We start from the raw sequence: 66,245 nt of genomic DNA on the forward strand, positions 1-66,245 counted from the left end.
CTGGAACCCGCATACACAGCTGGTAGGAATGTAAAATAGTATAACCTCTCTGGAAAAGCTTGGTAGTTTCTTAAATAAATAAACTAACTTATTATCATATGATCCAGCAATTCCACTTCTAAGAATCTACCCAAGAAAAATGAAAATGCATGTTTTCACGGAAGGACTTGAACAATGAATATTCATAGCAGCCTCATGGGTCACAGCAGCCAAAAAGCAGCAGCACTCTGAACATCCAGTAGATGAATGGATACACTAAATGGGTATATCCATACGACAGGTCATTGTTTGCCGATAAAAAGGGCTGAAACGCTGATACATGCCACCACATGGGTGAACCTCAAAAGCACCAGGTGAAGTAAAAGAACTCGGATGCAAGGGGCTGGATACAGATGTTCCTCCACTTATGATGGGAATCCGCACAAATCCATGGGGAACTGAAAATATTGCAAATTGAAAATGCTTTCAAGACACCTGACCCGGGCCTCATAGCTTAGCCTAGCCTACCCTACACATGCTCAGAACACTCACTGAGCACAGTCACCTAACACAGAACCTATTTACCACAGTGTTGAATTTCTCACGTCATTTACTGAATACTGTACTGAACGTGAACACAGCATGGTGGTGTCTACTGAACGCATATAAGCCTTTGCACCATTGTAAAGTCAAAAAATCATTACGTCAAAACCACTGGGAGTTGGGGACAGTCTATATTTATATGAAGTTTCCAGAAAAGGCGAATTTATAGGGACAGAAAGCTGATTGGTGACTGCCTGGGCCTGAGGGCAGGAGCAGAGATTAACTGCAGACCAGCACCCAGCAGTAGGGACGGGTGGGGTTGGGTGGCCCAGCCCCACGTTTACTAACATCATCGAATCGGAATAGTACACTTACAACGAGTGCATTCTGTGGCATGACAATTACACCTCGGTAAAGCTGCACAACAAAATAGCTCATTGGCAGCCGAGGGCCGGGGAGATCGTGAGCTGTGGCTTCAGTGGAGAAGGCCAGAAGTGAGGAAGCAAAGTAATTCATATCCCGGGGTAACAAAGAACTGGCCCCAGTCTGCCCACCCACACGAGAGGCTGCTTCCCCATTCTGCTCTTCCTGCAAGCAAAGAAGTTTCCAGACCAAATAAGGCTGCAGCTTTTGCTATGCTCCCAGCAGTGACCGCAATTCCTTTTAAGTGCCAGGGTTATAACGTGGGCCTAAAACCTCCCAAAGCAGTGCGGTGCCCATCAGCCCACTCCGGGATCCCTCTGGGCAGCTCCAAAGAAACCAAGGTCAACAGAGTAGGCCTGCCTGAGGCCCGCCCTTGGCCCGCTCGGCACAGGGTGGGGGCGAGCTGTGTTGGGTGCAAGGAAGCCAGGCAGACCTGCACCGGGGGACCCACGACCTCCACCAGCAGCCAACCGGCGGGCTCGCGGGCCTGGGCGCTCTTGCCTGTCTCTGGTAGGAAAGGCCATTTGCTGAACCCTTCTATGGGCAGCACGTGCCGTCTCGTTCCTCTCCACTGCTGCTTTGCCAGATGACGAGGATGGCAGCACATTTATTAGGCGCCAGGCACCGTGCCCAAGGCCTTGTGTGTTTGATCGTTTCATCTTCACAGCTACCCTGAGACAGGTCGTTACTTCCCCATTTTACAGAAGAGGAAACCGAGGCCCCAAGGCATGCAGCACATCCCAAGTAAACTCAGGAGCAAAGCCCAAGGCGGGCAGGGGCTCCCGCCTGTGCCCACTGCCCTGCCTGGCACCCCCAGAAAGGAGCACATGGCAGGGCTGCCTCAGGGGAGCTGCACAGGTAGAGGTGGGCAGTTCCCCTTGGAAGGGAGTCCTCTACTCTGGGCGGTTCCGGCCCGGCTGGGCTACAGCCTGCAGCTACTGTCAGCAAGACCGTATTCCGCTGGCCAGGGAGACGTTTGGCTTGGGATATTTTTTTCTTTTTTTGGGTTACCCTGTCCAGGCCAAACTGTAGGGTACTTTTCAAACAACCAGCTACAAATATTTTCCTAACAAGGTCTCTCTGGGATGAGAAATGGAAACTTTTTGTTTTGCAACCTTGGGTTCTGGCATTTAAACAATGCATCACCAAGGGCTGTGGTGGTCAACAGTGGAGGGGAGAAGGCTCCATGTGGGGGGCTGGGGGGGCACAGCCAGGGAGACCACGAACCCGGACCCAGGCCCTGCAAAGGTGTGATGCTGCACACCTCATTTCTTCCACTTCTCAGCACAGCTGGCACGGCAGCAACTGTTCCCGTCCCACTTCACAGACGACAAACAGGCTCAGTGAGGGGAGGCGACTTGCTGAGGCCACACCTCAGGGGATGGTGGTGCTGGCGGGCATTCAGACTCAGGTCCCTCCGATTCCAGAGGCTTCCACCCCGCACCCACTCCACCCACCGCTGGCGCTGGCTGCCTTCCTCTACTTCAAGCTCCTCCTGGTGGGACGGTCCACAGAACACCTGGATAAAGGTACAGGCCTTCTCTAACGAGTGGAGCAACACTGATTCCACACTGCCTCCATGCTGGGAGGGGTATACCCGATAAGATATACAGATGTGGGCATGACTGGGTCAGCAAAGATTCTTTAGCAGCAAGTGACAAAAACCCAAGGCAGATTTCTTCAGCTAAAAAAGGGGATTTACTAGTTCAGGACATCAGGAAGAATGGGGTGGAGGTCAGGCATGGCTACATCCAGGTGATCTAACACTGTCATCAGGTCACTCTTCCACCCCCATTTTTGGGTCTGTTTCTCTTTGGCCTCCTTCTTACCTGCAGACAGGCAACCTAGGAGGCAGGGAATGCGGCTGTCGCCTGTCTCCCACAGAAGAGCCAACATCTTTCGGCTTCCGTGTCAACCCCGGGGCAGGAGTCTGATCAGCTGTTTGGATTCTGGGAAGTCAGGGAGCTTAAGCAGGCACCTCCACCCCCGCCCCCGCCCCCACAGGAAGAACACCTGTCCCCGTGTGCTGTGTCAACCGAGATGCTTCCAATGATGCCCTCATCCCCCATAAGCATCATTACACGCACGCCTCCCGCAGCCACGGGTCCTCCAGGAGCATGAGAACGGCAGCCTCCTGTGCGCGGTGCTCAGCCTGCCTGCGGGAGCGGCACTCTACGCTTACGGAAGCAACCGGATGAACTCTACCGCACTTGATACGAAATGCAGTAGAGTCCTGGTCCCCTTCCCAAACAATCCAGTCCAAAAGCCACTTGACAGGAGCAGGCAAGGCAGGCGTCCAGGACAGGGGGGAGGAGGAGGGGCCCTAGTGGCCCAGGGTGGGGCGTCAGCCTGGGTAGGAGGGGAGAGTGGCCCAGGACCAGCAAGAACAGGGCAGTCGAAGCATGCAGGCCTGGCTTGAGGACACACTAGCCGAATGCACTGCATAGGTGGCCTCTGGGGGACAGTCACCCTAGGTGCAGGTCGGGGAAGCTCAACCTCACTCAGAACCGTTGGGGACATAAAAGGACATGAATGGGATTTACAGAGAGAGGAGCCTGGACTGGGAGAGTCTGCCGCAGGGAGGTCAGACGGAGACGGGGCTTGAGAGACGCGGCAGGGAGGGCACAGCAGCTGAGCAAAACAGGCAAAGGGTGCGCCCCTTAGACCCACAGCAGACACACTGGGACAATGCGCAACATTTTCATTTAATGTTTAAATAATTTATATCCCTCTGAAACAAAACCCTGAGGCTAAGGTACATCGTCTCAGGTTCTCTTAAATTGAAGAGTTGCTCCAGGGCACCGGGGAGGGCCGGGAGGCTCTGGATCCGTAAGTGCTGATGGTGCTGAGGCTGTGGGACAGCCGGCTCACCTGGTCCCCATGGCGAGGCGCAGCAAGGAGGGGCTGGCACAGGCCAGGCGCCCTTATAAGCCAGAGAGGTGCACAGGCCAGAAAGAGGTGCCCCCCAGACTCACAGGAGCCCTGTGGTGAGGGGCGGGGGAACGCTGCAATCACCAGCGAACAGCGGACAGAAGGAAAGTGGCCCCAGCCTCTGGCTGCACAGGGACGTGGGGACGTGGGGACGTGCAAGCCAAACACTGTTCCCTGCTCCCTGCCTGAGCGCCATTCGCAGAGTCTTACTTCCTGTTTCCTCTCAGCACCCTCATCCTAATGGGCTGAGCTGGCAAGTCCCAGACATTGGAGGAGTGACTTCAATAGTTTGACGCCCTGGATATTCTCCAAGGGACTGGAACCTTCCCCAGGATCCAGATGCTGGGATGTGGGTTCTGACGGGGAGTGAGGGGAAGGGATGGGGAGTGAGGGGAAGGGATGGGGAGTGAGAGGTAAGGGATGGAGAGTGAGGGGAAGGGATGGGGAGTGAGGGGAAGGGATGGGGAGTGAGGGGAAGGGATGGGGAGTGAGGGGAAGGGATGGGGAGTGAGGGGAAGGGATGGGGAGTGAGGGGAAGGGATGGGGAGTGAGGGGAAGGGATGGGGAGTGAGGGGAAGGGATGGGGAGTGAGAGGTAAGGGATGGGGAGTGAGGGGAAGGGATGGGGAGTGAGGGGAAGGGATGTGCATTTCCCGAGCCCCACCTGCACGAGCACTGTTGTCCCCCAGGTGCTTTTCTCCACATTTTGACATTGGAAAAGTTCATCCCAGGGTCCAAAAACCCAAGCTTCCCGACAGGCCCCTCCGCTCCTCCTCCCTGGTGTAGGCAGAGCGTGGTCTGGTGGCGCCCTGGTCTGGCATGGAGAGAGCTCCGCGGCGCCTTCGAGGATGTGGCCGGTCACGTCCCCCTCTCCTTCCTCCGGCTGGTCCTCTGGTTGCTAAGCTCGCTCAGCTTCTTATCCAGCCTCCTCTGCAGCTGGGCCCTCTTGGCTGGGTCCAGGGATCTGTCCTTGGTCCCGCTGCCAGCATAGAGGATCCCTTCCCGGCTGATTCTCTGCCGGGCATGGGCGCGAGCCCTCTCACCGCAGCCATGGATCTGGGGAGGACCCAAGAATCAGCGCTGAGCTCACCGGGACAAGGAGACAGACCCTGCAGCTCTGCCCATCAAAGAGGTGGGGGGCCACAGGTGCCCCAACAGAGAAGACCACTCCTCCTGCCATGTCAATCCTTCACTCTGCAGGCTGCTTGGTGGGAGGGCAGCAGGGTGGTCTGTACCCTGGTGTGGCGGGAGCTCCCGAGTGTGCACACAGGAAATGGCACCACCCTGACTGACCACACAGTCCCTGCAGCCACTTCCCGCTGCCTCCCAGCCTCCGCCTACCTAATCCACACTGCAGCCAAGACCAGTGACATCACAGCCCTGCTGACACCCTCCAGGGTACCCCACTGCCTTCAGATCAGGCCTGACGCCTCCAGGCAGCTTGCCGGGCCTTGCCCAGCCGCGACTCCAGCCATCCTGCCTTACACGCTACTCCCAACTCCCTGACTGTGCCTGAGGCCTTATGCATATTCTAAGGGTGGATAGCCTGCCTGCCTACCGGCCATTGGCCCTGTTCTCCCCAGCCCAGATCCCACCTTCTGGACCACAGGTCTCAGCCCCAGTGTCACTTCCTCCAGGAAGCCCATCCTGACTGCTGCATCTGGGTGGGTGTCCCTGCTGCCATCTTGGCCCTGGGTTTCCTTCTTTGGAGCACTCAATACCTGGTACTGTATACTGGTCACTTACTGAGATCCCCCACCAGGCCCAGCATCCTCCAGGGTAGAGACAAGGCTGGTTCAGACCTCAGCTTCCCACAGGAGCCCACACCTGGTCCCAGGGGTTCTCATCGACCCAAGCTCAGAATGAACAACACAGCAGCCAGGCCATGGCCAGCTCAGACCACGGGCTGCAGGCTCTGCCTCCCACCTCCCCTATGCCAAACAGACCAGATTAGGCCACTGACAGAACCCAGGGACACTGGGACAAAATTCCCTCTGCCCAGAATTCCCACTAATGTGGCTGCAGCTCAGCAAATAAGGCATTTTGTTTGTTTATGCCCTGATGTGCTCAAAACAGACCATGAGTCAGTGTCTGATTTCTGTTTCCGAAGGTATCTGGAGCTCGTTAATGAGCTAATTGTTCCAACTGGAACAATTCTGCCCAGGGTCTGCTTCCTGGGGACGCACCCACCACCCCTCCCCACTGTCTGATCCCAGGAGCGGAGGCCGACATACCTCGGGCAGGTGGTGGCTGAGGCAGTAGCGGCGGCTGCAGAGCTGGCAGAACTGGCCCAGGGCTGTGACGCTGGCTGTGCACTTGGCAAAGCCACAGGTGTTATCAGCCTTAATGGCAGCAGAAACCAGGGCCTCAAAGTCCTCCTCCGTGGGCAGATCTATGGCCGGATGTCCTGAAGAAGACCCATGTCACTCAGGCAAACGGAAAGACAACAACACCACACTGGCCCCTCGCTTAAGGCTTCAAAAGCACTTCACGGCTGCGCACAGTGGCCCACACCTGTCACCCCAGCACTCTGGGAGGCCGAGGCAGGAGGACTGCTTGAGTTCAAAACCAGCCTGGGCAACACAGTGACATAGTGAGACCCCGTCTCTATTAATCTCAAAAAAAATTAAAAAGCAGCTCACGTGTCTTCCCTCTGCCACCCTGTGGGTGCCTGGGGGCAAGGGTGGCACCAGTCCTGTCCTCCAGCACAAAGCGCGGTATACAGTAGCTGCTCAGGAAGGGTTTGGGGTGAATTCCTCTGGAGCCCCAGGCTCTGGGAGGCCGCTTTCAAAGCCATGCATGTGCTGGTGGAGCTTCGCTTCAGGAATTCAATGAATCAATGCGAGCTGGAACTCCTGCATGGTCATGCTGAGGAAAATGGCGGCAGCAGGAGTTCCCCAAGACCGACCAGGTCTACAAGCTCTGCCAGCGTATGTCTGGCCAACTCCCAGTGCATGCCTGGCCAGCTCCTGTGTGGTGGGCACAATGCAGGATGCGGCAAACGGAGCAGAGCCCACCCAGGGACTCCTCCGCACGGCCAGTGGGCAAGAATGGTTTTGCGCTCAGCCAGCTCCTGTGGTTCTGAGCATTTTGCCCAGGACGAGTTCCAGGCAAAGTGCACCCCGTTGCTGTGCAAGACCCCCACCCTCCAGGACCACCCGTGGCATGGAAGCCCGTGACTGCTCCGTTCCCAAGGGGCTCCAGGGAGCCGTCCACGTCTGCTCTTCCAGGCCCCGCCCGCTGCCGTGAACATGCTCTGAGCGCTGCCTACTTGCCGAGTCCCACACAGGCTCCGGGACAAGAAGGTGCCTGTGACCTGATCGCCGACCTAGGGGAGCCCAGGCGGAGCTGGGAGTGGCATGACTGAAAATAAAGCTAAAATGACACAGGCATGGTGCCACCCGGAGGAAGCCCTTCCTTCTGCTGATGGTGGCAGGCGGGTTCCAAGTGGGGCCAGCACCCCAGTGAGGGGACACTGTCCCATGTTCTTGTTAGTTGACTTACCTTTGGTTTCTTTTTTCTTTTTCTTTTCTGGAAGTTTCTGCTGCCCTGAGGCCTGCTGCTCCTTGCTGGTGGGCTGCCCCTGCACACTCCTGACCCTCTGCAGTCTCAGATCAGGCTGGTCTGGGCCACGCTGTTCTCTGGGAGGCTGCTCCGTCTGCGCAGGGCTGGGGGGCACTGGCTGGAGAGGGGCTGGGCCACCAGTCCCTGCTGGGGGTCCCGGGGCTGCTGGGGGTCCTGGGGCTGCTGGGGGTCGCGGGGCCGGCGGGGCCCTCTTGCTCACGGTGATGAACCTCCTCTTCCCTTCCCCGGAACTGTCGTGCCTCAGCCCGTGCTCCTCGGCTATTTGGTGGACCCGCAGCCTGTCGTGGGAATTGAGGGAAGGTGGAAACTCCAACTGCGTCTTATCACTGGCCATGAACTCCGCGATCATGGCCCGGAAGTGGTCTACGCCATCTTGGCTCTCCACTCCCTCCAGGTTGCCTCCGTTGAGGCTGGGCTGAGATGGGGCTTCAGCGGCCAGAGACTTTCTGGCCGGCTTCTTCCGGCCCTGTCTGGCAGCTGCTGCAGACTCCCGGCCTCCCTCCTGCTGCTGGCTTCCAGTCCTGGTGGACGTAGCAGGGCCCTGGGGCTTTGTGGCAGCATGGCTGGGACCCTGGGAGCTCTCATGGGAATAGTTTTCTGGGACAATATCATCAAGATACTCAAAGGCTGTGCGTACTTCCCCATGCTGTGTGAAATACTCCACCAGGGTCTTCAAAAATGCATGGTTGTTGACAGTACGGGAGTCACAGATGACCGCCACATGGCGCCGGGCGCGGGTGACAGCCACGTTGATCCTCCGGTCCTCAGCAAGAAAACCAACTTCACCTACAAAAGGCCAGAGGGGAGTGAAAAGCAGGTTTCAGACTAAGAAACAGAGTCAGGCTCCTATGCCCTTATCAGTAACCACCACCAAAAGCGTGGTCCCCTGCACGTGGCCCACCATCCACACAGCTGCCTGCCACGAGTGGCGCCGTGATACCACACCTCCCCTGGCATCTGGCTACTACAGCTGACTGAGTGGGGCTCTGGGGAACCCGACTGGGTTCTGTCGCTCCTTTCCTTCCGTCTAAGCCCAGCCTCAGGGACTGTCTGGGATGTGGCTGCAGGTGGCACCCGGGAGAAAGCACAAGAAACCTTCCAGCACCTTCCCTGCTTTCCCCCATAGCTTCTAGGCAGGCCTCACCTGCTTTCTGCCTTCTGAGAATGTCTCACAAAGCCCATTCACTAAACCTGCTTCTGGGAACAACTCTCGTCCCGAACGGAAAGCCCACAAACCACAGCAGCACAGAACCCACAGCCACGACCACTACGCCCCGCGGTGCTGTGCACAGAGGCTAAAGGCCAGCTCTGGGCTGCAGGGGCTCCACCTCCTCAGGAGGATGAACCGGTCATTCCCAGTCCACCCTGCGCCCCCAGCTGCCACCCCAGCCACCTGCTCCCTGACAGCACACTCACGCCTCTGAGCCTCCGCAGACTCTCTTGCCTATGCTTTGCCTGATGTGAGCTTACCGAGGACAGAAGCTGCACCATGAGTACACTGCCAGAAACCGGTGTGGCACCCAGCAGACACCTACTATGCCCCTGAATTAATAAATTCACTTCTGTGCTGTCCCCAAAGGACTCTGGCGCGGGCTTCGTACCTTTCCTGTTGGACCTGACGAAGGACAGTATCACGGCCTCCTTCTCTCGGCCTTGGAAGCCATCAACGGACTTGATTTCAAGCTCGGGGTGCCTGTGCGCGAGGCTCTGTCTGAGCAGGTCCACCTGAAACAGCAGCCAGGCTGTGGCTTCCTCACCCCCATGCCAGCTCCGCAAGACCCTGCCCTTCAGCTCAGCATAGGACTCGTGCGGCCAGCCAGGGCCTGGGAAGGGGAGCCTGCAGGAGCCCCATGGGGAAAAGCTGCCCGTCCGCCCTCCTCACGGGCACGCATGATGCCAACACGACACCCTGTCCCTGGCGTTTTATCATTTCTTTCGGCTCATGACAGCTGCCAGCCTCAGACAGCGCTGTGTGTGATGCCCGCACACCAGGAAGGGGTGATGGCCACTTCCACAGACCCTCCCCACACTCCCGCCGGTACGTTTTTCCTGCCAGATGAGACACGCATGGGAACACGACCTGAGCCAGACCAACAAGGTTCGAGGCTGAGGCCCCTGAGGGAAATGCCAGAAAAGGACAGGCTGTTCTGCAGGGCTGCCTATGGAAGGGCTGTGTCAGCCTGAGGCTGCTGGGGTCACCCGGGAAATCTGGCCAGAACACAAGCCAGTGCAGAAGCCTGGGGCACTGGGCAGGGCAGGGCAGCTGGGGCAGCGTGGGGCGGGGCGGGCAGATGAACACGCAGAACGGCCCCTGACGACATCATGTGGGTCCTGGATCCAGTCACAATAAGGTCAGCCCTACCCCTGAACCTTTCAGTCACCACAGCCAACAAATCACCCTTTTCCTTTCAGCCTCTAGGTTGTGTGAGCCCCAGCTGCTCTACAGAGGGACAAAAGGAGCCCCTCGCACCTGGAGGTTGTATGGCGAGACCACGGCAATGTCACGGGCTGGAACACCAGCGTCCACGAGAGCCTGGATGTGCAAACTGACGAGACGGACTTCGCCTGGAGGGAAAGAAAAAACGGTCGAGGCAGCACAGGGTCGCCCCGAGCGGGCATCCATCACCAACACATGTTTCGGGCACGTTTCTGTCTATCACGGCCAGCTGATCCTCCACTGTGTCTCAGGTGGCTTCCTGGGAGCTAACCATCTGTGTCCCAGGGCCCCAGGACCAGCCATGCCCAGCTAACTTGAATTTCACATCAGCAATGAAGGCCTTCTGACTCCTATGGCCGTGCATCCTGTTCAACGTGGAACTGGGGAGATGGTGGTGTCAGCTGAGCAATGCCAGTTCCCACGGCCAGACCAGCCAGGCAGAGCCGGGCCACCATTCAGGAGAAGGCCATGAAATGCTGCCAGGCCCATCTCACCCAGTAGCGGACGCTCACCCTGGAGAACACAAAGCTGCTCAGCCTCTTGGAGTGTGGGGCTCTAAACCTTCCACCGCCATCAACAACTGCTCTCAGCTCCTCCCGGAATTAGGCAATTAAAATGCCTTTAATTTTTTTTTTTTTTTTTTGAGATGGAGTCTCGCTCTGTCGCCCAGGCTGGAGTGCAGTGGCCGGATCTCAGCTCACTGCAAGCTCCACCTCCCGGGTTTATGCCATTCTCCTGCCTCAGCCTCCCGAGTAGCTGGGACTACGGGCGCCCGCCACCTAAAAATAAAACTAAATAAAAAAATAGTTTTTTTGTATTTTTTAGTGGAGACGGGGTTTCACCATTTAGCCCATTTTGGGATGGTCTCGATCTCCTGACCTCGTGATCCGCCCGTCTCGGCCTCCCAAAGTGCTGGGATTACAGGCTTGAGCCACCGCGCCCGGCCATGCCTTTAATTTTTAAAGAGCTCGAGGAATGTTTAAACAAAAAAGCTGGCCATCTGCAAGCAAGCTCACCAGGGTTCCCTTTTGACTGTTCGTCCTCTTCCTCCAGCTCAAACAGCCCGCAGCTGGCGGTGTCCACCAGGAGCAGGGGCACACCCGTCTCTTCAGTGGCAGCCACGCCTGGGAGGTCCCTGGCACACAGGTAGAGAGGGAGCACATCAGGGGGGCCACAGCGCAGCACTGAGGCCCCACCCAACAGAACCGACCCCTCCCACGAGGACAAGGCTTAGGCGGGGGAGGACAATGAGCACATCAGGACATCAGATGGGAGCCAGCGGGCCTGACCCAGCTCTCCAGGGCAAGGCCACCTTCTCTTCCAAAAAGCTAGCCTCAGAGTTGACTTTCACACAGAAAGCTTCACTTTAGCTTGCTGTGTAGAAACAGGTGACGCAGAGGATTAGCCAGGGCAAAAGGATGGGGCGGGGGGTGGGGCCGAGCTACTCACCTCAGCAGGTGCCCCGCCACAGAAGGGTGGGCCGTGAGCTGCCCGTGGTACATGGTGTCAGAGGCCCAGCACATGATGGCCTGGTGCATGCGGTACTGCACCGTCAGCGTCCGCACCGCCCTCGCGCCATACTCCTCGGCCAGGCGCTCCATCAGGCTAAGAGACAGTCCAGCCAGCGCAGCCCTGCGCCCAGGAGGGAGAAACAGGGAAGGCAGGCCTGAGCCCCAGAGTCCAGGTGTGAACCACGGCAAGTGAGCAGGACAGGCCCCAAACCTCAGGACCCAACTCTCCCCTGGGTTCCAACCCAGAAGTCACCAAGGAGCGGGGTTGGCTGAATCACGGCCCCAAAGGCACCTACATCCAATCGCCAAGGCCTGGGAATGTTCCCTTATAGGACAACAGGGACGCTGCAGCTGAGCTGAAGTTAAGGGATAGGGAGGCAACCCTGGATGACCCGGGTGATAACCCAAGGGTCTTAGAAGAGGGGCATAGGAGAGTCAGAGTCAGAGAAGGCCACTGAGGGGAGAGATTTGAGGACGCAACACTGCTGGCTTCATAGAGGAAAGGGCGACAAGTCAAGCAGTGGCCTCTAGGAGCTGGAAAAGACCAGGAGATGGGTTTTCCACTGGACCCTCCAGAAGAAGCAACCCCACCCACACCTCGATTTATTTTTTGAGACGGAGTTTCCCTCTGTCGCCCAGGCTGGAGTGCAGTGGCCGGATCTCAGCTCACTGCAAGCTCCGCCTCCCATGTTTACGCCATTCTCCTGCCTCAGCCTCCCGAGTAGCTGGGACTACAGGCGCCCGCCACCTCGCCCGGCTAGTTTTTTGTACTTTTTTTAGTAGAGACGGGGTTTAGCCAGGATGGTCTCGATCTCCTGACCTCCTGATCCGCCTGTCTCGGCCTCCCAAAGTGCTGGGATTACAGGCTTGAGCCACCGCGCCTGACCCGCACTTCGATTTTAACCCGGGGAGACTGATTGTGGACATCTGACCCCCAAATTGACGTTTCTGGAGGTCAGAAAATCTGTTGTCAGCCACTAAGCTTGTGGTCATTTGTCACAGCCACAGTAGGGAACGAACACACTCCAGCATGCTCCCGCTGTCAGCAGTCCACTCCCAGCAGGGACGGCTGCAGCGGCTGAGCACTGCCCAGCGCCAGGCACTGCTGGGTGCGCCAGATGGGGATTCACTCCCTTCCTCCTTGTAACAACCTCATGAGGTGGCTGCTGTTATGACTCCCATGTTACACGTAAGAAGGGTGAGACAGAGAGGGAGGCTGCCAGCCCACAGCTGCCCCACTAGTGAGCTGCAGAGCCAGGACCTGCCTGGGCTGCCTGGTGCCAGAGCCCACCCTCTGCACCACTACAGCTCACCAACCCCACCAAAACCCTGGGGCAGTGCCACCCCCACTTCAGAGACCTTCCCGCTGGAAACTTACAAGACCTCTGTGATTAACCTATTTTTAATTCCAACAAAATGAGAACAGCACGCGATCATCAGTACCGACCGCAAACCCAAAACCCCCAGCACAACGCCACCCAATGTGTTCCCCAAAACCATCCTACTCTCTCCAGGGAACGCCACCCAACGTCTCCCCCAAAACCATCTTACTCTCTCCAGGGAACGCCACCCAACGTGTTCCCCAAAACCATCTTACTCTCTCCAGGGAACGCCACCCAACGTCTCCCCCAAAACCATCTTACTCTCTCCAGGGAACGCCACCCAACGTGTTCCCCAAAACCATCCTACTCTCTCCAGGGAACGCCACCCAACGTCTCCCCCAAAACCATCCCACTCTCTCCAGGGAACGCCACCCAACGTGTTCCCCAAAACCATCCTACTCTCTCCAGGGAACGCCACCCAACGTCTCCCCCAAAACCATCCCACTCTCTCCAGGGAACGCCACCCAACGTGTTCCCCAAAACCATCCTACTCTCTCCAGGGAACGCCACCCAATGTCTCCCCCAAAACCATCCCACTCTCTCCAGGGAACGCCACCCAACGTGTTCCCCAAAACCATCCTACTCTCTCCAGGGAACGCCACCCAATGTCTCCCCCAAAACCATCCCACTCTCTCCAGGGAACGCCACCCAACGTCTCCCCCAAAACCATCTTACTCTCTCCAGGGAACGCCACCCAACGTGTTCCCCAAAACCATCCTACTCTCTCCAGGGAACGCCACCCAACGTCTCCCCCAAAACCATCCCACTCTCTCCAGGGAACGCCACCCAACGTGTTCCCCAAAACCATCCCACTCTCTCCAGGGAACGCCACCCAACGTCTCCCCCAAAACCATCTTACTCTCTCCAGGGAACGTCACCCAACGTGTTCCCCAAAACCATCCTACTCTCTCCAGGGAACGCCACCCAACGTGTTCCCCAAAACCATCCTACTCTCTCCAGGGAACGCCACCCAACGTCTCCCCCAAAACCATCCCACTCTCTCCAGGGAACGCCACCCAACATGTTCCCCAAAACCATCCCACTCTCTCCAGGGAACGCCACCCAATGTCTCCCCCAAAACCATCCCACTCTCTCCAGGGAACGCCACCCAACGTGTTCCCCAAAACCATCCTACTCTCTCCAGGGAACGCCACCCAACGTGTTCCCCAAAACCATCCTACTCTCTCCAGGGAATGCCACCCAACGTGTTCCCCAAAACCATCCTACTCTCTCCAGGGAACGCCACCCAACGTCTCCCCCAAAACCATCCCACTCTCTCCAGGGAACGCCACCCAACGTGTTCCCCAAAACCATCCTACTCTCTCCAGGGAACGCCACCCAACGTGTTCCCCAAAACCATCCTACTCTCTCCAGGGAACGCCACCCAACGTGTTCCCCAAAACCATCCTACTCTCTCCAGGGAACGCCACCCAACGTCTCCCCCAAAACCATCCCACTCTCTCCAGGGAACGCCACCCAACGTCTCCCCCAAAACCATCCCACTCTCTCCAGGGAACGCCACCCAACGTCTCCCCCAAAACCATCCCACTCTCTCCAGGGAACGCCACCCAACGTCTCCCCCAAAACCATCCCACTCTCTCCAGGGAACGCCACCCAACGTCTCCCCCAAAACCATCCCACTCTCTCCAGGGAACACCACCTAACGTGTTCCCCAAAACCATCCCACTCTCTCTAGGGAACGCCACCCAACGTCTCCCCCAAAACCATCTTACTCTCACCAGGTACACAACGGGGTCCCTGCCCAAGGGCACAGTTCCAAACTTTCTCCACCCAAAGGCTTTCCCCAGGACGAAGACCTCCTTTAAGGACATCTTGAGAACCTCTCCTTGGAAGAAGCCACTGAAAAAGCGTCCGCCCACGCCTGTCCTCCCTGCTCCTAGGGAGGTTCTGATGGCAGTGGCTGTTGCCATCATGCCGGCGCAGCAGGGAACCCTGGCTGTGGCTGCACACTCCATGGAGCCAGTGGGAGCCCCGCCCCTTCTGAGTTGGAGAGGTCACTGCAGCCCAGACAGCCCAGACCCAGGCCTCCTGCTCCAGGAGGGCGGGGCTACAGCCGCCCAAACTGCAGCTGTGGATCTGAGCCTTCCCATGCTCTTAGGGGAGCCGGGAATAGGCAGGATCTGCCCTCCCGGGTGCAGCTGCAGCTGCCAGACCTGTGGCTGCAGACCTGGGCTTCCTGCTCCACGAAGCAGGCAGGAGCCGGGAACAAGCGGGAGCCCGGCCTCTTCTGAGGTGGTGGGCGGGAGCTCCTGGGTGCAGCTGTAGCTGCCCTCCCACTCTGCAGCCCGTACTCTCAGGTGCCCCAGGAAGGACAACCCCCCACCATCCTCGAAGGCTCACGGGTGTCTGCTTCCACTGCCTGGACTCTCTCGGCTCCTAGCACCCACTCCAATCTCAGAGTGGGACTGTGGCCAAGCCCCGGGGCCATGAATGGAAGCAGGAGGCAGACAAGAGTTCTGGGTGGAAGAGGACGGTGGAAGGCCAGGGAGGGCCTGGGGGCTGAGCTGCCAGACCTGTGGACCAGAGTGAGAACTCATGGTGCCTCTTCCAGGCCCGCCCATGGCCACCCGAGGACCAATTGCCATGTACTTCCTTCCCTCTGAGGTCCATAAAAGCCCTGGGCTCAGTCAGAGAAGGCGAGAGGACGGCCAGAGGACAGAGAGGGCAGAGAGACAACAACAGGGCACAGAGGAGCAGAGACCTGCAGAGATATCTGAATGACGTGCCTGCAGACAAGAGCCGCCCTCTCCAGGGCTTCCTCTCTGCTGACAGCTGAACACTGGACAGGATGACCTGCCTACAGAGAGGAGTGGGCAGCTCTGAGCTGTTCTAACACTAAATAAAACTCTTCTTCACCCTTCCCTTATCTGCATACCTCATTGTTCCTGGATGCCTGCAGGACAATAACTACGGCAAAGGTGCTTCGGCCACAGAGGTTTCCAGCCAGAAAAATCGACACCCGGAGATCCTGTAACATTTCCACTCTAGATCCCCACGGTCTCCCGCCAGGACAATCTTTCAGAGCACCTTTCCCCAGCACTCCCCTTTCTTCCACCGTCTTTATTTCCAACATCTTCCTCCCAAAGCTCACTCTCAAGCAGTATTTTTGACACCTCTCTCTACATATCCACCAACTCCTGGGCCGCCCACTCCCCTTTGATGAGATTCTACTCGACAGGCTTTCTTGCACATCTTTTCCTGGTCCTCAGAAAATAGTGAAAGTTCTGAGTTCATAGCTTCTACACACCCACAGTGAAATAGAGAAGTGCTTCAAAAGGCAACAGAAATCAGAAGAAACCAATCTTCCCCCAGTGGAAATAAGGGCCAGGATGCAGGAGTCTTGAAGCGTTTCATTCCTCAGGGACAACTTTCTGAACAGGGACTTGTCCAAAGACAGCCCATGTGCCAGGGCCTGTTCACAGGCCTCGTGTAAGGACAGTCAAAGGATACCATGCAGAGGGTTCATCTGGAGGGCGGGCACGCCCACCACACCCAGGTGGGAGTGGCCCAGGCAGAGGGGCCAGCGAGGCCTGTGTGGCTGGAGCAGTGAGCGCAGGGTAGTACGGGGAGGGGTGAGAGGGGGCCAGGGGTGGGCAGCACTTTCTCCACCAGGACAGCCTGGGCCAGGCCACTGCATCAGGGCTCAGGTGTCTCCGCAGGGCAGAATCGTGGTTTGCTGCGTCTCTGCCCTGGATGCCCTCCATCCAGGGATGTGTCTACAGATTGAAGACTAAAGAACCTAACATCCATCCAGGGGCCAGTTAGCCCAGCCCACGGCTCTCACGGCACTCTACCATCAAACTTGCTTGGTTCGTGAGGGGCTATTCAACTCAACAAGCAGGGATGGAGCACCAGAAATGTGCCAGGCCCTGTGTCCAGTTCTGAGGCTACAAAGATGAAGGTGATGCGACCCCACCCTCAGGGAGCACATGACCTCACAGATCTGACGTCCAGATGAATGAATGCTGTAAGACGGGGTAGGAGCGGTGCCGAGAAACACGCCGAGGAGGCACCGCAGGGGCTCCTGGTGAGCCTGAGGCTTCTGGCTGAGCCTGGAAGGACTGCATCAAGGGGTGGCGAGCAGGGGCAGAGAAAGGCGTGTGCGGCAAAGGGGTCTTACTTGTGAGAGACTACGGTGGGGGGCAGTTGCTTGTGATCGCCTGCCAGGATGCACTTTCTGGCCTTCAGCAGGGGGATCCAGCAGCTCGCCTCAAGGGCCTGGGCACACTCGTCAATGACCACCACGTCGAAGTGGCTCTCGGGCAGCAACTTCAGGGGGCCGTCGGCAGACGCACCTGGTGGAAACAGGGAGCCGGGAGTCTCCTGGGGCACGGCTGCTTCCCAGCAGCTGTAGCCACACCAGAGGAGACACCACCAAGCCGGGGTTTCATCGAGGCTTGTATTACAACTGTGTGGGATACATTTGTATCTTGTAATAAAAACTTGGCCAAGACATTTTAGAACTCATGGTTCCAGCTCACCTGTGTTTTAAGCAGTGGGTCCTCTGGCCACAGGCCCTTCTGACCTTCAATCGGCAAAATTAATCACCCCTTTGGGGCTGCGACCCCGAGCCCAAGGGACGCTGTCTGAGTTCTAAATACTGTAACTCAATGATTTTCTAAATGTAGAACCTCATTCTCCTCTAAGGTGACTTTCCTGGACATACAGAACAATCAACTGCTGGCCGCTCACCCAGAGAAAAGCCTCCATGCACTTGGCAACACAAATCCATGGTGGCAGCTTTTCCTTCCTGGGACGTGGAGCAGCAGAGTGCAGAGTTCAGCCAGTGAGCAGGACTCGGGCCCACGCCATCTCCAGCAAACAGCGTGGGGCCCTAGGCGAGCCTCCCACCCCCAAGCCTGTTTCCTCATCCACAAACACGGACAACGGCTGCATGTCATGCGACTGCACCACAAAGGATAACATATATAAAGTGCCCGGCACGAGAAGGCAGGTTTCCATAAACGTGATCGATGTTAGTTCCCACCCTTTCTGTCTTCCATCTGAGTGAATTATGCTAATGATATGTACATAATGCCATGATGAAGACAGACACTGAGAAATTTCTCAAGATTGACTCTCCAGAGATGGCTAGAAAAAAGACCCACAGAGGAGACAGAACTTGACCGGGCTTTGGATAATTAAGAGACATGTTTAGGTCACAGACATGACTTCACAGTCCAGAGAGAAACCAGACTTCGTGACGGAGAAGCACTTCCAGAAATTCACTCTAGCTCCCCAACAACCAGGAGGGAACAGAAAGGCCACACTGGCCACAAGCTGACCTTGTGGGGCTCTGGGGGTGCCTCCTGATTTCCAGCAAGTGCTGTCCTTGAAGCCAGAGAAGGATGTCAGCAAAGAGATTCTCACAAGCTCTGAGAATTCTCTCCTCCACGAAAGCAACACGACATCGGCAAATGGTCAGAATCAACTTTCTCAGAACTCTGGAAACTCGCCAAAGGCTTGCAGCAATCAGGGAAATGTTCATTCCAGAAAAGCATTTGAATCCCCGTCAGCACGGGAGCTCCGTGACACTGAAACCTGCCCTATTCCCAGCCATCCCTCCCCATCCTATGGCAGCCTTGAAACCCTCAGCCTGAAGTCAGGGTGAAAATCAGCACCCGGCAGCCCCGGGGGTGCAGAACAGGGTTGGCATTCTTGCAAATCCCCACTCCTGAAACTGTGCTTATCTTATCTGTCTGGGAATCCTCTGGTAGACCACACTCAAAAGACTTTATCTGAGCTCATGTGATGCAAACAGCCTTTTCCCTGGTGGTGTCTGTCAAAAACAATCAGAGGTAGCTGTTGAACATCACAGTTTTCTAAGAAAGGAAATAATGGTTGGAGCAAATGATAGGATAACCAAACAAAGTTTTAAGCTGGGGAATGAGATATCCTCAGGGGGCTTTGAAAAGCTCCAACATATTCCTGGGAATCTAGAAGACCACACACATGCACAGGGCTCACGAAAGACCTCAGGAGGCCCTCAGCTCTCACCTGTGGCTCAGCTGAAGGCACTGCACAAACAGGAAGTGAAAGCTGAGAGTCACGAACAGCCCGGCTCTGTGGTGGGGGTATGCTCAAGCACACACACACAGCCACTCAGCAAAGACTGGGGCATTTATGGCTCCAGGAGTTCAGGGGGATTTCTGTCTAATCACTAGCTGGCCACTAAGCTATATTAGATTTTAGTGGCCACAAAAGACAAAAAATACAGATTTTACAGAATTAGTCCAGAAAAGTTACTAAACAAACAACAAGTGGCAGTAACAACAAACCCTGCGGTGGGAAGAGAACCTGACTTCCAGAGTTGCCACACTCTATTATCTAAATGATTCATTTTCAACAAGAAACTACAAGGCACATAGAGAGTCATCAAAATATGGCCAATATACAGAGGAAAAAAGGCAATCAACAGATACTTGAGGCCAGGAGTGGTGGCTTATGCCTGTAATCCCAGCACTTTGGGAGGCAGAGGTTGGTGGATCACCTGAGTCAGGAGTCTGAAACCTGCCTGGCCAACATGGTGACCCCATCTCTACTAAAAATACAAAAATTAGCCAGGCGTCGTAGCAGACGCCTGTAATCCCAGCTACTCGGGAGGCTAAGGCAGGAGAATCACTTGAACTCAGGAGATGGAGGTTGCAGCAGGCTGAGATCACACTATGGCACTCCAGCCTGAGCAACAGAGTGAGACTCCATCTCCAAAAAATTAAATAAATAAATACACCGGATACTTGAGAAAGCCCAGATGCTGATCTTACTAGACAAAGACTTGAAATATCAGCAATTCTAAGTATGTTCAAACAGCAAAAGGGAACCAAGTCTAAAGAAATAAAGTATGAGAATACTGTCTCACCAAATAAGAGAACATCAATAAAGAGACAGGAATAATTTTTTTTTTTTTTTTTTTTTTTTGAGATGGGGTCTTGCTGTGTCACCCAGGCTGGAGTGCAGTGGCCGGATCTCAGCTCACTGCAAGCTCCTCCTCTCGGGTTCACGCCATTCTCCTGCCTCAGCCTCCCGAATAGCTGGGACTACAGGCACCTGCCACTTCGCCCGGCTAGTTTTTTGTATGTTTAGTAGAGACGGGGTTTCACCGTGTTAGCCAGGATGGTCTCGATCTCCTGACCTCATGATCCGCCCGTCTCGGCCTCCCAAAGTGCTGGGATTACAGGCTTGAGCCACCGCGCCCGGCCCAAGAGACAGGAATAATTTTTTAAGAAGTACCACACAGAGGCCGGCATGGTGACTCATGCCTGCAATCCCAGCACTTTGGGAGGCTGAGGTGGGCAGATCGTGAGGTCAAGAGATAGAGACCATCGTGGCCAACATGGTGAAACCCCGTCTCACTAAAAATACAAAAATTAGCTGGGCGTGGTGGCACACGCCTGTAGACCCAGCTACTCAGGAGGCTGAGGCAGGAGAATTGTTTGAACCTGGGAGGCAGAGGTTGCAGTGGGCTGAGATCACGCCACTGCACTCCAGTCTGGTGACAGAGTGAGACTCCATCTTAAAAAAAAAAAAAAAAAAAAAAAGTACCACACAGAAATTCTGGAGTTGAAAGGTATAACTGAAATTCACTAGAAGGATTCAACAGGACAGAATGATCAGCAAACATGAAGAGAGATCCATTGAGAAGACCCAGCCTGAAGATCAGAAAAAAAAAAAAATGGAGGAAAATGAACAGCACTTCAGACACCTATGGGGCACTATCAAGTGAATCAATGGATTCATAATGGGAGTTCTAGACGGGGGGACAGTAGAATAAGGGCAGAAAGAATACCTGAAAAAATAATGGCTGAAAACTCCCCAAATTTGATGAAAAATATGAATCTAAACATCCAAGAAGCTCCACAAACTCCACGTAATTTACTCACAGAGATCCACACCTAACACATCATAATCACACCCTCAAAAGACAAAAGACAACACTTGAAAGCAGCAATAGAGTAGCAACCTGTCACATATAAGGAGCCCTCAATGAGAGCAATAGCTGTTTTCCCATCAGAGACTGTGCAGGCAATGGAATGACATGTTCAAAGGGCTGAAAAAACTGTCAACCAAGAATTCTATACCCAGCAAGACTATCCTTCAAAAATGAAGGAGAAACTAAGACATGTCCAGATAAAGATGAGCTTAGAGAATCTGCCACAGCAAACCTGCCCTTCAAGAAACACCAAAGCGAGTCCTTTGGAGATAGTAACTCAAATCTACATGAAGAAATAAAGGCAACTATACATGGGTAAATATAAAAGACCCCATAAATGTATTTTCTACTTGTGACTCTTTTTCTCCTGTCTGATTTAAAATACAACTGGATAAAGCAATAACTATAAAGCCAATTAGAACCTAGGCAGGTGTGGTGGCTCACTCCTGTAATCCCAGCACTTTGGGAGGCCAAGGTGGGCAGATCATTTGAGGTCAGAAGTTTGAGACCAGCCTGGCCAACACGGTGAAATCCTGTCTCTACAAAAAAATACAAAAAAAAAAATTAGCTGGGCATGATGGCATGTGCCTGCAATTCCAGCTTCTCAGGAGGCTGAGGCACAAGAATCACCTGAAACCGGGAGACAGAGGCTGCAGTGAACCAAGATTGTACCACTGCTCTCCAGCCTGGGTAACAGAGTGAGACGCTGTCTCAAAAAAAAAAAAAAGAACCTGGACTCTGTTCCTTAGAGCAGTCCACCAGCTGAGAGGTTGTAGCAAACAGACTCTAAGGCAGGGATATGCAATCTTTTGGCTTCCCAGGGCCATATTAAAAGAAGAAGAATTGTCTTGGGCTACACATAAAATATGCTAACATTAACAATAGCTGATGAGCTTTAAAAAAAAAAAAATCACACACACACAAATCTCATAATGTTTTAAGAAAGTTTACAAATTTGTGTTGGGCCACATTCAAAGCAACCTGGGCTGCATGCGGCCTGCAGGCCTTCGGTTGGACAAGCTTGCTTTAAGGTATGCCCCAGGATCCTGGCCGCTGGTATTCACATCTTGCATACTCCCTTCCCTTCGAGTATGGGTGGGGCCTGAGACTTGCTTCTAATCCACAGAATAGGGCAAAGGTGATGAGATGTGGCATCCTCAATAACATTACATTAAGACAATAACCCACTGTGCTAGGAGACTGTCTCTTGCTGGCTTTTAGGAAGCAAGCAGCCACGTTGGCAAGGCCTACGGGGCAGGCAGCTAAGAGCGGCCTCCAGCCAACACCCAGCAAGAACCCACAGGGAACTGAATGCTGCCAACAACCACATGAGCCTGAAGGCAGATCCTTTCCAGGCAAGTTTCAGATGAGACTGCAGCCCCCGCCACTGACACCTGGATCGCAGCCTCATGAGATTCTGAGCAGAGCACCACGTTCAGCCGGGCCTGGGCTCTCCGCCCAGAAAAACTGTAGAATAATAAACGTGGGTTGTTTTCAGCTGCTACCTTTGTGGTACTATTATCACACAGGAACAACCCAGAGGTCTCACAAACACATTCCTAAACCCCAAAAGGGCAACTGACAAGATTCCCACAACAGTCACAAGGCGCGCGGCCCTGTAACAGGAGCGCTCTCTCCCAGCTACGAGAGTGTGTTCTCCACCTCTGCCCTGGATGGAACAGCAGGGACTGCATTTACTCTCCCATCTCAAATAACACCCTCCCAGCCAGCTATTTAACATTTTTTTAAATAACCGAAACCACACCCTTCAGGACACTAGACAACAGGTAACAAAGAAAAGTAACCCCTGACTAACAACAGACAAAGGAGGTGAGCCCTGGAGTTGCCCCTGTTTTCTGCCTCGAGTTTCCAGGAGAGAGTACAGAGAAGGGGCAGCCAGGTGGACCCTAGAAGGCTCCCTGAGTTGAGGGGACAAGGCTGAGAATCTGTGGAGACCAATGCAGGCAGAGTTTCCAGGACAAAATGCCAAAGAGACTTCTACGCAGAGAGAAAAAACCCTAGAGACCTGCAGACAGACTCCCTCGGGTATTGTGATTAGCATATGCTTACAAGAAAACTACTCCAAGCCTGGGAAAAGTACCATCCAAAACAATGAGAGAAAAGTGCCCAGTGCTCACATAAGGCTGGGAATAGCACCTAATCCCATGAGTCAAACTTGAAAATCTCATGATGCAGGGTGCACTGGGGAGAAAACTCAAAGGGTCTCACCTAGGTACCGGGGAATATTAACCCTGGACCAAGCACTGATCCAGACCCTAACACATCTCAAAAGTTAACACTCAAAAGGTTAAACTGTTTACAAGCAAATGTACTGCTTCCTAAAACCAAGAGCAAGAATATTATAGGAGACTGGGCGTGGTGGCTCACACCAATCCCAGCACTTTGGGAGGCCGAGGCAGGCAGATCACTTGAGGTCAGGAGTTTGAGACGAGCCTGGCTAACATGGTGATGAAACCTCACCTCTACTAAAAATACAAAAATTAGCCAAGCATGGTAGTGCGCGCCTGTAGTCAGAGCTACTCTAGAGACTGAGTTAAGAGAATCACTTGAATCCAGGAGGCGGAGGTTGCAGTGAGCCAAGATTGCACCACTGCACTCCACCCTGGGTGACAGAGCAAGACACTCTTTCTCAAAAAAAAAAAATAACTTAGCAATACAAAAATATTCAATACTCAGCATGCAACAACATAAAATCCCCAATATCCGGTATCCAAACAAACATTAGCAGGCCGGCAAAAAGGTAGGAAAATACAACCACTCGAGGGGCACAGTTCATTGAAAGAGACCAAAAATGACACAGGCGATAGAAATAATAGTCTACAACATTCAAAAGAGTTATTATAGTTGTATTCCAAATGTTAAAAAATTAAGTAAAAACGTCAAAGATATAAAAAGACTGAAATCTTATTTCTGGATGTCAAATGAAAGTTACACTGGATGGGACAGATGTTAGATTAGGCATGAAAGAAGGAAACGAGTGAACTCAGAAACACAGCAATAAGCAGGTATAAAGGTTCAGCTGTGCAAGATAAATTCTACAGATCCGCTGCACAACACGATGCCTGTAGTTAACAATATTATATTGTACACTTAAACATTTAAGAGGGTAGATCTCATGTTGTGTTCTCACCACAATTTTAAAAAACATGAGGCTGGGCACAGTGGCTCACACCTGTAATCCCACTACTCTGGGAGGTCGAGGCAGGCGGATCATGAGATCAGGAGTTTGAGACCAGCCTGGTCAATATGGTGAAACCCCGTCTCTATTAAAAATACAAAAATTAGCCAGGTGTGGTGGCACACGCCTGTAATCCCAGCTACTCTGGAGGCTGAGGCAGGAGAATCGCTTGAACCTGGGAGGCGGAGGTTGCAGTGAGCTGAGATAGCACCACTGCACTCCAGCCTGGGTGACAGAGTGAGACTCTGCCTCAAAAAAAAAAACAAAACAAAAAACCAACCAACCATGAAGCAAACAGCACCAGGGCAAATTGTAGTCAAATTGCTTAAAACCAGTGATAAAGAAAGCATCATTTTCTTTTTTGTTTTTGAGACGGAGTCTGGTTCTGTCATCCAGGCTGGAGTGCAGTGGTGCAATCTGAGCTCACTGCAATCTCCGCCTCCAGGTTCAACCGATTCTCCTGCCTCAGCATCTGGGATTACAGGCACCCGCCACCACACCTGGTTAATTTTTTTTATACTTTTAGTAGAGACAGGGTTTCACCATCTGGGCCAGGCTGATCTTGGACTCCTGACCTCAGGTGATCCACCCACGTTGGCATCCCAAAGTGCTGGGATTACAGGTGTGAGCCACTGCACCTGGCAGAGACCTTGTCTCTTAACATACATATATATGTATATATAAAATCTAAATTAAAAAAAAAAAATCCTCCAGCCAGAAGAGCAGGAAAAAAAAGAACACACAAACCAGTATCAGGAATAATACAGGTTGTATCATGACAGATTCTGCAGATAGTAAAAGAATAAGGGCATATTAGGAACCACTTCCTGCCTCTAAATTCAACAATTTAGATGAAATGGACAAACTTCTTGAAAGCTACAAGCTCATGGAAGAAGAGAACCCGAACAGCCCTTTATCTATTGAAGAAGTTGAATTTGTAGTTCAAAACCTCTCTATGAAGAAAATTCCAGATACGGAGGGCTTCACTAGTGAACTCTACCCAACTTTTAAAGAAATACCAATTCTAAACAAACTCTTCCGGAAAACAGAAGAGGGAACACACCCCAACTCCTTTTCTGAGGCCACACGGGCAGGATGGAGACGCCCCCTCACCTGTGTTTGTTGCAAGGACCACGTTTGCCGAAGTGAGGCTCTCGAGTATAGCTGCTTCTTCCCTCCCCTTCAGTTCTTTTCTTAACAGCTTAACTTCATTTCGAAAATTACTTTTTTCTCTCTTATCCTGGGTCTTTTTGTTTTTCACCTATAAAGAAAAACAAAGAAGATACACTCACTTCAATCCAACTTTGTACTTCTTCAACTCTATTTATGAAGTGCTTCTATTTACATCATTTGGTCTAGTTCAATAAGCTCCTTTAAAAACACTCAGAAATCTTCCTTGAAAAAGACACAGATACACACACACAACTAAGCACCTTACATCCTTACTTGCCTTGAAGTCACAGGAACGGACATTTTAAGTTCTGGAAAAAGACCACGTTTTTAACTCCGAGGAGACCAGAAATTGGAGCAGCCCTGTCCTGCACAGAGGCATTTGATCCTGGGGAAGAAACAGTGCCTGCCCACCTCAGGATTTGGGATGTAGGAGCTTACGAATGGAAGAGCTTCACATATTATTCCTTTTTTTTTTTTTTTTTTTTTTTTGAGACGGAGTCTTGCTCTGTCACCCAGGCTGGAGTACAGTGGCCAGATCTCAGCTCACTGCAAGCTCTGCCTCCCGGGTTCACACCATTCTTCTGCCTCAGCCTCCCGAGTAGCTGGGACTACAGGCGCCCGCCACCTCGCCTGGCTAGTTTTTTGTATTTTTTAGTAGAGATGGGGTTTCACCGTGTTAGCCAGGATGGTCTTGATCTCCTGACCTTGTGATCCACCCATCTCGGCCTCCCAAAGTGCTGGGATTACAGGCTTGAGCCACCGCGCCCAGCCCTTCACATATTATTCTACATTTTTCAAGAGATTAAAAAAAATATTCAACCCATAATCAAAACCTCACCTTACTTTAATATCTCAAAAAGATGGAACTGGTTGGACGCGGTGACTCACGCCTGTAATCCCAGCATTTTGGGAGGCTGAAGCAGGCAGAGCACGAGGTCAGGAGATGGAGACCATCCTGGTTAACACAGTGAAACCCCATCTCTACTAAAAATGCAAAAAATTAGCCAGGCGTGGTGGCACGTGCCTGTAGTCCCAGCTACTCAGGAGGCTGAGGCAGGAGAATTGCTTGAACCCAGGAGGCGGAAGTAGCAGTGAGCTGAGATCATGCCACTGCACTCCAGCCTGGGTGACAGAGTAAGATTGTCTTTAAAAAAAAAAAAAAAAAATGTAACCTTTCCTTATTTGTGATTTCTACTTTGGGGGATGGAGTTTTAGCAGGGGTGATAGAAGGTGTTTTACTGTGCATAATTTACAGAGAAAGAAAATCCCCAAAAGCACCAATTTCATCAGGAAATGAAATCACCTACATTCGTGATGAGCAAACAACATCACGCATATTCCTCCGCCACCCCAAACCTGCGTGACATGCATCTGTCCTTCCTCCACCTCCCAGTAGGGGGCCCATCCCCACGCTGCCACCCAGGCAGCCTTGACGCCACAGACCCATAGCAAACACTGGCTCCCAGGACCCTCCCTGCTGCCGCCACTCCTCTGAGGGTAGGACACTGAGGGGTGCAGGTGCCGACCGTGAGCACACAGGACAGGACATGAGCACAGACATTACAGCAAAGACTGGCTCCCAGGACCCTCCCTGCTGCCGCCACTCCTCTGAGGGTAGGACACTGAGGGGTGCAGGTGCCGACCGTGAGCACACAGGACAGGACATGAGCACAGACATTACAGCAAAGACTGGCTCCCAGGACCCTCCCTGCTGCCGCCACTCCTCTGAGGGTAGGACACTGAGGGGTGCAGGTGCCGACCGTGAGCACACAGGACAGGACATGACCACAGACATTACAGCAAAGACTGGCTCCCAGCACCCTGCCTGCTGCCATCACTCCTCCAGGGCTAGGATACCGAGGGGTGCAGGTGCTGACAGTGAGCACACAGGACAGGACGTGAGCATAGACACTACAGCAAAGTGTACACGGGAGAACCAAAGAGCTTAAAAGTGTTGGGCTGGGAGGAAAAGGCCCTCTCAAACGGAATGAACCCACCACCGCCCTACTTCTCCAGTCGACTGGCATCCTCTTTCACAAGGAGAAGGTGAAAGGTGAAATGAACGGAAAGCACTAGGAGGATGCCAGTTTTTTCAATGTTTATTTTCAAGCTACGTTTCTCCCATTGCCACTACTAGGAAGATAACAGGACCAGACAGAAAGACACCCAGGAAAATGTTTGCTTGTTTTTTTTTTTTTTTGAGATGGAGTCTTGCTCTGTCACCGAGGCTGCAGTGCAGTGGAGTGACCATGGCTCACTGCAACCTCCACCTCCCAGGTTCAAGAGATTGTCCTGCCTCAGCCTCCCAAGTAGCTGGGACTACAGGTGCCCGCCACAATGCCCAGCTAATTTTTGTATTTTTAGTAGAGATGAGGTTTCACCATGTGGGCCAGGCTGGTCTCAAACTCCTGCCCTCAACTGATCTGCCCACCTTGGCCTCCCAAAGTGCTGGGATTGCAGGCGTAAGCCACTGCGTCCGGCTGGAAAATGTTTTCTTTACAATTCCTCACACCTACTAACCAAGTGCTCTGAAGACAGTTGAGTCTCTGTTAAATGCTAAGTATAATTCTCTATCAAACATAGGCAGCCCTGGCCAGGCGAAGTGGTTCACACCTGTAATCCAGCACTTTGTGAGGCTGAGGCGGGTGGATCACTTAAGGTCAGGAGTTCGAGACCAGCCTGGCCCACATGGCGAAACCCTGTCTCTACTAAAAATTAAAAAATTAGCTGAGTGTGGTGGCACATGCCTGTAGTCCCAGCTACTTGGGAGGGTGAGGTGAACCCAGGAGGCAGAGGCTGCAGTAAGCCAAGACAGCGCCACTGCACTCTAGCCTGGGTGACCTTTTTTCTCAAAAAAAAAAAAAAGGTCAGGTGTGGTGGCTCACACCTATAATCCCAGCACTTTAAGAGGCCGAGGCAGGCAGATCACCTGAGGTCAGGAGTTCAAGACCAGCATAACCAATATGATGAAACCCCATCTCAACTAAAAATAGAAAAATTAGCCAGGCATGGTGACACGCACTTGTAGTCCCAGCTACTCGGGAGGCTGAGGCACGAGAATCGCTCAAACTCGGGAGGTGGAGGTTGCAGTGAGCCGAGATTACACCACTGCACTCCAGCCTGGGCAATGAGAGCAAAACTCTGTCTCAAAAAAAAAAAACAAAAAAGACAGCCCCATTTTTTAAATTATTAAAGGAATCGACGGAAGCAAGAGAAGAGCAAGAGGAATGTAGATAAATCTGCTCCTTCAAAAGACTGCGGATCAGAAGCCCACACCTCACGCAGACACTGGCCATGACACCTACAAAGACCTGGTCGATGTCCTTCCTGATGTCGGCAACAATCTGGGCACTGTCGCTCCGTGCTACAACCGCATCCAGGGAGTGCTGCTGAATGGACTCCAGGAGGCGGGCGGGGTGCCCCAGGCGCAGGATCCGCTGCTTACACAGAGCCAGGCGCTCCACCAGATTGTCCACGGCGATGTTGGAGGGGGCGCAGCACAGAACCTGGGAACCGCAAGTTAGGATTTGGCCATTTACTTTGTAATTAAACCACTGACATTGACACTAAAACAACAAAAAGCCTTAAAGGTAGAGAGAAGGGCAGGGCAGGCACACACGTGCACTCAATCAAACCTTGCACTCATTTTCCAAACCCACGTGTGATCCGATTCTTCCGGGACGCCAAGGAAAGAATCCCCAGGCTACAGAAAGCCCTCTGTCCTTGTGATAAGGAAGGGGATCTAATTGAGCTGGTTAACATAAGCTGCCTACAGACGGCAAACTGAGAGAGCACCCTGTAACACACAGAGCTGTAAACATCCACCCCAAGTCACTGCCACGAGGTCGGAGCCCCACAGCCTGCCTGTCTGTATGCTTCCTCAGAGGTTTGAGCAGCGGAGCACTGAAGAAGCGAGCCACAGCCCCATCACACAGCCTGAGATGGGGACAAGGGAACTTCCCGTTTCAAATGGACTCAGAGTTGTCTCCCGAACCTTTCTTTCTTTTTTCTTTTCTTTTTTGAGACAAGGTCTTGCTGTATGGCCCAGGCTGGAGTGCAGTGGCAGGATCATGGAGAAACCGGCTCAAGAGTCCCAGACAGTTGTTTTTGGATAAAGTGAAACTGACCATCTGCTGTTAAAGCTTATTTATGTGAGTTCCTTCCTCAGAAAAGGACATTTAGGCCTCTCAAAACAGTATCAAAGATCTGAAAATCACCAGACCACTACAGGTGCCTCCTTGCCCTCCCTAGTTCCTGTTTTTTACACATTGCTACATTTCTTCCCTGCTATATAAACCCCTAGTTTTAGTCAGTCAGGGAGATGGGTTTGAGGATAAGTTCCCATCTCCTCGGCTGCACCATCTGATTAAAGCCTCTTCCTTGGCAATACTTGTCCTCAGTAACTGGCTGTGTGGTGAGCAGCAAGACCTAGACCACGCTCCTGGTGTTTCGTGACTTCCTGGGCTCAAGCTATCTTCCTGGCTCAGCCTCCCAAGTAGCTGAGACTGCAGGCATGCATCACCATGCCCAGCTAATGTTTTCTATTTTTTGTAGAGAATGGGTCTTGCTATGTTGCCCAGGCTGACCTCAAACTCCTGGCTTCAAGTGATCCTCCTGCCTTGGCCTCCCAAAGTGCTAGGGTAACAGACATGAGCCACCGCACCTGGCCACAGCTCCACTATTAAAAGTGAGATGCTGGCCAGGTGCGGTGGCTCGTGCCTGTAATCCCAGCACTTTGGGAGGCCAAGGTGTGAGGTCAGGAGTTCAAGACCACCCTCGACAACATAGTGAGACCCCCCCACCTCTGGAGGGAAAAAAAAAAGAGTAGGTGGCAACCAGCAGAGGAGGCAGAGAGTCCCTACAGACCCTTAAGCTCAAGAGAAACAGCAGCTCAGGAAGGAGGCTCAGACACCCACTCCCCACGCCTGGCATCACCTCCCAAGGCACATTTCCACAGAAGCAAGCACACAGGTGTGTCTCGGCTCACTTTTAGTGAATAGTCGGCACCCAATTAAAACCACCAAACTGCTCCCTTCCAATAAGTCATCTTTTCTTACCAGTTTTCGAACATGTGCAAAGACACTCATTCATAGGAAAACCGTTGGACATAATCTTTTAAGCAAGTGGCAGGCTTCCCTGCAGCTCTGCTCAAGTTCCACTGCTGGCTCTGCCACTTTGAGTGCTGGGCACTTGACCTTGTTTCTCAGTTTCCTCGTCTTTTTTTTTTTTTTTTGGAGATGGAGTTTCGCTCTTGTTGCCCAGGCTGGAGTGCCATGGTGTGATCTTGGTTCACTGCAACCTCTGCCTCCCTGGGTTCAAGAGATTCTCCGGCCTCAGCTTCCTGAGTAGCTGGGATTACAGGTGGCTGCCACCACGCCCAGCTAATTATTTTGTATTTTTAGTAGAGACGGGGTTTCACCATGTTAGCGAGGCTGGTCTCGAACTCCTGACCTCAGGTGTGCCACCCGCCTTGGCCTCCCAAAGTGCTGAGAATACAGGCATGAGCCACCGTGCCCGGCCTCCTCGTCTACAAATTGGGGCCACTAACCACCTGCCTTGGCACAAGGTTTCAGTGAGGATTAAAAGGGTGCTCAGAAGGATGCCTGGTGATAGGCGGCACCCAGTAAACGTCCACCTACAAAACTGGCCATTATTCCAATTCTCATCATTATCCAACATTTTTATAAACCAGAAAGGTTTTTCAAAAAGCTCTCCATGTGCCAAGATCCATAAAGACTCAAGCTGAGGCAGATGATGATAAAAGATCCTTTCTCAGTCGTTAAAAATGTAACTGGGCCAGGCACGGCGGCTCATGACTGTAATTGCAGCACTTTGGGAGGCCGAGGCAGGCGGATCACCTGAAGTCGGGAGTTTGAGACTAGACTGGCCAAGGCGGTGAAACTCCATCTCGACTAAAAATACAAAAATTAGCCAGGCATGGTGGCGCGCACCTATAATCCCAGCTACTCAGGAGGCTGAGGTAGGAGAATCACTTGAACCCGGCAGGTGGAGGTTGCAGGGAGCCAAGATCCCGCCACTGCACTCCACACTCCAGCCTGGGTGACAGAGTGAGACTCCGTCTCAAAAAAATAAAAATAAAAATAAATTTAAAATGTAAGTGAATAATACTGTACAGTATTATATTCCACATCTCAGAAAATCAGTCATCTGTGCACTAGACACGTGCATCATATCCATTAACCAGACTATCTGATTAGCCGTTAACGCCTCAACCAGACGCTGAGTTCCTGATGGGCACAGACCAGGCCCGGGCCAACTCCAGGCCCCTGCATGGGCCTGCACACGGAGGAGCGCGAGCACAGCAAGCATGGTGAGCAAATAAACCCCGGGCCAGGGCCTGGCTGACACTAAGGCTGCCACGCCTCGGAGGGCTCCAGGAGCCTTTCTCAACAACCCAGGTTGCGGCGCCTGCGCGTGCTCCCCAAGACTCATGGGGCTGCTGGAAACCAAACAGGGCCAGGCCAACGCTCCACCAATAAATGCTCAGCAATGTTCTCAACCTGTCCCGCCAGAACTGAGGCTGGAAGGCCGCTGAGCACCCACTGAACACAACAGACCAGGAGCTGACGGGCTCTGACAGGGAAGTGGCGTGCACTGCCCACCTTTAAGCCTTGTTTCACAGCTTGAAGAATTATCTCAACCACAGTTGTGGTTTTCCCAGTGCCAGGAGGTCCGTGGATGATGGCAAGTTCTTTCTGCGACAGCGCAAATGAAACCGCTTCTTTCTGGGAGGCATCCAAGGAGGTGTTGAAGAATGTCAGCGGGTCTGTGGAAGGGGAGCAGCGTGAGACTCGGGAGCTCTGGGGAGCTCTGTGACTGTTCCTCCTCACAGAGTGTGCGCCCCCGGGGATGAGTGATGCCTGTCAGGAACGTACTGGACCTCCCCAGGGGCAATCCAATCAACACAAAATTAAGTCCGCTTTATTTTCACAAGGTTTCTCCTTGAACAGGGATCGGCAAACTATGGGCCACATCCAGTCGGCTGCCTGTTTTGGTCAGTTTCACTGGAGCACAGCCACGCCCATTCATTTACATACCATCTACAGCTGGCTGCTGCTATGACATGGCCCACAAAGTCTAAACATTCACAATCCATCCCTTTATGGGAAAAGTTTGCCAACCCCTGCTCTAGAGTAACAGGAATGAAGGAAATGTTTCCTAAAGCATATTCGTGTCTAACATATTGTCCCTCTTTTAAGTGCTCATAAAATGATAAAGAGACAAATGACAAAAAAAAGGATTAACAAATTCTAGGATCGTGTTTCTATTCTGAATCTTCCACAACCAAGACTAAAAACCTGCTTTTTTTTTTGAGACAGAGTCTCGCTCTGTCGCCCAGGCTGGAGTGCCATGGTAAGTTCTCCGCTCACTGCAACCTCCGCCTCCCGGGTTCAAGCGATTCTCCTGCCTCAGCCTCCCGAGTAGCTGAGACTACAGGTGAGTGCCACCACGCCCAGCTAATTTTTTGTATTGTCAGTAGTGACAGGGTTTCACCGTGTTAGCCATGATGGTCTCGATCTCCTGACCTCATGATCCACCGGCCTCAGCCTCCCAAAGTGCTGGGATTACAGGCGTGAGCCACCGCGCCCGGCCAAGACCTGCTTCTTATGCTGTGCTCTTGAGAGCAGGGGCTGTTGTGCTCAGCCCTGCAGCCACGGCATTTGCTACATGGTGCCCACCACACAAAGACACCTATTGGATGAGGAGCAGCTCATAAGCAAAGTGTGTTTGCTGACCCTGACTTGTGAGACTGAAGCCAACATGGAGGATGGCAGGGTGTGGAGCTAGTAACAGGCCATCGAACCCCATGTCCCCATGCTATAGCCAGGCTATTCCAGAGTCCCTAAGACACAGTACATACATTCCTAATTCAGTTTCTGACGCAAAGGAGCCCTTCAGTAAATATTTCATAGAAATAAAGTGTTATTGAAATGTGAGTGCATTTAGAATTTCCAAAGGAAAATGCAAAAAGAAAATGAGTGTTTACAAAATAAGACATCTTGAGGGACTGCACACTGAAAGAGCGCTAGAAGTAGTCTTGCATGTTTGAAACTAACACAACACTGGCTTGCCTAGCACAGTATGATAGAAAATAGCTGTGGGGAAACCCTTGCCTGAGGCTTGGCCAAAGCCATTGCTTTACAAATGGGCCAAGTCCAATACTCACATTAAATCTGCCAAATCATGGGCAGTAACTGGATGGGACAACAAACTCCTCTCAAAAATGACATTCTCCAAGAACAGCGAAGGACATAAAAAGTGCACAGACCGGGCGCGGTGGCTCACACCTGTAATCCCAGCACTTTGGGAGGCCAAGGCGGGTAGATCACCTGAGGTCAGGAGTTCAAGACCAGCCTGACCAACATGGTGAAACCTCACCTCTACTAAAAAATACAAAAATTAGCCAGGCATGGTGGTGGGTGCCTGTAGTCCCAACTACTTGGGAGGCTGAGGCAGGAGAGTCACTTGAACCTGGGAGGCGGAGGTTGCAGTGAGCCAAGATCGCACCATTGCCCTCCACTCTGGGTGACAGAACAAGCCTCCATCTCAGAAAAATAAAAAAATAAAAAAATAAAAAACCTCAATGGAATGAGCTACTTCATTAGGACTGAGTATGAGGAGGACAGCCCAGTTCATATAAGGCCTTCCGAGACATTTCTACAAAGATGTTCAGGGAGATTTCTTCTAGTCATACTTTCTCAAACTCTTATTAAAATGGCCCAAGGTCACACTGTTCTCTATACTTTCGGTAGCGATTTCAACCAAAAAAGAAAACTCAAAAGTTCTTACGTATTTCACTGGCAGGACTGGGAGCAGATCTGCCAAAGAGCACTTCTATGAGTGAGGAGGCTGGGCCAGAATGATACTTCTTTAGAGCAATCAGAGCTCTGCCGAGGGAGAAAACGAAAATTAGAACACCAGCAATTCAGTGGCTGAGCCTCTGCCCCAAAGGTGCCGCCAACTCACAAGAGGGCCACGCCCACACCAGGACCTGTCACTCTCTTTTGTGCGACAGGCATGGTAGGAATGAGTTAGCTATGTTGAAGGAAGATGGTACTTAGGATTTCCAGTCACATCCACTTACTTTTTCAGTCGCCTGTAAGTGACATCATTGGCAAGTTTTAACAGTCTGTAGGAATTCTCTCGGTCCAAGCTCAACTGGAAATCGTGGGACTCATCAAAGGCCACCGTGACCGACTTCTGGGTGACCCGGGTCAGGATCCCGGTGGCCAGCTGATTGCCCTCATTAGCAGCATCGTACAGGCCCACTATATCACCTGTGAAACACAAAGACTCAGTTAGGCAAGACACTGGGGAAAGGTTCAATACCATTTTATGTAATAAAATCCAGCATACTTCAAATATTTTATCTCTGTTACTTTCTTTAGTAAATGCAATCAGTAACAGTTAAAAAAAAAAAAAAAGTTTAACACCTAAATCATATAAGAAACTCGACTTGAGATCAATGAACTATTCAAACCAAGCAAGACACTCAGGAAAATATTTAAAGTGCCTACTGTGTACCAAGCACTGTTTTGGCTGTGGTCAGTGCTAAGAGTAAGGACAATCCCTGCCCTCATGTCAGGGAGGAGAGAAAGAACAAACATAGCTATCTATATCAGTGCTAAGTGCTCTAAGGAAAAATAAAGCACAGGAAGGGGATGGAGAGGGATGAGGACACTATTCCAGAAAGAGTGTGCAGGAAGGGCCTCTGTGGGGAGCAGGGTGGACGTGGAAAGAAGCAAGGGCCACAAGCACATCTGGAAAAGAACATTCCATGCAAAAAGGGCCACGCAGCACAGCCCTTCCTACTGTCTATGACAAGTGTCTTGTGCCTCCCATCTGTCAGGTGAGTCACGGGGTTTCCCCTGATCCACGCTTCAGCCATTCAGTGCTTCACATGCCCCCTGGCCACAGTGACTGCTTCAGGGATGGGCATGTGGCCAAGTCAGAGGCCTGAGATGTATTGAGACTTGTGCTTGGTCATCTGGATAGAGACACTCAGTCTCTCCAGCGAGACCGGAGACCTGAGAGGATTAGGGGCTAGAACTGCTACCACGAGGCACCTGAGACAAAAATCAACCCAAGCCAGGCACAGAGGCTCCCACCTGTAATCCCAGCTACTCAGGACACTGAGGCAGGAGGATCACTTGAGCCCAGGAGTTCAAGGCTGCAGTGAGTCGAGATTGTGCCACTGCACTCAGCCTGAGCAGCAGAGCAAGACTTGGACTCTAAGAAGGAAAAAACAAAAAAAACCCAAAAACTCAGAAGACAGCAGAGTCAAGAAATGGAGATAAACTAAGTCCTGGCACGCTCCTCTGGGTCCCGAAGTCAGCCTTCAAGTTACAACAACTGATGCATTCCCTTCTTGCTTAAGCCAGGTTGGCTCAGATTTTCATTACTGAGAACACTGGCAGTTATAACCGAAACAGAATCCACTCCGAGATAAAAGCACGGGTCACCCATACCTGTTCACACTCCATGTATTCCCCATGTCTGAAATCTAGAGACTGAGTTTCATCTGTACTTTGAATCATGTTTCCTTTCCTAACTTTACAAAGAGTAGGTGGCAACAAGCTCGCGGGACAGAGGCTCTGTGCACAGGGGCCGCTACGGGCCTAGACAGAGGATCCCAGCCCTACTGCAAATTTTCCACAAGCCGCCTTATATAGAACCCCACATTTCTGGATGTCTATTTCTGAGCTACTGAGACTTAAGACTGCTCCTCAGAAAAGGAACAGATAACCACTCTACCTGAATCTGATCAACAGCTTTATCAACAACCAAAATTTCAGCTTGCTACTTTTCTATATAAACTCTGCTTCTTCTGACTTACTGTTTATGAACTATTATTAACCTCTCAGGTCATGCACTCCACACTTATTGAATAAATACACATTTTTACCTTTGCATTTCAGAGTTTTCAAACCACCTGCACACACCTTCGATCCTGATGGCAAAGCTACAAGGTACTGCTGTTCCCAGTCTTTGGAAGGTGAATAACTAACTCTAGGTCACACAACAAGTAAGCGTAAGATCTCAAACTCGGCCGGGCGCGGTGGCTCAAGCCTGTAATCCCAGCACTTTGGGAGGCCGAGACGGGCGGATCACGAGGTCAGGAGATCAAGACCATCCTGGCTAACATGGTGAAACCCCGTCTCTACTAAAAAAATACAAAAAACTAGCCGGGCGTGGTGGCGGCGCCTGTAGTCCCAGCTACTCAGGAGGCTGAGGCAGGAGAATGGCGTAAACCCAGGAGGCGGAGCTTGCAGTGAGCTGAGATCCGGCCACTGCACTCCAGCCTGGGCGACAGAGCCAGACTCCGTCTCAAAAAAAAAAAAAAAAAAAAAAAAAAAAAAGATCTCAAACTCAGCCGGGCGCAGCGGCTCACGCCTGTAATCCCAGCACTTTGGGAGGCCGAGGCGGGCAGATCACAAGGTCAGGAGTTCCAGACCAGCCTGGCCAATATGGTGAAACCCTGTCTCTACTAAAAAAATACAAAAAGTAGCCAGGAGTGGTGGCAGGCGCCTGTAGTCTCAGCTACTCAGGTGGCTGATGCAGCAGAATCACTTGCATCCAGGAGGTGGAGGTTGCAGTGAGCCAAGATTGCACAACTGCACTCCGGCCCGGGCAACAGAGTGAGACTCTGTCTCAAAAAAAAAAAAAAAAAAAATCTCAAACTCTGCTCAGGTCTGACTCCAACCTGCAGGTTCCCCTCCTGGCCCTCTCCTCTCTCAATACCCTCATCTCATCTCCAAATTCAGTCAGTATTCCAGTAATTGTTGGGCAAAAGTCTATGGAATCAAAATACGAAATTTAAACCTCTGTCACCACCAAAACAAGGCAGAGACACTTTCACAGTAAAAAGTACAGCCCTGGCACCGCTTCCTCCAGGCTTCCAGGGTTGTGGTTGTCTAACACAAGCATCCCAGGGGTGTGGTTAAGAAGTTTCTTCGAACTGCCCCTCCTTTCCAACCAGGCTGGCGCAAGTTTAGCCAAAGCATGCTTGGCACAAGAAAGGGCTGGGAATACAGAAGTACACATACTGCATGTTTACCAGCTGGACCAAGGCTGCCCATTACATAGAAATATAACGAGAGTCACATGTAGTTTTTTCTTGTTTTTTGTTTTGTTCTGTTTTGAGACAGGGTCTCACTTTGCCTCCAAGCTAGAGTGCAGTGGCGTAATCTCAGCTCACTGTAGCCTCAACCTCCCAGGTTCAAGCGATCCTCCTGCCTCAGCCCGTCAAGTAGCAGGGACTATACGCGCACACCACCACGTCCGGCTAATTTTTCTATTTTTTGCAGAGACGGGGTTTTGTTATGTTGCCCAGACTGGTCTTGAACTCCTGAGATCAAGCGATCCACCCACCTCGGCCTCCCAAAGTGCTAGGATTACAGGCACCTAGTCACGTGTAGTTTTAACTTTTCTAGTAGCTATATTAAAAAGTTTTAAAGAGGCTGGGTGCAGTGGCTCACGCCTGTAATCCCAGCACTTTGGGAGGCCAAGGCAAGCGGATCACCTGAGGTTGGGAGTTCGAGAGTAGCCTGACCCAACATGGAGAAACGCCGCCTCTACTAAAAATACAAAAGTAGCCAGGTGAGGTGGTGCATGCCTCTAATCCCAGCTGCTCGGGAGGCTGAGGCAGAAGAATCACTTGAACCTGGGAGGTGGTGGTTGCAGTGAGCTGAGATCATGCCACTGCACTCCAGACTGGGCAACAAGAGCGAAACTCTGTCTCAAAAGAAAAAAAAAAAGACAGAAATGGGTAAATTACTTTAATAACAATATATTTTATTTAACCAAATATACGAAAACTATTATTTCAGCATATAATCAGTATTTAGAAAAATTACTCAGGATAATCCCAATTGTTTTTTAACATAATCTTCCACATCTGGTGTGTATTCTGTATCTACAGCAATCACGAGCCACACTTCAAACATTCGGTGACCACGTATGGCTAATGGCTACCGTTTTGGACAATGCTGATCTGGACAACTAAAACCCACATCAATTGTTGGACTTCTGATTAAGAGCTCTTCATTGCAATGCTTTATTCTCCAACTGGTCATTGTAATCCAGTCTTTATGAGGGTACAATGCGTGGTCTGAATGCCAGTAAATTTCAACGTCTGTCTAGGTCAATACGCACACACCAGAAGTAAAGCTGTTACTGGGAAGAGCTGCCACAGACCCGCATCGCCTGGGCTCAAAGGTGACCAGCAGCCGTCCATACAGCCCAGTGCGCTGGCTGGATACCTGGAGCTTCAGCAAACACACGCCTCGGCTCTGGAGCTCTTTCAGAGAGATGTTCTCCTGCCAGGACCTGGAAGATACCCGGTATTGATGTTTCAGGATTTTCACCAATTTCTACTTCCACCCACCCGAAAAAGTAAAAGGGAAAGAAACATAGAAAAAGATCTACTCACGGGCACTAAATATATCCCAATGGAACTCTGAATCCGCCCCACTCCCAATCCTGTTCCTCCTACATCCCCCTAGGGTAGTTAATGCTGCAACCCTTCTCCCAGGTACCTGAGACAGAACCTTCAACCAGCATTCCCCTCTCCACTCCCATCTGTCACTAAGTCCTATCAGGCCCCTCCCATTTCCACCTGGACTTCTCTGCCTCTCATCCTGGCCATCACAGCCCCGGTTCAAATTCATATCACTGCTCACCTGGACTAAACGGAACCTCTCAACTACCTTACCTCTGGCCTCTCCGGGTCCAATCAAAAGCAGGAGACCCAAGAGATCCTCCTAAAATGCAAATCTATTCGCCTCCCTCGCCTGCTTAACCCCACTGATGGCCCATCCTCCACACACAACAGAAGGCTAGCTCCTTAGCCAGGCCCTTCCCAGGCTTGCCCCGCCAGTCTGCTCGGCATGCTCAGAAAGAGCCACAGCCATGGGGGCTGACTCTGCCCTTGACACCGTGCTGAGCACCTGACTGACAGGGGATCGTTTCATTCCCAGAGCAAGGCTGTGAGGCGGGAATCATCCCAGTTTTACAGTTGAAGTAAGGCTCAGAGAAAGAACCCGCAAAGTCACACAGCCATAAATGAAGCAGCTGGGATTCTAATAAAGTCAACATAACTGCAAAAGTTCTCTATTGTCATGATCAAAAGCATCTCAGACAAATCCTACAGACGGATGGCTGACTGCAAACTCTGGAAGCAGACTGCCTGACAGCAAATCGGGCTATAGTGTGTCACCCTGGGGCAAGTTACTTAACCCCTCTCTGTCACCATCTCCTTAGATGGAATATGATAGTAATAGAAACCTAAACTGTGGCCAGGCGCGGTGGCTAGCGTCCGTAATCCCAACACTTTGGGAGGCCAAGGCGGGCAGACCACGAGGTCAGGAGATCAAGACCATCCTGGCCAACATGGTGAAACCTGTCTCTACTAAAAAATACAAAAAAATTAGCAGGCCGTGGTGGTGCGTGCCTGTAGTCCCAGCTACTCAGGAGGCTGGGGCAGGAGAATCGCTTGAACCCGGGAGGTGGAGGCTGCAGTGAGCTGAGATTGTGCCACTGCACTCCAGCCTGGGCGACAGAGCGAGACTGTCTAAAAAATAAAAAAACCTACACTGTAGGGTTGGCATGGGATGAGGTGTAAAGGAATTAACGCACGGAAAGTATATAAATGTTAGCTCTGATTGTTTTGGACAAATAAATAGTCCCATTCGGAAACAAGCCCGGCTCTCACTTGGCTCCCCACCCCACCCCGCATCCACCGGCTGAACTCCAATTTTCCTTCAGGCACCACTTCCTCCTGAATCCACCTTGACCCTCCCCAGGGAAGAGCGTTCCTCCTCCAGGCTCTTTCCCCGCCACACGCACGCAGCCGGCCCTGGACGCGCTGGAGGGGAAGGGACTCTGCTCATGCCCAGCCCGCCGTTGGCCGGATCGCCGGCAGCCAGTGCACCTGACTCACGCTGCTGGGGCCTGGCCCAGAAGGGGCGCAAACCATGTTTACTGAATGAATAAGGGAAAGGGCTGCTAACCCGCTGCGGGTGGAACTGGGGTCGGGGCCAGGGCCCAGGAGTGTTAGCTTAGGGGGGTCTCGGGTCGAGAAATGAAAGTGCTTCTCCTTAGGCCCAAAACGGAACGCGCTGCCCGGGAGGTGATGAGACTGACAACTCGGGAGGTGGCCAAGCAGGGGACGGACGGTCCTTGACCTGGACTCCAGGGGTCGGAGACGAAATTCCCGCCCTAGACTGTGAGGCCGAGCCCCTCGGAGACCCTGCCCGGGGCACGGCGGGACCAACCGCGAGGGAGCGGTGCCGGCGGCCGCCCGTACCTGCGCTCCTCCACCTCTGCGTCTCTCTCGAGCTCCAGCAGGTCCAGCTGCTTGGTCACGAAGCTCTCCACAGCCGCCGAGGCCATCGCCGCCGCCAGTCTGGGCCCCGAGTCGCCGACGTCCAGCTTCCGCGCCGGGCCGGTGTTACAGCGCGGCAGGTGTTACAGCACGACCTGTGTTCCCGGACGGGCCCGTGAGTTACGCACGCGCTTCGCGTCGTTTCCGTTTCCGGCCGAGGCTGCGGGAAGATGGCGGCCGCCATGGCAGCATCCCCCTTGACGGTCACCTTAGGGCGGCTGGTGTCCGCGTGCAGCCGCAGCATCCTGAGACCTTCGGGGCCCGGAGCAGGTGAGATCCGGGATATGGGGGGAAGGGAGGACGCAGAGCGAGCGCTGCTCCCTGCGGTCTCGCCACGTATGTGCCTGGGTCCGACCTGGTGCCTTGTGTGTTGATCGCATTTGTGGTGAATATAGCACGGGTTTTGGAGTCGGGGTGTAGCAGGACGAGCCGCAGACAAAACTCCTCAGACACCGAAATAAAGAAGGAAGGGGTTTATTCGGCCGGGGGCATCGGCAAGACTTCTGTCTCAAGAGCCGAGCTCTCCGAGTGAGCAATTCCTGTCCCTTTTAAGGGCTAACAACTCTAAGGGGGTGCAGGTGAGGGGGTCGTGATTGATTGAGCAAGCAGGGGGTACGTGACTGGGGGCTGCATGCACCGGTAATTAGATGGAAACAAAACAAGATAGGGATTTTCACAGTACATTTCTGTACAATGTCTGTAATCTATAGATAACAGAACCAATTAGGGCAGGGGTCGATCTTTAACTACCAGGCCCAGGGTGCGGCGCCGGGCTGTCTGCCCTTGGATTTCATTTCTGCCTTTTAGTTTTTACTACTTCTTTCTTTGGAGGCAGAAATTGGGCAGAAGACAGTATGAGGAGTGGTCTCTTCCCTTAGGGGAAACCCAGGTTCAGATTCTGATTCCTTCAGTTAGTAGCCTGAATACTGATAATAGCCCTTGAACTTTGGTATAGCTCCTATGTTATGGGGGAGCAGAGTGAGGCTCAGAGGAGCTAGGTAACATGCCCAGGGTCACACAGCGGGGAAGCGGAGGAAGAGTGCTTGAGGCACAGTCATTTCGGCTCCAAAGCCTGTGCTTGAACCACTGCCCCCAGGCTGCGAGCCGGTCTGAAAAATGATGAGGGATATCCTCGCCTAATCTGAACTCATTCAGCAAAAGAAACAGCCGTATTTAAGGCACTGGTCTGATACAAGGCTCCAAAAGGGTTATATTCGTCAAAAACTCTATAAATCTCTGCCTGAAAATGGTTGGAGTGTGTATTTGTGTGCACGAGTGTTTATGTATGTTTTAAACCTGGGTCTCAAGTCTCACCATGATCCCAAAAATGAAAAACTGGATCTAACTCTATACTGGACGATATTAAAAGAATTGTTCCATAATTCCCAAAACTTGGAAGCAACCCAGATGTCCTTCAGGAGATGAATGGTTACGTAAACTGTAGCACATGCATACAGTGGAATATTATTCAGCACTAAAAAGAAATGAGTCATGAAGAGAGATGGAGGAAACTTACATACATGTCACTAAATGAAAGAAGCCAATGTGAAAAGGCTATATCTTGTAGCCTTTGACATTCTGGAAAAGGCAAATCTAAGGAGACAGTTAAAAGATAGATGGGGGGTAAGGGGATTGGGGGATAAAAGGATGAATAGGTGGAGCTCAGAGGATTTTTAGGGTGGTGAAACTATTCTGTATGATATAATGGTAGATACATGTCATTATAAGTTTGTCCAAATCCATAGAACGTACACCACCAAGGGCGAACCCTAATGTTAACTATGGACTTTGGATAACAATGATGTGTCAATGTAGGTTCATCAGTTGTAAGGATTATACCACTCTGGGGAGAGATGTCGATAGGAAGCTATGGGCACATGGACAGGGGACATATGGGAACTCTCTGTACCTTCCACTCAATTTTGGTGTGAAACTAAAACTGACTAAAAAATAAAGTCTGTTAAGAAAGTAATAATAATCAGAGTTGGGCCCGAGGCAATGTAGATGCCAAAATTGGCCGTAAGTTGGTAACTTGAACCTGGAAAGGGATAATTGAGAGAGAGTTCACTATTCTGTTCTCCTTACTTTTGTATGCTTGACATTTTCCATAATAAAACTTAGGTTTAAGTAGGCAGGAAAGTTTTTACAAAAGCAATGGGTCTTACTCCATTCTGCCTACCTACATGAAACCACCCCTCCAATGCTATGTTCAAGTATAGACTTACGCGTTAAGAGAGAAAGACACACAGTGAAGTGAATAGAGAAAAGATGACCAAAACAGTGAGCAGCTGAGGCCTTGAAGAGTGAGCAAAGGAGACAGGATGGAAGTACACAGTCACAGTCTCCAGGACGATCTAAAGGAAATCCTGTGGGAGAGTGTTTGCTCCCTGTGGACCCAAAGACAAAGCTAGAAGCAAGTTAGGTACAGAAGCCTACTAAGTCTTTAATAGTGAGATGGATTTGCTGAATGGGTTGGCTGAGTAGTGTGCAAGAGAAGGGTCAAAATTGATAGAGGTTTGGGGCCTGAACAACTGGGAGGATGAAGTTGCCCTCATGAGAGAGGGAGGAGTGTGGGAGAAGCAGGCATGGGAAGAAATGAGGAGCCTCTGGAGGTGCGAGGTGCACGTCAGACATGAGTGGCTAAGGCAGATAGACAGGTGGGCATGCAAATCCAGGAGAGACGCCTTGGCTGGAGGTGTAAACTTAGGAGTCGCCAGCACATTGGGGGCGTTTAAATCCATAGGACTGGATGCAGTCACCAGAGGAATGGCCACAGGTGGAAAAGAAGTCAAGGCCAAGGGTTGAGCCCCAGGAGCCCAAATGGGAGAGGAGAGGAGAAAGCAGCCGAGGAAACACAAATGGGGAGCCAGTGCTAATGGGCGAACTTTAAAAGGGTGGTTTTTATGGTGTGTAAATTATAGCTGAGTTAAAAGTGATTATTGAGAAACTGTTCTCTGCTTTTTACGCCTAAGCACTTATTTTGAGCCCCTGTCTTCTCAGTAGACTGAATGTCTTTGTTCCCTGGTGTGTTCCTGATATTCGTTATCTACGTTTACATCAGAAATGACCCCACAACTTAGCAGCTTAAAACATTTATTAACTCACACCAGTTCTGAGAGTCGAGAACACAGGAGCCGCTTAGGTGGCTGGTTCTGGCTCGGTGTCTTAGCTTGCAGCAAGCAAGTCTGCAGGGGCTGTAGTTATCTCAAGACTCTGCTGCGCCAGCGGCTGGAGAATCCACCTGCAAGGTCGTTTCTGTGGGTGTTGGCGACAGGCCCAGTTCCCCGCCACGTGGACCTCTAGGTAGGGCTGCTTACAGCAGGGCAGCCCTAAGGCCAGTGATCAGAGAGGGTGAGTGCGGGCATCCAAGATGGAAGTCTTGGTTGGTTATCACCTAATCCCAGAACCCACGTGCTAGCACGTCTGTCACAAGCTGTCGGACACACAGCACTCCCAGTGGGCCGATGGGGTAAGAATAGCAGGAGGCAGGGCTCAGCAGCGCCATCTTGGAGGCTGCTCCCACACTTGGACACAGAACAGGGTCTGAACCTACGGGGCAGTTAGTCAAGGCATGAGTTAGTGGACGGGAGGTTCTGGTCTGAGGCACTTGTAGACGGTGTGGCAAACTGATCTCAACACATATAACCAGTAGCTGTAAGTGATGTTCTTGTACTTTTGCTCACCTAGGTGTTTCTATGGGCAGGCTGTCATGCAGTGGTTTATACCACATACCAGGAGCAGCAGTCGTGCACTTAGCATCGTAAAGGGCAATTTGCATTTGTAGTATTAATAGTAATGATCTGTGTTTCTCTTCTTCCCTCAGCCTCCCTTTGGTCTGCTTCTCGAAGGTTCAATTCACAGAGCACTTCATTTCCACCAGGGTAATATCAAAATGTGGGTTTTGGTGCCGCTTTTCCTTTCATTTGTAGAACCATCTTTCTGAAGTCAAAACGTCCTACCTTTTGGTTCTCAATAATATTTACATTTCCTCTTTTGTTTTTAAGAGACAGAATTTCACTGTGTTTCCCAAACTGGTTTTGAACTCCTGGCCTAAAGCGATCCTCCCACCTTGGCCTCCTGAGTAGCTGGCATTACAGGCATGCACCACCACTTTCAGCTTTAACTTTTTGACGGTATTTTTCTCAGATCCTTAAAATAACGATGTAACTGCAAGAGACCAAAGAGAAATTCCGTATGTGTTTTCTTTCTTTTATTATGGAGGAGCTTGAAGTCCTAACTCAATGAGTTATGATGAGGAAGGTTGTATCAGAGTCTCTAAGAGAAACTCATTATTTGAAAAAGCACATTCAGTGTTAACATTTTAGACTTGAGAAAACATTTTTAAGGTATTACAAACTGCAGGAAACATTTGGCAAAGTCCCCCTCACTGGTGGGAGACAGCGGAGCAGTGCAGGGATAGCAGTTACTCTAGGGACCCTCCGGCATGCAGTTCCGGCTGCTTCTCACAGCCTGGGGCGCCAGCTTCTGCAAGATGGAAGTAGTGTTCGTTTCGATCTGCATGGGTGTTGGAGAGGATTAAGTAAATGTATACATTTAAAGCGCTTAGAACAGTGCCTGGCATACAGTCAGCACTCACAAAATGTTGGCTGCTGTTACTGCTGCTGGGACTCCAGGGATCCTCTGCAGTGGGGAGATGCGGGAGCCTTTTTTGCTTCTCGAAGGAAGTGGAGAAACATTCTGAGCATAGGAAGAAGTTGTAAGTGAGCATGTGGGTAGGTAGGTTGTGCTTACTCCCCTCTGTCCTGTGTGAGAGGTTAGCACCTTCCGGCCAGCATGTTCTTCTCACACTGGGCACTGCTGGACCCATGTGGGGAGACCAGACATCAAACAGGTCAAAGACATTTTGTAGATAGCAGCACCTTCCATGTCCTCCTTGACTCTCAAGGTCATTGACCAACCACAGACCACGGAGTTCACGTTTCTAGGAGCTCCGAGCCCTGCCCCACTGGGAAAATATTCATTCCTCTCCCAGATTCGTGTGGAGCCGTCCTGCGCGCCGGCCAACAGGACGGGTGGACCTGGTCCTCGATGTGGAGGCCAGTGCATTTTGCGTATAGAGCAAGTCGTTTTCTTCCTCCTGATGCAACCCTGGAGTAGAAAGACTGAACTTTTACTTTGCAATGGCAGCAGCAATAAAAGCTTAAAAACAGTTCTGAATAATTTGGCTTGGGATCTACCTACCCTCCCTCTTTGTAGACTGCAGAAAGAAAGACCCCCACCTCCTTTTGAATCTAGGTCCCCCCTTTCTTTCCTCCCGTCTTCTCCCCTTCACCTACCTGAGGCTGAGCAGGCAGGGGAGAGTTAGGAAATAAGATGTTGGGCTGGGCACGGTGGCTCATGCCTGTAATCCCAGAACTTTGGGAGGCCGAGATGGGCAGATCACTTGAGGCCAGGAGTTCGAGACCAGCCTGGCCAATGTGGCAAAACCCCATCTCTACTGAAAATACAAAAATTAGCCAGGCGTGGTGGCATGTGCCTGTAATCCCAGCTACTCAGGAGACTAAGGCAGGAGGATCGCTGGAACCCTGGAGGTGGAGGTTGCAGTGAGCTGAGAACACACCACTGCATTCTAGCCTGGGTGACAGAGTGAGACTACATCTCAAAAAAAAAAAAGGCACTGCCTGCAGCAAGCTTGGCATCCTGAGGGTTGGGAGGGGAGGTGGTTGGGGACCGCAGTGCTATGCTGCTGGGACTGAGCGCTCCTAACACCCGACCCTCACTGTCCGTGCTGGGGCCGGCTGTGAACCGTAGCCCTCTAATCCTAACAGCCCTTTCAGGCGGGTGATTGTTTTCCCATTTGCTCAGTTGCAGACAGCAGGACACGGAATTGTCTGGGGTTCCGAGCCAGTGCTGCTTGGCACTCACCTGGGCGTGAAGAAAGAGCGGGCACCTACCTGGGGGGAGGAGGAGGTGGAGGTGGAGCAGGGAACGTTGTGGTCCTGTTTGAGCAGGATGTGGTGAAGGGTCATTGGAGCTGCCATTCCAGGGCTACTAGATGCCGAGGGAGGTGGGAGAGCTGCTGGCCCTGTGTCCCGCGTTGTGGGGAAAGGGGAGGGCTGGGCATTTCAACCTGTGCCTCCAAGATAAATGTGCCCCAAGACACCACAAGCCCAGCCTTCTTGGATGGACACCCTTCCAGCAGTGAGAAGTACCCAAGCAGGGGCTCTTTTGCAGAACGCTGAGAGTTCCTGCTTTGATTATTGAATGATGAGCCATTGTTCCCTGTGGCTCAAAGAGGATACAGGGAGCCTGTCCTCGGGGTTACCCCAGAGGGGCGAGGCCCATCCTAAAGAAGGAGCCTTTTTGTTGCCCGGGGTCCCTTCCTAACATTTGTGCATGGCCATTTCTTAGAGGATTTGAGCTGCCTTTTCAAGTGCATGTGACATTTGTCTGCGACATGTGTTTTACAGATATGTTCCTAGAACATCCCTGAGTTCACCACCTTGGCCGGAAGTTGTTCTGCCAGACCCCGTTGAGGAGACCAAACACCATGCAGGTAAGACTTCCCTAGGAGACAGAGCCAGAGGGCACCACTCAGATCCTGCTGCAGTCGCCCACAGAGGCGGTCCCGGGCCGCAGAGCGAGCGAGGGCTTCGTATTTCCGGGTGCTCCCACACACTGCACAGTGCCCTCACTCATGCCCATTTTCACCAGTTAACACCCGAATTTCAGATGTTTTTCATTAACTGCTCCCTGAACACCTGCCACACGGCAGGCAGGTGGCATAAGTGAGGGCAGGGCCCCAGCTCCATCTTGTCTCCCACTGTTGGTGGGCGCAGAGACAGCTCTCCCCAGTTAGCACGGTTAAGCACGATTACTGGAAGCCGGTGCCCCCCGGGCTGTTGGAGAAACATGCAGGGGTGTTAGGACTCATGTCAACCTGGAGCCCGTGTCAGAAGGGATGGGATCATTAGCCACTAGTGCCATGATCTTCACTTGCCAAAATGCTGGAAATCAAGATCCTCGAGTGGAATCTTCTTATATGTTAAATACTGTTTCAGATACCGCGCGAGTGAAACAAGTCCACCGAGTTTCGCCCTCGGTGCTGGTGCTTCTGGTGTTGACAGTGTTTCCGGGGCAGGCACTCTGTCATCCCTTCTGTGTGTCTCGCCCTCGCTCAGGCCAGGGGGTCAGTGCCCATTAAATGCTTGTTCAGAGTAAACAGTGCAGGAGAGAGGGGACTGTGACCTGAGTCCGAGCAGCAATACCAGGAACTGAGTACAGAGCCCCTGTGGGCGCAGGCGTGCAGAGGGAACACGTCCTGCCCTGGGGGTGGGATATGGGGATGGGATGCGCGGGGGGTTCCTCATTGCAAAGGCCTCTCCTTTGGCTTCTCAGGATTTGCACACTCCTGGTCTGCTGGCTCCTCATTCTCATGAGAATGAACCAAGTGGAGGGTTTCGCCCACCCTAGAGTTGTAGAAACCTAGCCAGGCATGCCGAGTGCTTAGGCGAGGGCGTCACAGGAGGTGGTCTGGGCGTTCTCCGCAGTCTTGGGGAGCTTCCGTCTGTGAAAGCCGCCGTATGCCACGGTGCCCGTGCTCCTGAAGCAGCAGATTGGCCCTGTGCCTGCACTTGTGCCTGCAGGGGGTGGGGCAGGGGCTGGGCCGCCAGCAGTGAGGTGCTCAGGAGGGGTGCTGGCTGTCACGTCCACCCTGGGGTCCTGCCACCAGGAGCTGCACATCACACTGCAGTGTGTGGGGGAGCAGGTGAGGGTGACTGGCTGCCCCCACCTTCCCCTGCAGAGGTCGTGAGGAGGGTGAATGAGCTGATTGCCACGGGGCAGTATGGCCGGCTCTTCGCCGTGGTGCACTTCGCCAGCCGCCAATGGAAGGTGACCTCTGAAGACCTGATCTTAATTGGAAATGAACTAGACCTTGCGTGTGGAGAGAGAATTCGACTGGAGAAGGTGAGGCCGCCGAGCTTCTCTGGATATTCAGGGGCTCAGCCACCAAGCGTGCAGTCCCCACACCCCAGCTCACACTGAGGAGGAACCCCCCACCCCAACCCCGTCTCAGGCAGAGGACAACAAAGCTGAGGCCCAGAAGGGACTGTGGGGGGCGCCCACGGCGGGGCTGGGGTCCAAGGGCAGGGCAGGCCTCTGCTGCTCTGAGGGCGGCACCTGGCCTGGCAGGGCTGCTCCCTGGAGGAAGGGAGATGGCACATTAAACAGTGCTGAGGACAGATACATGTCTTTATTGTGGTCCAGTCTTATTAATGTATTCCCAGAGAAAAATGCTTGATTGCAGAGATAATAAAAATGCTGGCTAAGGATGTAGTGCACTTTCTAGCCCCTGTCAATGAGGAAAAACTGTTAAGTTTCTGCTAAGACACTACTCTGCCATTAGCTTTGACAGCTGCTGCTGTTTTTAAATAGTAAAGACTGGTTGACAGGCATTTCCCTGGGTACTAATTTACCTCACTGACCATTCATAGTGCATGGTCTAGGCCAGGCATGGTGGCTCACACTAGTGACCCACCACATTGGGAGGCCGAGGTGCAGGATTGCTTGAACTCAGGAGTTCAAGACCAGCCTGGGCAACATAGGGAGACCTCAGAGACCTCGTCTCTACTAAAATTCCAAACAATTAGCTGGGCACGGTGGCACACACATGTAGTCATGGAGCTGAAGTAGGAGGATCACTTGAGCCTGGGAAGTTGAGGCTGCAGTGAACTGTGACTGGCCACTGCACTCCAGCCTGGGCAACACAGTGGGACCCTGTCTCAAAAAACTGCATGGTCTGTCTGTTTATTATTATTTTTCAGACTGAATCTCACTCTGTCACCCAGGCTGGAGTGCTGTGGCACGATCTTGGCTCACTGCAACCTCCGCCTTCTGGGTTCAAGCAATTCTCCTGCCTTGGCCTCCCGAATACCCAGTATTACAGGCGTGCGCCACCACACCTTGCTAATTTTATATTTTTAGTAGAGATGGGGTTTCACCATATTGGTCAGACTGGTCTTGAACTCCTGACCTCAGGTGATCCACCTGCCTCAGGCTCCCAAAGTGCTGGGATTATAGGCATGAGCCATCACGCCTGGCTAGTCTGTTTATTTAGCTAGACATTTCTAGCCTTCAGCTATAATTCTGTTTGCTGGGAGCGTCTATTTAGTTTTTGCCTACTCTTTTCTTTTTCTTTTTTTTTTTCCTTTTCTTTTTTTTGAAAAAGAGTTTCTCTCTTGTCTAGGCTGGAGTGCAATGGCGTGGTCTCAGCTCACCGCAACCTCTGCCTCCCGAGTTCAAGCAATTTTCCTGCCTCAGCCTCCCTAGTAGCTGGGATTACAGGCATGTGCCACCACGCCCGGCTAATTTTGTATTTTTAGTAGAGATGGGGTTTTTCCATGTTGGTCAGGCTGGTCTTGAACTCCCTACCTCAGGTGATCCGCCCGCCTCGGCCTCCCAAAATGCTGAGATTACACGCATGAGCCACCGTGCCCAGCCTGCACACTCTTTTTATAAAATTGTAATTACCTCTGCAACAGGTAATTTTTCTGGGATGCTTAGTTATTAATATAAGATACATGATTTTCTTTATGAATTTAAACTCCTCTGGAGGTAGACCTTTGCTTTTTTATTTATTTATTTTTTTTTTTTGAGACAGAGTCTCGCTGTGTCTCCCAGGCTGGAGTGCAGTGATGCGATCTCGGCTCACTGCAAGCTCCGCCTCCCGAGTTCACACCATTCTCCTGCCTCAGCCCCCCGAGTAGCTGGGACTACAGGTGCCCGCCACCATGCCAGGCTAATTTTTTTTGTATTTTTAGTAGAGACCGGTTTCACCGTGTTAGCCGGGATGGTCTCGATCTCCTGACCTCATGATCCACCTGCCTCGGCCTCCCAAAGTGCTGGGATTACAGGTGTGAGCCACCGCCCCCGGCCTGACCTTTGCATATTTGAAACATTTCACATTAACAAAAAATTCTAGAAAGCCCCTGCTAAGCAGATTGCTTTTATAACAGGAAATCCAGTGAGAGTGAGCATGCCATGCTGAAACAAACTCTAAAAATACTTATTTTATTATTTGTCTCTATCTAATATGCATGTCTGCTGAGTTTGTTGTTTGATATACTTAGTCTCTAGACATGTAAGTTTAGTATGACTGGATTTTTTCTTATCAGTAAAGTTTAAGATGATCTCCAACATCTAATAAAAACACTGTAGGCCGGGCGTGGTGGCTCACGCCTGTAAATCCAGCACTTTGGGAAGCCGAGGCGGGTGGATCACCTGAGGTCAGTTTGAGACCACCCTGGCCAACATGGTGAAACCCTGTCTCTAATAAAAATACCAAAAAAATTAGCCAGGCTTGGTGGCAGGTACCTGTAGTCCCAGCTACTCAATGGGCTGAGGCAGGAGAATCGCTTGAACCTGGGAGGCGGAGGTTGCAGTGAGCCAAGATCACACCGGTGCCCTCCAGCCTGGGCAGCAGAGCAAGACTCTGTCTCAAAACAAAAAACAAAGCCCACTGTTGCATTTGGAAGGCAAAGATGTCTTCATCTGCAGCCACACTTGGTGTCATGATTTCCCTGCATTGAGAATGGTTGCCTGGCTCTTGAGAATTTTGCAGTCATTAAAAGAATACAGTTGAGCCTAAATCATTGCAAGATTAGCAGAACTGTGAAGTGTGCCAAGAGATACGATGGTATGATTTGTGCTTTTTCTCTCTGTGTTATGCTTCGATAGAAAGGGTTTTTGAAGTCACCGTTAATATGAGGGTTACAGCAGCTATCTGGATGCATATCCATGGTATGTAATCATCAAACTGTGTGTCTCCTGCCTCTGAGGGTTGGAGCGTGTCCCTCAGGCAGTCCCATGGCTGTGCAGTGCTGCCACTTGTCGGCTCACAACCCGGTTGTGGAATATTAAAGAGATCAGACAGCAGATGAAATTCATATCACAACGTTTTCAGTCTTTCTCATTTTGTGTGGCGTTCACGTCACTACCTGTTATTAGCGACTGTTCTCTTACTCATTGTAATGAGCCACTGATTAAACACACCTGTTGAATTTTTTCAGGTCCTGCTGGTTGGGGCAGACAACTTCACGCTGCTTGGCAAGCCACTCCTCGGGTAATGGCTGTGAGGTGCTGGGCTTTGTCTGGGGCTCCAGGGCTGGACGTGCAGACAGTGGTCACAGTGCAATTAGGCCACGTGGGGGGTTGCGTTCATCTCCTCTGTTGACACCAAACACAGCATTTATACTTAATCATAGTGGCCATTTAAGGCCCATGAGAACATCCAGGCCAAATGATTGGCCTCTGGCTAGTCCATGATAGCGTGGTCCTCTTAAGATTTGTTCAGACTCCCCGGAACTGTTCTTTGTGGTTCTTTTTCATGGTTTTCGAAATGTTTCCATTGAGGGCATATTACTTTTATAATCAACAAAAGAGAAAGTATAGCGTCATTTTAGAAATTCTCAGCTAAGGTATTTGAAAAATAATCCAAAAGGTGCATTATTACTGATTTTTCTTCCTTCTAGAAAGGATCTTGTTCGAGTAGAAGCCACAGTCATTGAAAAGACAGAATCATGGCCAAGAATCATTATGAGATTTAGGAAAAGGAGAAACTTCAAGAAGAAAAGAAGTAAGTTAGAGAAAGTATCGCTGGGCCCTGCCGCACGGTGCTGGTTGCCCAGGCTCATGCAGACGGAGGGTGTAGGGGCACCTGGGTCTCAGGAGAGGAAGCCCAGGCAGGTCTCTATCCAGCTGCCACTGCCCACTTGTCACCCTCATCCTAGAGGGAGCACCCAAAGGACCCAGCCTCACTTCCCTGCTCCTCCACCCTCCATGCGTGAACCCATGACGCCTAGCCCTGCCTCCAAGGCAGCAGCGAATCTGCGAGCAGGCCTAGGGCTGTCCCAGCAGCCTGCACTGAGGACAGCCCCCACAATGGGCATCCTGAGGGATGGCACCCACAGGGCATGGGACACACAGATGAGCAGCTGCAGAAGTCTGTCCCTCACAGCTCTTGTTACTACTGCAGTTGCCGGCCTAAACCACCAACAGTGGGCGTAGTTAAATATACCCAGAATACTGGTATTGGCTGTCACCTTAGAGTCAGCTGGGTGGGGGAGCCTCTCATGTACCTTCTGACACTTCCAGGTAGCCTCAGGGTCACTCAGGTGGGGCCATCCTTCCACGCACTCCACAGGTCACAGCATAGACAGTGTGGGAGGAGAGGTGAGGTGTCCAGCCTCTGCACCTGCCGACAGAGTGAACGAACAAGCTAGCGAGGCAGTCAGTGCACACCTGGCGATAAACGTGGCCCTGTGCAGCAGGGGACGTTGCCAGGGCCGCGCTGGCTGGGGAGGGCTGTGTGCAGAGCCCCTGCAGTGACTGATGACAACAGTCAGAGTCTGTGGTCAAGCCTGTGACATCTTTCCTTTCAGTCGTGGTGACCCCGCAGACTGTCCTCCGGATCAACAGCATTGAGATCGCTCCGTGTTTGTCATGATTACCCAGTTAATACTTACAAAAGGGTAAAAATAAACTCCTGCTTTCCAAGGAGACCAAGTTTCTGTGTTCTGGTTTGGAGCCATGCGTGCCTGCTGTAGACAGTTTAACTGGAGCAGCGTGTCTGTAAGCACCAGCCCCCCGAGCCAGAGAAAACAGGAACTCGGAGAACAACAAGCACGGCCCTCCCAGGGCTGGACAGATAGTGTTCTCGGCAGCGCTCCACCCCAAGGCCCAAGGGAGCGGGGCAGGGACACAGCTGGGACTTGGAACTGACTTCAAGAGAGGCGCAACCTAGATTCCACGAGATGGACGAGAACAGCAAATTCCATCTGAGTAATCGAAGTGGACCTGTCTCCAGCAGGGCTTTTGTAAGGCTGGGGTTCAGAGCAGGCGGCCTCGGGTCCCTGATCCTGGCCCCTCTGCCTCATGCAGTCGACCACGGGCAGGGATCACAGTGCAGTGGGGGGGGGGGGGGTGGCACAGCACAGCAGGGACCCAGGAGGACTGGGCGGGACAGAAGGAGGGACAGCTGGGGAGTGGGCACAGCACGTTCTGGGAACTGACAACAGCAGGAATAGAGCAGAGGCCCAGGCTCTGCTGAACTCAGTCTTGGAAGTAGTGGGCGGTCCCAGAGGGCTTGGGCTGCCGAGATCTATAGGGATGGCTGAGGCGGGCAGCAGGGCCTGCTGGGAGCTACCCAGGTGAGAAGGGACAGGGTCCTGGAGCCAGAGTGGCGAAGGAACCAGCAAAGGGAAGGGCCTGGGCGTGGGGATGAGGGGCTCTCAGATGACACCAGGCCCGTGGTTTGGTTCATTCACAGAGACGGGGCCATCCTCCAAAAGAAGAGTTAGGGCTTCAAGTGACAGATATAAACCTATCATCCAAACGTGCTAAGTATTTTCCCCAGGAGTCCCACAGGGAGTCACTGAGATCTGGAGGTAAGAACCCTCAGGTACCCAGCGCCCTGGTGCGTGCTGGCCCAGCTCCCCCGTCGTGTCCTCCACGTGCAGCAGGGGGCGCCAGGCCTGCCAGCCCATGGGGCTGAGAGCTCCCGGCCCCGCCCATCCCCGGCGGCCTGAATTTGGAGGCGTGAGAACTCAGAGAGTCAGGCCTCCAGGGCTCTACATTGGTTGCAGCGAAGCTGGGGGTGGTGGGAGGGACCTGGGGCTGTGGTGTGCTTGTAGCTGTAATGCAGCCACATCTGGAAGTAATAAATTTCTAAATGCAGTAGCTTGTGCTAGCTCCATCTGAAAGTGATGTCTGGAATCATGGGGCCTCACATCCTTTCCCCTTACCCACCCCCTCTCTGGGTTCACTTCCCGCCAGTCCAGCAGCGTCTCCTGTGGTCGCTGTTCTATGTGCAGGATATAGGATGTTTAAGACAGGAATAACTGGCCTATTCCATATTCTTTGACATGAACACATCTCCGTTTCTTACTATGCTTGAAATAAAGAACAGGTTCTGGAGACACCTGCTGCAGTCAGGCAGCTCATCTGGGTGGTGGGGTGGGGTGTAGGTGTGGGTTCTGCAGCTAGAGAGCTGAGTGTGAATCCCAGACCCACCCCAGTGAGCTGGGTGTGATCTTGAGCAAATTACCCAGCCCCTGTCTCATCTGTCAAATGGGAGTCACACTAGCACCAACCCTGCTGCGTTGCTGTGAGGAAGCCAGCAGTTAGCAAGCCACCCACAGCAAGGGCTCAGTCAGTGTTCACTATTTGTATTACCTACAGCCACTGCCGTCTGGGGAACTGTTTGGTGACATACCTATAAAATATTACCAATATTGGCCGGGCGTGGTGGCTCACGTCTGTAATCCCAGCACTTTGGGAGGCTGAGGCGGGCAGATCACTTGAAGTCAGGAGTTGGAGACCAGCCTGGCCAACATGGTGAGACCCCGTCTCTACTAAAAATACAAAAATTAGCCAGGTATGGTGGCACGCACCTGAAATCCCAGCTACTGGGGAGGCTGAGGCAGGAGAATTGCTTGAACCCCAGAGGCAGAGGCTGCAGTGAGCGGAGATTGCGCCACTGCACTCCAGCCTGGGCTACAGAGTGAGACTCCGTCTCAAAAATAAGGAAATACATACATACATACATAAAATATTATCAATATCAAACTGGTGAAAGTTAATTCCTTTTCAAAACTGGACAAGTTTCCTCAAATTGTCATGTGATCCAGTAGTTCCACTTCTGGGGCTATACCCAAAAGAACTGACAGCAGGATCTTGTTTTGTTTTTTTTTTTTTTCAGATGGAATTTCGCTCTCGTTGCCCAGGCTGGAGTGCAGTGGTGTGATCTTGGCCCACTGAAACCTCCGCCTCCTGGGTTCAAGTGATTCTCGTGCCTCAGCCTCCTGAGTAGCTGGGATTGCAGGCACGCATCACCATGCCCAGCTAATTTTTTGTATTTTTAGTAGAGACGGGTTTTCACCATGTTGGCCAGACTGGCCTTGAACTCCTGACCTCAGGTGATCCGCCGCCTCAGCCTCCCAAAATGCTGGGATTACAGGCGTGAGCCACCACACTCAGCCAACAGCAAGGTCTTGAAGAGACATTTGTACAGCCATGTTCACAGCAGCACTGTTCACAATGGCCAAACGGCGGAAACAGCCCGAGGGTCCGTCCAGGGATAGAAGGATCAACAAAATGTGGTTATCCTTCCACAAATGGAATATTATTCAGCCATGAAGAGGAAGGAAATTCTGGCACAGGTCACAACACGGATGAACGCTGAAGACAGTGTGCTCAGTGAGAGAGCCAGGCACAAAAGACAAGCATTTGTATGTTTCCACTTATATGAGGTCCCTAGAGGAGTCAAATTCCTAGCAACAGAAAGTAGTAGGATGGTGGGTGCCAGGGGCTGGAGGAGGGTGCCCGGGGCTGGAGGAGGGTGCCCGGGGCTGGAGGAGGGAGGAGTAGGTGGGTGCCAGGGGCTGGAGGAGGGTGCCAGGGGCTGGAGGAGGGAGGAGTAGGTGGGTGCCAGGGGCTGGAGGAGGGAGGAGTAGGAAGTGAGTGTTTAATGGGGACAGAGCAGGTCGGGCGCTGTGACTCATGCCTGTAATCCCAGCACTTTGGGAGGCCAAGGTGGGCGGATCACCTGAGGTCAGGAGTTCGAGACCAGCCTGACTAACATGGAGAAACCCCATCTCTACTAAAAACACAAAATTAGCCAGACTTGGTAGCTACAGGCTACAGTTTTGGAGGTGGCTGATGGTGGTTGCAGTGAATAGTTATTACTGCAGGGGCTTCTTGTTTCTTTGTGACTTTCTATAAGAAAGGCGTGGTTTGAGGCCAGGCACGGTGGCTCATGTCTGTAATGTCAGCACTTTGGGAGGCTGAGGCAGGCAGATCACCTGAGGTTAGGAGTTCGAGACTAGCTTGGCCAGCATGGTGAAACCCTGTCTGTACTAAAAATACAAAAATCAGCCAGGCATAGTAGCACGCGTCTGTGGTCCCAGCTACTTGGGAGGCTGAGGCAGGAGAATCTCATGAACCTAGGAGGCAGAGGTTGCAGCGAGCCGAGATCACGCCACTGCACTCCAGCCTGGGTGACAGAGCGAGACTCTGTCTCAAAAAGAAGAAAGGAAAGGAAAGAAAAGGAGAGGAGAGAGGAGGGGAGGGGAGGGGGGAGGGGAGGTGGAAGAGGAGGGGAGGGGAGGGGGGAAGAGAGAAGGAAGGAAGGGAGGGAGGGAGGGAAGAAGGAAAGGAAAGGAAAGGAAAGGAAAGGGAAGAAAGGGAAAGAAAGAAAGGAAGGAAGGAAGGAGGAGGAGGAAAGTGAGGGAGGGAGGGAAAGAAAGGAGGGAGGGAGGGAAAGAAGGGAAAGAAGGAAAGAGAAAAAGGAAGGAAGGAAGGAGAGAAGAGAAGAGAAGAGAAGAGAAAAAAGAAAAGGGAAGGGAGGGGAGGGCAGGGGAGGGCAGGGCGGCTTGAACACTTGTTTTTATTTTTATTTATTTATTTTTTTTTTTTTTTGAGACGGAGTCTCGCTCTGTCGCCCAGGCTGGAGTGCAGTGGCCGGATCTCAGCTCACTGCAAGCTCCGCCTCCCGGGTTTACGCCATTCTCCTGCCTCAGCCTCCCGAGTAGCTGGGACTACAGGCGCCTGCCACCTCGCCCGGCTAGTTTTTTGTATTTTTTTAGTAGAGACGGGGTTTCACCGTGTTAGCCAGGATGGTCTCGATCTCCTGACCTCGTGATCCACCCGCCTCGGCCTCCCAAAGTGCTGGGATTACAGGCTTGAGCCACCGCGCCCGGCCTGAACACTTGTTTTTAACTGGCCAGGTGTGGTGGTGCACACCTGTAGTTCCAGCTACCCAGGAGGCTGAGGAGGGAGGATCCTTTGAGCCTGAGGGATGGAGGTTGCAGTGAACCAAGACTGCACCACTGCACTCCAGCCTGGGTGACAGCGAGACTCTGTCTCAAAAAAAAAAAAAAAAAAAAAAAAGAAGAAAAGAAAAAGAAAAAAGAAAGAAAAACTAAAACTAAACAAGGAACAGAGAGTGTGGTGCCCAGTGCTTCTGGGTCCAGTGGAGTAGGAAGGTCCCTGACCACCGAAGGAGCTCACGGTGATGTTTGTTGAGCATTTCTTTGTGCAGAGCGCTGGACCAGGCACAACCTGGGCAATTCCCCTAACCCCCTTCCTAGGAAGGGCCTTGTGACAGAGGCTCTGGGACTTTTCACATCTTACACGTGAAGAAACTGAACGGCACAGAGGTTCTGGTGAGTCTCACCCCTGGCTGCACTTTATTTTTATTTATTTTGTTTTAGAGATGGGGTCTTGCTCTGTCACCCAGGCTGGAGTGCAGTGGCACAATCATAGCTCACCATTAACCTCCAATTCCCGGGCTCAAGCAGTCCTCTCGCTTCAGCCTCCCGAGTAGCTGGGACCACAGGTGTGTACCACCAGGCCTAGCTATTTTTGTTTTTTTTGTTTTTTTTTTGTAGAGATGGGGCCTTCCTGTGTTGTCCAGGCTTGTCTCAAACTCCTAGCCACAAGCAGTCCTCCCTCCTGGACCACCTAAAGTGCTGGGATCACAGGCATGGGCCACCGCACCAGGCTCCTGACGACGCTTTAGAATCCCTTGGTGTGTTTGTTCAGGACAGGGTACGTTCTGCAACCATAACGAATAAGCCCTAGCCCTTGGGGGCTTTACTCTGTAAGATTTTATCATTTGCTCACAAAAATAAAACTGGCTCTCATTAGACAACCGTGGAATAATGTGAAATGTACTGGGTCTCTGTCCCCTGTTCCTGGCATGGAACACCTAAAACCCTTGGAATTTCCAGAGTCATAGGATTGTCTTTTGTGATTCATACTGTGACCTTTTGATCACAGCTGAGTTTATGCTAATGAGATAAATTAGGGTAGAGCCCCCCAATAGCCTCAGATTGGGAAGGGTCTGCAGTCACCAGAAAGACCAAAGGACTCCAGGGCTGGAACTTTCAGCGCCTCCTGCTAGCCTCCAGGAAGGAGGGAGGTGGTGACTAGAGATTAAGCTCTACAAAAACTTTTTTTTGGCTGGGCACATGGCTCAAGCCTGTAACCCCAGCACTTTGGGAGGCTGAGGTAGGTGGGTCACCTGAGGTCAGCCTGGACAACATGGTGAAACCCCATCCCTACTAATAATGCAAAAAAATTAGCTGGGCGTGGTGGCGGGTGCCTATAATCCCAGCTACTCGAGAGGCTGAGGCAGGAGAATCACTTGAACCCGGGAGGCAGAGGTTGCAATGAGCAAAGACCACGTCATTGCACTCCAGCCTGGGCAACAGAGCGAGACCCTGTCTCATTTTTTATTTTTTTTTTAATTTTTGTCATCCAGGCCCACCACCTCACCTGGCTAATTTTAAAATTTTTTTGTAGAGAAGAAATCTCTCTATGTTGCCCAGGCTGGTTTGGAACTCCTGAACTCAAGCAATCTTCCCACCTTGGCCTTCCAAAGTGCTGGGATTGCAGGCATGAGCCCCTGCCCTCAGCACTACAAAAAATCTTGAACAACTAGATCTTTATGAGCTTCCAGGATGCTGAACAGGTGGAGATGCTGGGCAGGTGGCAAGCCCAGAGAGGAGATGGAAGCTCCGTCCCAGCCCCGCCCCAGTACACCCTGCCCTGTGCATCTCTTCCATGTGCCTGTTACTGAGTTTGGGTCCTTTATAATAAATCGGTGAAGTGTTGCCAAGTTCTGTGAGCTGCTCTAGCAAATAACGGACCATTAGGAGAGTGTCATGAGAACCCCCAATTGACAGGCAATGGGTTCGAAGTGCCGGAGGCCTGAGCTTGGACCTGGGATTGGGATCCGAACTGGGGGCAGTCTGTGGGATTGGATGCTTAACCTGTGGGGTCTGTACCAACGCCAGGTCGACAGGGGCAGCATTGGATTAAACTGTAGGACTGCCCAGCTGGTATTTGGAGAACTGCTTGGTGCAGGAAAAAACACCCACATCTGGTGTCAGAAGTAGAAAAACACTGTGTGTTTTCCCCGAATTGGTGTCAGAATTGTGACAGGAAAGTAAAACCTGGAGACCCCAAACCTGCTATGCCAAAGGGAAGGGCTAAGCTGGGAAGCCAAGTGACACAAAACCTGACTTTCCTTTTGTTCCTAAACACAGAGCAACAAGGTAAGAGGCTACTCGTGGAGAGACACCATCCTGACAATGTCAATTAACAGCTTATCTTCACAGGTGTGGAGCAAGAGGAGACTAGAAATGGGTCCCCCGGCTGGGCGCAGCGGCTCACGCCTGTAATCCCAGCTCTTTGGGAGGCTGAGGCGGGCGGATCACCTGAGGTTGAGAGTTCGAAACCAGCCTGACTAACATGGAGAAACCCCATCTCTACCAAAAATACAAAATTAGCCAGGCATGGTGGCGCTGGCCTGTAGTCCCAGCTACTCGGGAGGCTGAGGCAGGAGAATCGCTTGAACCCGGGAGGCGGAGGTTGCGGTGAGCCGAGATTGTGCCATTGTACTCCAGCCTGGGCAACAAGAGTGAAACTCTGTCCTAAAGAAAGAAAGGAGGGAGGGAGAGAGGGAAGGAGGAAGGGAACAAGGAAAGAAGGAAAGAAGGAAAGAAGGAAATGGTACCTGCCATCACCACCCACCTCAATGCATATTTGACTTCTTTCTCCTCCCCATATTTATCTTACGTAAAGTGTAGTTTTATTGAGCTGTAGAAGAATACATAATGGACCATTCCTCTACCTCCTTTTCACATACAACCTGTGGATTCCATAAGTGCTAACCAAAACCTCAAAAGAATGTGACTATGCCCTCCCTCTTTTTTTGTTTTGTTTTGTTTTTTGTTTTATTTTGTTTTGTTTTGTTTTGTTTTTGAGACGGTGGCTCTGTGGGCCAGGCTGGAGGGCAGTGGCGTGATCTCGGCTCACTGCAAGCTCCGCCTCCCGGGTTCAAGTGATTCTCCTGCCTCAGCCTCCGGAGTAGCTGGGACTACAGGTGCCCACCACCACACCCAGCTAATTTTTGTATTTTTAGTAGAAATGGGGCTTCACCATGTTGGCCAGGCTGGTCTCAAACTCCCAACCTCAAATGATCTGCCCACCTTGGCCTCCCAAAGTGTTGGGATTACAGACGTGAGGCACCGTGCCCAGCCATGCCCTTTTTCTTTTTAATTTTTAAAATTTTTTTGTAGAGATGGGGGTTTGTTTTGTTGCCCAGGTCGGTCTTGAACTCCTGGCCTCAAGCAATCCTCCTACCTCAGCCTCCCAACGTGTTGGAATTACAGGTGTCAGCCACCACGCCCAGCCTTATAGCTCACATTTTGATGAAAAGAGCCACATTTCACCTCATTTTAAGGCCAGAGCCCCACCCCAAAGCAGGTTTACCCATCGCACGTGCACTCAACCCCCATCAGGAACAGATACATCTTTTCCTCCAAACCTGCTGAAGACATGTGACTCTGCTGTGTGATACGGGCCCTGTGAGGCATGAACGCCACCTGCCCTTTCCCTCTTGGGAGACAGCAAACCTTCAGTCCATGCCAGAGACAACCTCTCCCTGATCTGCAAGCTGCAATCACCAGTCCTGCTCTCCTTTCTATGATCTGGCCATCCTGGTGGCCTTTTGGACGACAGGCCGCTAGCCTCAAAGCTGACTCCCAAGGGCAAAATGTCACAGGAAAAAAGGAAAGTGCCTCTGAGAACTCTGGTCACCAACAAGGTGGTCTGCAGCGGGAGGACAAAACCAAGCAACTGCTGGAAGCAGGCTGTGGAGTGTGAAGGAAGGCTTTCATTGTGGAGCTCCGTGTTTTCTGCTTCCTGGGGAGCCTTTAGGAACATGGATTCTGGCAGTAACTGATTTAGGAGCAGTGTCTTCGGTTTTAAAAGCTGCAGGGTGGAAGAGTGTGTTTGGGTTGACACAGCACCAGCGGCTCACCATGGGACGACCACGGGGAGCTGTCCCTGATTCAGACACGCAGGAGGTGACTCCCGAGGGGACAACTGGACTGCTGTACTGGGTAAAAGTCACTGTGGGGTCTGCGCACCCTGAGAAGCGTCCCTGTTCCTTTCCCCCTCTAAGTGCCAAGTAGAATGTCTCAGACAGAGCAACTGATCAGATTTGAACACAAGCCATTTGATGCTGGCTTTGTGATGAACAGAATGTGTTTCTACCATACAAGCCCATTACCCAGGTCATGGAAAATGCTGTGTGTAAGGGTTTTTTTTGTTTGTTTGTTTGTTTGTGGGTTTTTTTGTTTTTTGTTTTTTGTTTTTGAGACGGAGTCTCTCTCTGTCACCCAGGCTAGAGTGGAGTGGCTGATCTCGGCTCACTGCAACCTCTGCCTCCTGGGTTCTAGCGATTCTCCTGCCTCAGCCTCCCAAGTAGCTAGGACTACAGGCGTGTGCCACCACACCAAGCTAATTTTTGTATTTGTAGTAGAGACAGGGTTTCACCATGTTAGCCAGGATGGTCTCAATCTCTTGACCTCGTGATCCACCCGCCTTGGCCTCCCAAAGAGCTGGGATTACAGGCGTGAGCCACCGCGCCTGGCCATAAGAGGAACCTTTCTGCATGGGCACCTCATGTGACCTCAGTGCTGTAAATCCAGCAACAGTCCAAGAAACCTTATTGAATTTGCTCTCAGCTTCACCTCATGGGTGTTACAGATACTAATAAAAACAAATTAATTAATAAGAAAATGGGGAAAGGCAGAGGGGAGGAGAGTCAAAAGACTCAAAGGACAAAGTTTATTAAGAAATAAAGTAGCCAGGTGCCATGGCTCAAGCCTCTAATTCCAGCACTTTAGAAGGCTGAGGCAGGAGGATGGCTTGAGCCCAGGAGTTCAAGACCGGCCTGGGCAACATAGGAAGACCCCATCTCTATAAAAAATATATATATAAATTTTTTTAAAATTAGCCAGGCGTGGTGGTAGGAGTACACCTGTGGTCTCAGCTACTCAGGAGGCTGAGGCAACATAATTGCTTAAGCCCGGGAGACCAAGGCTGTGCAGTGAGCCATGATTGCACCACCACTGCACTCCAGCTTGGCTAACAGGGTGAGACCCTGTCTCAAAAAAACAAAACAAAACAAACAACAACAACAAAAAATCATGTGCAGTGGCTCATGCCTGTAATCCCAGCACTTTGGGAGGCTGAGGCGGACAGATCACATGAGGTCAAGAATTCAAGACCAGCCTGCCCAACATGGTGAAATCCCATCTCTAATAAAAACACAAAAAGATTAGCTGGACATGGCGGGTGCCTGTAATCCCAGCTACTCAGGAGGCTCTGAAGCAGGAGAATTGCTTAAACTGGAGGTGGAGATTGCAATGAGCCGAGATTTCACCACTGCGCTCCCTCCTGGGCAACAGAGTGAGACTCCATCTAAAAAAATAATAATAATAAATAAATAAATAAATAAATAATCAAATGAATAAAGGAAATATATATAAGGGTATATAAACTAGAGGAAAAGAAAGAGGAGACAGGGTGGACATCTTTAGATGATTATTAGGAAATGAGATGAATGACGTGAACATTGGTAGGTTACAACAAAGGTCTTAATAGAACACTACGGAAGGTTGGGTGGGCCAAAGACAGCCTTCGCTGCTGCCTCAACATGAAAGGCCTCCAAACTCGTTTGCAGTATTTATCTCAGTTTGGAGAAATTTTAAGTCAGAGGGCAAAGATTACAATGAGAAATATGATCTGAAATTGCCCGGTATGATAGGCAGATTAATAAAGATAAAAATTGATGAAAGAACCAGGGTCCCTTGGGTCAACCCCCTACTGGGAACCCAAAGCCTTTTGTATAAGAGAGGGTAAAATAGTCAGGGGGTGAAGAGAAGTTTCCAAGACACCTTGATAGAGGAGCCCCATGCACCATGGTACCAAAGCCATTGGTGAGTCCCTGACTCGAACTGCAATTAGGCTGAGACAATACAAAAATGTAAGTGCTGCTGCTGCTGCAAGTCAGAATGCTTACACAATCTATGTAAAGAAGTTGCGTCTCCTTTATCTAATTTTTTTTTTTTTTTTTTTTTTTTTTTTTTTTGAGATGGAGTTTTGCTCTTGTTGCCCAGGCTGAAGTACAGTGGTGCAATCTCGGCTCACTGCAATCTCCACCTCCTGAGTTCAAGCAATTCTCCTGCCTTGGCCTCCCAGGTAGCTGATATGATAGGCATGTGCCACCATGCCTGGCTAATTTTGTGTTTTCAGTAGAGGCGGGGTTTCACCATGTTGGTCAGGCTGGTCTTGAACTCCTGACCTCAGGTGTTCCACCTGCCTCAGGCTCCCAAAGTGCTGGGATTTATAGGAGTGAGCCACCGCACCCAGCCTTATCTGAATGTTTCATGGGAATGGATATTATGTCTGGCTGGGAACACTTCACCTACCTAGTATTGTAAAATCAAAACCTGTTATTAAAGTCCTAAAGGAGACTACAGTTAGGAAAGTAAGGGTTGATGGAATTCAGGTAAAAGTTTGTAGAAAGAACAGTGTGTTTAAGCAGGCTTTATGTGAAGTGGCTGCTTCTGTCTTACCTGATTATATTACGGGGATAGACACTGGCTCTGACTGGTGAATGTTTCCCTTACTTTCTTAGTCCATTTTATGCTGCTGTAAGAGAACACCACAGATGGGTAACATATAATAAATATAAATTTATTTGGCTTATGGTTCTGGAGGCTGAGAAGTCCAAGATCAAGGTGCTGGCATCTGGTGAGGGCCTTCTTGCTGAGTCATCCCATGGTGGATAGCAACAGGGAGAAAGGCAGACAGAGAGAGACAGAGAGACTTGTTTTGATAACAAACCACTCCCAGGATAATGATATTAATCCATGTCTGGGGGCAGAACTCTCATGATGTAATAACATCTTATTAGGCCTCACCTGCCAGCACTATTGCATTGGGGATTGTGTTTACAACACATAAGCTTTGGAGGACACATGTAAACCATAGCACCTGCAATTTTACTTGGACATGCTAAACAGGCACAAGTGAGATTGCTCAAGCCACACAGTGTGGAAGAGAAGCTGGAGTGCTGCTGGGACAAATTCTCTGTGTAATATCTCCAGGTGGGGCATACCCTGGGGATTGGGGCCACATCCTGAGAGCATTTCCCACCTGGGACTTTTTTTTTTTTTTTTCCAGTCAGGGTCTCACTCTGTCATCCAAGCTGGAGTGCAGTGGTGTGATCTCAACTCACTGCAACCTCGACCTCCTGGGCTCAAGTGATCCTCCCACCTCAGCCTCCTGACTAGCTGCGACTACAGGTGCACACTATCACGCCCAGCTAATTTTTGTATTTTTAGTAGAAATAGGGTTTCATCATATTGCCCAGGCTGGTCTCAAACTTCTAGACTCAAGTGATCCTCTCACTATGGCCTCCCAAAGTGCTGGGATTATAGGCATGAGCCATCACACCCAGTCCACCTGGGACTTTGGACTAGAGGACTTCCATTGGAGGGGCATTTACTAACTTGCTGTTATACATTAATTGAAGCTACCTCATGACTGAAGGACATAAAATAATCTTGAAACCTGAAATACCTACAACACCTTGGGTGGCATCGCAGAAACTCTCTAATGGAGATGACAGCGCCAAGCAAAGTTCCATAACAACATGAAAATGGTTTACATAGGATGGTGCCACCTGGGGAAGGCAAGGAGGAGACTCCCAAGCAAGGAGAATCCCCTAGGACTGACTCTGGAACTGTGTGAGGAGCTGCTGGATTTTTTTTTAAACTTTTATTTTAGGTTCAGGGATACATGTGAAGGTTTGTTACATAGATAAACTCATGTTGCAGGGGTTGGTTGTACAGATTGTTTTTATTTTTTTGAGACAAAGTTCTATTCCCCAGGCTAGAGTTCAGTGGCATGATCTTGGTTTGCTGCAATCTCTGCCTCTTGGATTCAAGTGATTCTCCTGCCTCAGCCTCCCAAGTAGCCGGAATTACAGGCGCCTGTCACAACGCCCAGCTAATTTTTGTATTTTCAGTAGAGATGGGGTTTTGCCATGTTGGCCAGACTGGTCTCGAACTCCTGACCTCAGGTGATCGTCCCATTTCAGCCTCTCAAAGTGCTGGGATTACGGGCTTGAGCCACCACATCCGGCCTTTTGTACAGATTATTTTATCGCCCAAGTATTAAGCCCAGTACCCATGTATCTCATGCTGTTAATAAAGACATACCTGAGACTGGGTTATTTATTTATTTATTTATTTATTTACTTTGAGACAAAGTCTCCCTCTGTCACACAGGCTGGAGTACAGTGACATGATCTCAGCTCACTGCAACCTCTGCCTCCTGGTTTCAAGTAAGTCTCATGCCTCAATCTCCCGAGTAGCTGGGATTATGGGCATGTGCCACCACACCTGGCTACTTTTTGTATTTTTAGTAGAGATGGGATTTCACCATGTTGACCAGGTTGGTCTTGAACTTCTGACCTCAAGTAATTCACCTGCCTTAGCCTCCCAAAGTGCCGCGATTACAGGCTTGAGCTACGGTGCCCCAGGAGACTGGGTAGTTTATTTTAAAAAGAGGTTTAATTGACTTACAGTTCAGCATGGCTGGGGAAGCCTCAGGGAACTTACAATCATGGTGGAAGGGGAAGCAAGCATGTCCTTCTTCACATGGCAGCAGATAGGAGAAGTGCCAAGCAAACGGGGGAAAAGCCTTTTATAAAACCATCAGGTCTTGTAAGAACTCACTCACTCTCATGAGAACAGCTGCATGGGGGTAGCCCGCCCCCATGATTCAATTACCTCTCACTGGGTCCCTCCCACAACACGTGGTGATTATGGGAACTACAATT

At 51.5% G+C, this 66,245-nt stretch overlaps 2 protein-coding genes across 3 annotated transcripts; one reads left to right on the top strand and one right to left on the bottom strand.

Moving 5' to 3' along the window:
* Positions 1-3,629: 3,629 nt before the first annotated feature.
* On the bottom strand, positions 3,630-40,542 carry IGHMBP2 (immunoglobulin mu DNA binding protein 2). Of its 2 annotated transcripts, XR_012090626.1 has the most exons (16): positions 40,442-40,542; positions 38,294-38,463; positions 34,220-34,412; positions 33,925-34,022; positions 31,737-31,900; positions 28,419-28,619; positions 25,054-25,201; positions 16,932-17,106; positions 11,347-11,529; positions 10,914-11,032; positions 9,931-10,025; positions 9,062-9,185; positions 7,380-8,246; positions 6,110-6,282; positions 4,540-4,931; positions 3,630-4,232 (listed from the first exon to the last, which is right to left on the bottom strand). XR_012090626.1 is itself a non-coding variant. In XM_073010019.1 (15 exons), the coding sequence occupies exons 1-15, from the start codon at positions 40,525-40,527 to the stop codon at positions 4,734-4,736; spliced, it is 2,994 nt and encodes a 997-aa protein (XP_072866120.1). In that variant the 5' UTR covers positions 40,528-40,542; the 3' UTR covers positions 3,630-4,733. The 2 variants fall into 2 exon arrangements, 1 of the variants encoding a protein (XP_072866120.1); XM_073010019.1 differs by having other exon boundaries at positions 3,630-4,931.
* Positions 40,543-40,686: 144 nt separating this feature from the next.
* On the top strand, positions 40,687-53,038 carry MRPL21 (mitochondrial ribosomal protein L21). Its single transcript, XM_008020478.3, has 7 exons — positions 40,687-40,789; positions 44,343-44,400; positions 46,951-47,036; positions 48,285-48,448; positions 51,550-51,602; positions 52,012-52,115; positions 52,921-53,038. Exons 1-7 carry the CDS (start codon positions 40,690-40,692, stop codon positions 52,983-52,985), a joined length of 630 nt encoding a protein of 209 aa, XP_008018669.1. The 5' UTR covers positions 40,687-40,689; the 3' UTR covers positions 52,986-53,038.
* Positions 53,039-66,245: the final 13,207 nt, after the last annotated feature.

The sequence above is a fragment of the Chlorocebus sabaeus genome, chromosome 1 (genome assembly GCF_047675955.1).
Source record: "Chlorocebus sabaeus isolate Y175 chromosome 1, mChlSab1.0.hap1, whole genome shotgun sequence".
Classification (NCBI taxonomy): Eukaryota; Metazoa; Chordata; class Mammalia; order Primates; family Cercopithecidae; genus Chlorocebus; species Chlorocebus sabaeus.

What these genes read in the sequence shown, in the direction of transcription:
- IGHMBP2 (XM_073010019.1), bottom strand. Translation starts at nt 40,527, where the DNA reads ATGGCCTCGGCGGCTGTGGAGAGCTTCGTGACCAAGCAGCTGGACCTG. An exon ending in CAGTAACAGCTTTACTTCTG is followed by an intron (nt 34,413 to 38,293) that starts GTGTGTGCGTAT and finishes TGTGTTTCACAG; the next exon opens with GTGATATAGTGGGCCTGTAC. An exon ending in GGTCCTTGCAACAAACACAG is followed by an intron (nt 17,107 to 25,053) that starts GTGAGGGGGCGT and finishes TGTTTCCACCAG; the next exon opens with GTGCGTCTGCCGACGGCCCC.
- MRPL21 (XM_008020478.3), top strand. Translation starts at nt 40,690, where the DNA reads ATGGCGGCCGCCATGGCAGCATCCCCCTTGACGGTCACCTTAGGGCGG. An exon ending in AGCACTTCATTTCCACCAGG is followed by an intron (nt 44,401 to 46,950) that starts GTAATATCAAAA and finishes TGTGTTTTACAG; the next exon opens with ATATGTTCCTAGAACATCCC. An exon ending in AAACTTCAAGAAGAAAAGAA is followed by an intron (nt 52,116 to 52,920) that starts GTAAGTTAGAGA and finishes CTTTCCTTTCAG; the next exon opens with TCGTGGTGACCCCGCAGACT.